Source organism: Aplidium turbinatum, chromosome 2 (assembly GCF_918807975.1).
Source record: "Aplidium turbinatum chromosome 2, kaAplTurb1.1, whole genome shotgun sequence".
Taxonomy (NCBI): domain Eukaryota; kingdom Metazoa; phylum Chordata; class Ascidiacea; order Aplousobranchia; family Polyclinidae; genus Aplidium; species Aplidium turbinatum.
In genome coordinates, this window is record NC_137473.1 from 24,663,005 (window position 1) to 24,725,941 (window position 62,937).

General features: G+C 39.0%; 1 protein-coding gene across 1 annotated transcript; it reads left to right on the forward strand.

Annotated features, from left to right (window-relative positions):
* Positions 1–1,546: 1,546 nt before the first annotated feature.
* On the forward strand, positions 1,547–50,280 carry LOC145765152 (uridine-cytidine kinase-like 1). Its single transcript, XM_082576928.1, has 16 exons — positions 1,547–1,669; positions 7,875–7,959; positions 10,819–10,918; positions 12,263–12,369; positions 13,815–13,985; positions 19,491–19,562; positions 19,693–19,788; positions 27,658–27,751; positions 27,953–28,014; positions 30,091–30,107; positions 38,809–38,907; positions 39,557–39,713; positions 41,685–41,807; positions 42,466–42,588; positions 43,008–43,149; positions 45,279–50,280. Exons 1-16 carry the CDS (start codon positions 1,608–1,610, stop codon positions 45,311–45,313), a joined length of 1,545 nt encoding a protein of 514 aa, XP_082433054.1. The 5' UTR covers positions 1,547–1,607; the 3' UTR covers positions 45,314–50,280.
* Positions 50,281–62,937: the final 12,657 nt, after the last annotated feature.

Sequence of the window (62,937 nt, forward strand, 5' to 3'; positions counted from 1 at the left end):
GCACATTGCGACAGGGTAGGGTTCTAAGTTTTACCCTTGGGTCTACTGTTAAAGACGCACAATCGATGTAACCCAGTTTTGTGTTACTTACATTGGCGATAAAAGCATCATCATTAATCGAAATCAAATTCAAGTTTTTAACTGTGGATAATCCTAGAAGACAGTTCAAGTTATTATCTACAACAGTGAATTTAACACAGTAGGTTTCCTTAGTTCTCGGATTGATAACATCGAGTAGGGCCGTACCTGCTGGTTTGACTGTCGTTCTATTCCACATCGTCAATGTTTGTGTAGTCGGAGTTATCTGACTTCTTTTTACAAAGCGCTTGCATATGGTGTTGACGTCAGCTCCGGTGTCTAGCTGGAAACGGACTTCCTGTTCATTTATATTGAGTAGTGCGGTTAGTCCTCGTTTCTCACTTCCTTGTATAGCACACAAATATGCGTCTTCTTCTTCAGAGTGCACGCTTGGTTCCATGTTGTGGACCTGGTGTAGGCGGCTTCGGCATTTTACTGAAAAATGATTTCTTTTCCCGCAAGTGGAACACGTTTTTCCATACGCTGGGCACATGCTTCTGTTGCGGGGATGGTTTTGGCCACAAAAATCACATTCAGCGCTTTTCTCATAGCGTGAAAAGCGTCTCTGTGTTGCCTTGTTGGAATGGTGTTGTACAACTTTGTGTATGGACTCAGCAGGCTTTGTTTGCAATTCTTGCAATTGTTTGTGCGATGCTTCACGGGCTCGGCAGATTTGTATTGTTTTGTCAAGCGTGAGTGTCGCTTCGCATGAAAGCTTCTCTTGCAGCGCCGTCGGGACAGACAGTATGATTTTGTCTCGCAAAGCCCTGTTTCTGTCTGGAAATTTGCAGTGTTCGGCTTTTGCTTTCAATTCCGTCAGGAATGCGTCGAAGGGTTCTTTATACTCTACTTTGTAAAACCTCAATGTGGAGATAACATCGTTCTGTTTTGGGCTGCAATATTTTTCAAGTTTTTCCAGCAATATTTTCGGATCGTCTTTGCTCTCTTCTGCGGTATATTCAAAATGTCTCATTTCCTGGATCATGCTCCAACCTGCGCGTTCTTTAACGATTGCTGTCTGCACCTTGTTGTCATCTTGATATGCTTTGGTCGTCAGCAAATGGATGTCCACCATTTCACGCCATTGGTGATAGGACTCGGCAAGGTTGCTGTCCAGTGGATCCAGTGGTGGGGGCAGTCTATGTTGGCGATCTGACATCTTGTCTGTCTATGACGCTGGTTCAATTTAACCTTAGTGCCACCCACTTCTATCTGTATGTCTTCGATTTGCTGACGCTACGGCTGAGTTCAAGAATCTTACGCTGCCACCATGTTTATTATGTCTCGAGCTTTATTGCGAACGTTGTTGATACGAAGCACTTCAGTAACAGAATGAAATCGTGTCACAATAATGGCGGTAACGGATTAGCTCACGTGGTCATAGAATAGAAAAAGGCGAAGTGACTGATCTCTGGACAGGTATTGTGTTGCGTAATGATATGATGTCATCAACATTTAGTGTTTAGTGTTAGTGTTTAGCTGATAACAATGTTTAAGCATTAAAAAAGTGTTCTGGACAAATTAAAAGTATGGATACCATAAATTTATCAACATTTTCTACAGAAAGAAGACTTTCTTCAAGATCAAACAGGTAATTTCAATGATTAACATTCTGGTCAATAACAGAGCTGGTGTACAAGTCTCTGCTCCACTGAAAAATGCCATGATGTCATAGATTGAAATGAATCAAAAAAGACAGAGTGAAGTGTGTGCATGGCTTCTTCACAACTTTACCTTTGCTTTGTCATTTTCTAGCTCTACCTTAAAGGTTAGGCTTTAGGTTGAGAATATAGCCAACGAAAGGTGAAGCATTGATTTGAAAGCATAAAACTGAGCGTAGTGGAATGGCAATGCTATTAACTTCCTATATTTTTTGGTCAGTTTCAATTTATAACATCATAGTATTTTCACCAAGGTGGAAACTTGTACACCAGCTCCATTGGTAAATATTTTAACTTTAATTTTATGTTTTGTTGTCATTCAAATAGGCATATCTGCTATATCTATGACGCTGTAGATATAGTCGTTCCGTGCCAAAAAAATTGTATCTGCGGCTATCTGATTGAGCATTTACACGATGTCAATTGTCAACACAACCATTTTCATTGTTTCACTTTGAAATAAGGCTGTGGCTATATTTACACTATATAATGTAATAATAGCCTCAATAGTGTTGCCAGATAAGGAATTCTGCCCTAATTTGAGAAAAATTTAAAGCTGTTGAAATAAAAAAAGGTTGTGGCTATATTTACACTATATAGTGCAATAATAGCCTGAATAGTGTTGCCAGATAAGGAATTCTGCTCTAAGTTGAGAAAAGTTTAAAGCTGTTGAAAACAAAAACTTGCATTTTGGAAATTTTGTTTAGTCCTGGGAAGATCAAAACCCTAATCTTATTCCTAACTCCTTACCTTAACCCTTTCTAACTTTAATCCTAACTCTGGCAACACCTGATTGTGGAAAAATAGCCACTTCCATAAAAAAACTTGCATTTTGGAAATTTTTTAATCCTGGGAAGATCAAAACCATAATCTTATTTCTAACTCTCACCCTTACCTTAACCCTTCCTAACTTTAGTCCTAACTCTGGCAACACCTGATTGTGGAAAAATAGCCACTTCCTTGAAATAAGCATTGAAAAATTCACGAAATCAGCACCGTTTTTAAAATCAATGGAAATATTGAGGGCATAGGCGCCGACTTTTATTTTTGCACCGGGTGGCGGATAGCACAATATGGCAACCTAAACATTTTCAAATTGCATGTTTTTGTTTGATTTTTACTAATCATATTTCGTAGATGCAATTGTTTTTTCACACCTGATTTGTAGCTCGATAACTTACAAAGCAACTTTAAAACAAAGCACAGAAGATATGTCGTGAATTTTATTGTTACGTTGCTGCTCTGACATTTAACATTTGGCAAAAGTCTTTTTGCGAACAGCAGCTCTGTCAATCCAACTGGTCAAGTTGTAACAGTGAAGCTTCAGCTTGATAAACATTTAAACTTATGACGTGGTTCAATCGCTGTTGCGTCATGGTAGATCGCAAGTAGATTTTTATGCACCTGAGTGCACTAAACGATCGCTCCGCCTCGCAGGTGGTGAAAGGCAACGATAAGTATATTTTCACAATGCAGACCACGTTTGGAAGCATTAATGAAATTGTTTCATTGCTTGCAAATATATCAAGCAGTTGCGACATTGTTGCGAATCAGACAAACTGCTCTATCTTTGCATCTATCGTATTTCTAGCCACGGGAATTCGCTCTCCCACGATTTTTTATAGCTTCTCCCTTCAACAGCGATTATCCTGCTTGTGCTCGGTTTTTCCACCTCCCTGATCGTGCTAACACCTTTTGGCAGTGGCACACTTTCGTTTCGTTCAAGCGTTTGGTCACTTTCATGCTGGCTGAAAACCTGACTAGACGCAACAAAAATGACTCAATAGAGGGCTGCAATTTTGAATGCTTTTTCGGTGGCATCTTTAAGCTGAATAAAGCTGGAATGTCAGCGAAAGCTTTTACTGGACGACTTTTTGTAATTTTTTCTATGATGTAACCAGCAACTCCTATGTCAGACCAATAAATTCCCGCCTCACAGTTTGTCACACATTCACACGCAATATTACTGCATGAAGTAGATAACAAAGTAGAAATTAAAGCATGAAGTAAATGACAGTACACTCCAATTGAAATCGGAAAATAATTCAAAATGCAAAATCTTGAGTAATCGAAAAAGGTTGCTTTTATTATTGGGAATTGGCAGGGGGTGTAGCTTTCCTCGAATAGAATCATGTAAACGTGTAAATTTGCAGAACGTTAAAACTACTACTATATTATACTAATTTTATATTTCTAAGTATTTCATAGCTGTCATAATTTATAGCGATATTATGAGCAGTTTAAAATTTTTCAAAAAGGATTTTTGAGGGAGGCAATGGAAAGATCGTATTTTATTGATTAATAAATCCCATTGTAAACCTAACAAATGTAACAATGACTTATGACAAGTAACAAATAAAACGATCGCAACAACAACAAGGAAAAAACTCGTAGCCACGTGTTGCGTAATCTTCAAGTAGCGTGCTTGACTGCTTGATGTCACGCGAGTATCATGTTTGTGACAAAAACTACCATTTTCTTCGCAATACTGTATTGGTTCACCTCTTGCTTTACGTTGACTTGAAGCGAAAACCAATGATCAAAAAAATATTTAAACGTCCGTTCAAATTACATTTATTTGCAGTAAGTAATGTAACCTAAACGGGTTGGCTTCCACCCCGCCACAGCGGTAGGCCACCCCGTAACTCCGTAAGTCGGCGCCAGTGATTGAGGGAACGGCATTTTTCATGCTTAAAAAATGGCCGTCTTTTTATGGTATTGTTTGGAAGACTCTGAAAGGATTGGGAAAAGCATAAAATTTGAAATGTTTCACATGAATTGACAAAACACAGAAAACAGCCATTCCAATACATTTTGTTTTAGTTTCCCCCTCTCCATGTACAACAAGTGTTGAAGTTGCACAGAAAAACAAGACCACTTTCAATACCACAGCTATAGATCTTCTAATTCTAACTTCCCACACCAATCGGCATGTATTCCTTACAAAAGTACTGCTGTAAAATTTTCAGCCACAATTTAGCCTAAAGTCGGTGGGCTCACTTGTGGCATTATAGGCTACAATGCAGAAAATGCAATATTTGGAGATGGAAGAAATTTTTGAGAGAGAATGGAAGATTTATATGATGGAATGGAGATGAGATGGAAGAAAATCTCAAGATGGAACATTCAATTCAATTCAATTTATTTTTTGCTGTTGGCGCAAACATGTACAAAACGGCAAAGTAAACATACGAATTTGAACCCAACAAAAGGGAAAGATGGCAAAACCCAAAAGTTTAAAATGTACATCGATAAAACAGTGTTACCACTATCTTAAAATTGCACAGCCACCAAACCTAGAAGCGAAATAGAAAAAAAAAACTTTAATTTTTGGGAAAATAGTCCTACAATTACAATTAACACTTACAAGTGCAAGGGCGATTAAACTTTTTAACACAAAGGAAAAAATCCAAAAGGTGACAAGTTTCCTGAACTTTCGCTTTGTGAGTCATCAAAAGCATTTAAAAAAAAGTGATGCTATAAGAGACTCAGTAAGGCAAAATTACAGGAAACCGGCTCAGAGTGACCGCACAAATTTAGAAAAAAAGTAAAAAAAGCAAAAATACGATTAAATATTTAAAAAAATACATAGGCTACATAGCCCTATTACATTTTTTTCTTAGTTTTACAAGAAAACAAAAACGTGCATAGCCTACTATACAATTTTATTAAGTTATTAACACTTGCAACAAGGGCGATTTAAACTTTACCAATTATAAGACGTGAAAAGTTTCCCAAGCTTTTAAATTATGAAGTCTCAAGACAATTAACAAAATGAAAGTGTGATGTCATAAAGGAATGAGTCAGAGTGACAAAAAGTTACACAAAACCGGCTCAGTGTGACTATATGAATTCAGAAAAACAAAATAATAAAAAGTGAGATATAATTAAACAAAATAAAAAAAAACATAGGTGCTATTTACTTTTTTTAGATAAAGTTGGATTAATCAAATTCAATTCAAAATTTCCAAAGCTTTATGAAAATCACTAATAAAACAAGTTTTTTGCAATTTAAATCGATTTAGCCTACAATGTCACCAAAAGGTAGCCATAAGTGATAAAAAGTTAAAAACAAGTATTTAAAAGCAAATTAAGAAGAAAAATTATGTTATTTTAACAGTTTGCACAAAAAATCAAAGCTACAAAAAACAGGTACGATGATACGAATTTCAGTGCATTATAATTGATCTAAGCACGTCTGGCAACACTACTTTCAAAACACAGGAGGCTAGTAATGAACATTTGTTTAGTGACAGTTTAATCATAAAAATTTAGTATAATTTAAAGTCCTATTTTAATCATAATGAATTGCAAATTTGTCTAGAACAGTTTACTTTTTACAAGAGTCAATGTCCATTTTTAAGCCCACTTCATGTCTTTATCCACTTGTTGTTTCAGCAAATTTTTAGCATTTCTTCAAATCGCTTTTTTTTCAACAACTCCTGATCAATTTGGAAATTCTTTTCTTCGCAGTAACCACAAACAAATCCTTTCATCAAATTTTTCCAACTTAATGTGTCTCCAGGCCTTGATTATTTATTTTTCAATTTTTTAAAATTATCTTTTATTGCAAAACTTGCTTCTAAAAGATTTTGTGTGGTCTGTGCGATTGTAGAAACCTCTGCGACTTGTTAACAGACGACTTGTTAACAACATGGAATTTTTCATTTTGTGCCAATCCCATACCCTGGCTAGTGGCTAAAAAAAGATTTAAATAATCAGATTCAAGACCTTACAAGTTACATTTGATCTTGATACTTTTGCAAAACAATTTTACTGAAGCAAAACACTATTACTTAAAGGTTACTAAGTTTACCAGCCATTCCTAGGGTTTGTTGTGTCCCTACTAATGAAGAAGTAAAGAAACTCTATTGGTTTATTAAAACGTTTTTGAAGCAGCAGAGAATTCTCTGTGAGGACTTTACCAACCAGGTTCTTTTTGCAACTCTATCATTCTGTGTTGTCTTCTGAAAGACCAAAGATAGGTCACATTGAGAGTTTGTGACTTCGTTTTACAGATAGAGCGCAAAACTGTTCAAGCTATTTATCAGCAGTGTGTGAAACAAAACTTGCCAACAATATTCAGACAAGTAACAAGTCGAGAGCCTGCATGTTCGACTCCAGCCACTCGCACTTGCTGTTGTTTCTCTGGGCAAGAAACTTTACGATAATTGCCTCTACCTAGTGATCGATTTCGAGTAATGGGTAGTACCAAATTTAAGTCATAAGTAAAGTAGACAACCGGAAACAGACATTGCTGTCGGCTGCAGCGTGGGTCAGGTGTATGTCGGAAGGCGTACACCGATGCATAGTGCTCAAGTCCGCTTTCCCGCAATGCAGGATAAAGATATAACAAACAAACATGTTGTGCAATTTTTCATATCTTTATCCTGCATTGACCAACAAAATTAAATGACTGGGTTCTATTCTAATTTTGTGTTTGTCCCGCCTATAACAAAGACCGCATTGTGCACACCTGCACAATAAAGTGATGCTTTGTCTTTTTTGCTTTTTATGAGGTTTTGGTTTGGTTATATTGATTTATCTTTATCAACTTTTGGATTTATATTGTAGCTGCAATTGTCTTACTGCGGTTAGTTTGGTTGGTTTTGAATCTGTAACCTCAGACTGACAAAGCCTTAATCTGTTATTCCTGGTAGTTTCGCATACTAATAGAGGCTTTTGACACAAGGCCGGTTACCGAGATTGACAGAGTAGAGGTTTCGATTGTTGAAGTATTTTGCCAGAGAATTATTCCATCCACTAGGTACCACTAAATAGAGAGCAATCGTTAGGATGTGTTGCTCAAGCACGCACTGCGAGAGTCGAACCAATGTCGTTTGATCTTGAAGCTTCTTCGTTCACGAAGTCAAGCGCAAACCATTGAATGTACTATTGGGGCAGACAATCTATCTGAACTAGCGGTGGTTATGATGAGTGAAGTTTACTGCATTGTGAGAAACCCATTTCAATCGTTAGGATTTTGAAATACATAAATTAAATAGCAGTTCATTTGTTGCACTTTTGACCTTGATAATGGGCTAATGGCACTATCTTTTCATATTTTGCTTTGGTAAAGTAAGGTAGTGTCTTGAGGGATAGTTTTTGCTTCACTAATTTTGAATATATATTTAGTGGTGAGAACGAAGAAACAGGGACAGCTGATTTGGTTAATCAAGCCAGTCGTCTTAACAGAAGAAGAAATGCCAGTGTTTCAGAGGTATTTATTTCTAATCACTTATTGTGATTTTTATTGCAATTTTAAAACAATGCAAACAAATGTAGTGTGTTCTTTATATGTTATACTAGTACTGGTAGCAAACAACAACAGCAACAAAGCAGCAACAACCAAACAATTGCTTTAATTAGTCATGCCAGCAAGGTAATGTTAACAATAATTAAAAAAAGACTAGAAAACAAAATTGAACACGAATTAGCTTCTGCACAGGCTGGTTATAGACCCCGCAAAGGAACACAAGACGCAATATTCAATCTTAAAATGCTGATAGAGAAACGAAGAGAACGGAATCTTTCAACTCATTTATGTTTTCTAGACTATCGAAAGGCTTTTGATTCAGTGAAGCACCAACAATTGTGGACAATTCTGAAAGGTTATGGCTTTCCTACGCATATGATCAATTTAATCCGAAGCCTGTATACTGCTCAAAAAGCAGCAGTAAGAACTGGAAGTGTCCTCACCGAGTGGTTTTCCATTGGAAAAGGTGTCAGACAGGGATGCATATTGTCACCATATCTTTTCAATCTTTATACTGAACACATAATGAGAAAAGTTTTGGAGAATTTTTATGGCTCAGTGAAAATTGGAGGAAAAGTGGTAACCAACTTTCGATATGCTGACGACATAGTGTTGGTCGGTGGAAGTGTAACGGAACTGCAAAAACTTTTGAATAGGATCAAGTCAAGAAGTGAAGAATATGGTTTGCAATTACATCCCACAAAAACAAAAGTGATGGCCATAAGTAAAAAAGATGAAATTTGTCCAAGCTTATTCATTGGTGGTAATGTTGTTGAAAGTGTAAGTAATTTCTGCTATCTTGGCAGTGTCATAACTGACACTTATGATGATAGCGCGGAAATTAGTAGGCGAATTGCTATGGCAACAACAGCTGTGACATCACTTACAACGGTGTGGAAACAGAGATCAATTGGTAAAAACACCAAATTAAGATTGCTGCGAACTCTCGTTTTCTCAATTGCCACATATGGATGTGAAATTTGGACATGCAAAAAACGTGACATTAAAAAGTTAAAAAGTTTTGAAATGTGGTGTCACAGAAGACTATTACGTATCAGCTGGATGGAAAGAAAAACAAATGAATTTGTTTCCCAACAAATAAACGATAAATGGAGTCTGATAAACAGTTCATTAACCTTGGAAAATTTAGATATTTCGGACACATTGCAAGAAGCAACTCGTTGGAAAAATCAATGTTAACTGGGATGGTGCAAGGCAAACGAACAAAAGGACGACAAAAAATGAAATATTTTGACAATTTTAAGCAAATTATAGGAATAAAAAGCATGCCGGAAGCACTAATAAAAACAAAAGACAGAACAAAGTGGAGGCAGTTCATATGGGAGATCACAGCTGATCAAACATGATCAATCTGTTGAAGTACCGGTACTCCGGTAGTGTAATAGTGTTATTGTTGTTATGATAATGGCGGCTATTTTGAAGGAATTTTGTATTGGTTGCTCATGGGATCTGTGCTATGCCAATGATTTAATGATGATTGCGACTAAATCAATGCTTTAAAGGACAAGTCTGGAATTAAATGGCCTGGAAGTTAACATTGGAAAAACTAAAGCAGTGTACAGCAAGCTTGATAATGCAATACCCTGGTGAGTGGTGGACAGGTCAAACTATCCATCTGAAATCTGATAGAAAGGAGTTGGTTGAAACTCAGTGCTATTTTGGAGTTGTCAGCATTGGGTTTACCATCGCTGCACCAATTTCTCCAAGTTATGTGTTGAACCTCAGTTCCAATCAAGAAGATGTAATTGTTAATTGCTGACCCACATGTCATGCCTTTAACCATTAACGTCGGTGAAGGTATACTATTACTAATTACTATAGACTAGAAGAAGGAGTGTAGGTAATTGAATCTTTCTGTTACTTTGGTGATGTGATTGATTAATTAGGACGCTGCTTTGGTGCCACCACAACATGCGTCAAATTGGCATGGAAAACCTTTCGCAAACTTTTTCCTGTTCTCACGATCAGTAGCATCAGGTTAGTTACATATTTGTCCGTCATAAATGTGCTGCCATATGCATTCGAAACATAGAAAGTAAAAATTTAAGGGATCGATTGACAAGCAGGTCTATGGCTGAACTAAGGCAAGTACTATTACTAAGCAGTATTGTTCATTCATCTGAAAAGTATCCATACTGCGTTCAGGTTGCTTGAGGGTCATTGGACATTTGGATACCTGACTGGGTGTGGCCCAATAATATCATGTTTCACAAAGTTCTTGGTGTGATTGTCCATGGAGGTCAGAAAGAAAAGTAGATGCACAGCGTAAACAAGTACCTTCAAGAGTTGTGACTCCTACCAAACTGCGTGCCACCGTGGTGCATGGAGATTAGAAGTGCAATCCGCCCAAAACATTGGAAGCAACATGACATGATGTCAATGTCCAACCCTCAAACTTCATGAATCCAGATATAAAACTGAAAACTGGTAGCAATAGTTTGCACTGTCAAAATTTATAGCGTTAATCTACTTCTTTCGGTTTCTGTGCTTGTTAAACCTTTGTCACTGTACAAAAATTCTTAATTGATTTTCAAAGTGTATTGATGACATCAACTTGGAAATAATTCAAGTATTTAATTCAGTGGAATGGTCCAAATAGATGAGTCTGCTATTGAATTTGCCAATCTTGTGGATTATACACTACATTATTCAGATTGTCCCAGAATTCTGTAAAGGTAGAAAAGGGTGGAGCAAGTCGCATCTTGTACACTATAAAACTTTACACTTTGGTGTTTATTTTGTTGTCTGAGACAAACACGTAGCGGCATGTATATAGTAAAAAATATCAATTTATTTCTGCAGTCTATCAGTGTTATACGCACTAATAAGAGAGCAATATACACAGCTGGTCGACCACCATGGTACAATGAACAGGGAGAATTGAAAGAAGCATTTATCATTGGTTCGTAAAAATGATTTTTAAAATTCTTGAACATCTGTGCTATATCGTACCCGCACGTGTTGCAAGTACACACCTTAGTTTTATTTGGACAGTTCAGGCCTCGAAATTCCTTTTTGTTGACTGCGGACAAACGTGTCCGGTCTGAGCAGCTATCTAGGCGGAAAATTAAGTCTCACAGCGGACACACCAGTTTTAGAGTCGATTGTCATGCTTAATCACTTTATCTTGATAATTCTTCACCATTTGAGAACTATAGCTACGGTTTAGAAGGCTTGTTAAAATTGCATTGAAGTCACTCAAAAGGCTTCATCAGACCGACGACGTGCGCTTGAAAAGTCAAAGCGCCTTGTAGCTGCTTAATACGCCGCATAACTGATTAACTTCCACCGAACGAGGTCGTGTGGCTTCTTGCGTCACAATGCTCTGGGCACGAGTCAGAAAACTTCTACACTAACGCTACTATTTTCTGCTGTGCAAAGTTTCACTTGGCTTTTTTCTTTAGGTTTATTTTTACGTGTCATGTGAGCGAAAGTGAATTTTTTCTGGGCCTTTTCTTTCTTACTGTAATACTAAAGCTTAACAAATTTTGTAACCAACCTTGCCTTATCAATGTTACTCAGAGATCAAAGCCAGACATTGTGACGTAAGACTTGAACTAAGTTGCGCGTAAATAGTGTAGAAGTAATCAAGTAACCTACTCCCATCGATTCTTGGCGAATAATTCACCTTTGTTACGCTAATTCAATGTCATCAATCGTTGAAGCAACGTAAAAATCGAAAGTTTTCCTGCTTGAATGGAAACTAAGGGATACGGTATAATATATTCACATTTTCTAGATGCGTGCTAGAATGCGCTGGAAATTAGACTCTCGCAACAATTGTTCGTGCTATGCAGTGACGATTTGTATCGCAAGTTCCTGTGTTATTTCTCGGCAGACAAGTATGACCGATCTAGGTGGTACTTCCCGCGGACATCACATGCTGTGACGGCGGACGTCAATTTCGAGGCCTGCAGTTGATACTGAGCGTTAATCTCTAATCCGTCGTATTCTTAACAAAATTAGATTTATCCTAGGTCATGAACCTTACCACAGCACAGCTTACACATACACCTCTGGTTACGGGCCGAAGCTACTATCACTGCTGGCCCTAACCGAAGGTCGTTCCATCACTAAGCTAATTCTATTAAAAATTCATCTATAGTTCTATACTGTTAATATTTATCAGAAAAATGTCTAGTTGATGAATGATTGTTTTAAATTAAAGATAAAATTCTTTTATGAAGTTCGAAAATAATAGACAATTTATAAAACTTTTTTTTCTAATTTACCTGATTGGTTGTAGGCTTAAGTGGTGGGAGTGCTTCTGGAAAAACAGCCGTGGCTGAAAAGATCATTCAAGTGTTGGATTTTCCGTGGGTGGTCTTGTTGTCCATGGACTCATTTTATAAGGTACAAGATACCCAGTGGTTTTAGGTGAATCAGGCAGCAGAGATGTTTGGATCTACTTTTTCCAAGATCCTGATCCAATCCTGTGCTGATGAGTACAAGTCCTGATCCGATAGTTTTGAAAATTTGAAAGATCCTGTCCTGATCCTGCCAATTTTCAATGGTTTGTGAACATCTCTGCTTCTTTTTCTGTGCTTCTTCTCTGCTTCCTTATACACACTTACGCAGCCCTTAATCCTTTAAAAAAATGTTGCTGAATTATAAATGACATGTCAATATGATTAAAATCCATGTCAATGTCATTTAGAACTTGGTTCACACCGAAACCATCTAGCTCACTTCATGTCATGTAGGGTATAGTTTATGATACGTGAAAGAGTAAAATCTGTCAAATTCTTGAATAATTTTATATGCTGTTTTCAACATTTGATCGGCTGCAAAAATTCTTGAATCACATGCAATTCTTGCTTTTCCACGAAAATCAAGATCCTGTCCTGATCCTGCAGGTTCAAGATCCTGATCCTGTGAACATTTCTTTCAGGCAGCCGTCTGCTGATGTAGCAATGATGCCAAACATTTGAAAATGATTTTGTGTTAGTTATAGTAGAAATATAATTTTCTATACTTGAAGCGCTGATTCCACAAATGTAATCTTTTTTTTCAGTAGGTCTAACTTTTGTAATATAATGTGACTTTGGATTTTGCCTATTTTTCATATGCGGTACCTCAAAAATACCAAAATTATTTAAAAAAAACAATTAGGGCATGTTTCTTTGCAGAATATCAACGAAATATAATATTCCGGCCTCTAAGCTGTCGGCGGCCATGGCCTTGAATGAATTAACCCTCGTGTTGAGGGGGGTGTGGCCTGTCTGTTGAGAGTGAAGTCTTCCTCTCCACACCTCTTAATCCGTCCAAGAAAGCTTTGTTCTACTTTGATGTCGCTGTGCTGCAATGCTGGTGCATCTGCCCTGCGAGATCCAGCTAGTACTGCGCTCGGTACCCAGTCATTTGGTCGACAGGACGTTTGGTCGACAAGACGTTTGGTCGACAGGACGTTAGGTCGACAAAACGATTCATTTTAGGGTTAGTTCACTAACCTTAACCCTAACCTAACCCTAACCCAAATGTCCTGTCGACCAAATGTTTGTCGACCAAACGACCGGCTACGGCTGCGCTCAACGTGCTTTGACCTCTGATTGCAGAAGAAAGTTGTTTGCTTGTAAGGATAGTGTGGGGTACTCTGAACGTGGACCCAAAAAATGTATATACACATGGAAAGCATTTGTTCATTCACAAAAGATGCTCAACATTTCTACTTCATTTGGTTCATTTTTTTCGACCATGTAGCAAGCAAGTTATATTAGCTTAAACGTTTCGTTGAGAGACGGTGAGCTAATAATTAGCTCACCTTCTCTCAACGAAACGTTTTGAGTGTTTATCTTTAGGTCTTAACCCCAGAGCAACATGAGATAGCTGAGAAAAACGAGTACAATTTCGACCATGTTGATGCGTTTGACTTCGATTTGTGCTGTGAAACTCTCAGGAAACTGAAGCAAGGAAAAAGCGTTGAGATTCCTATTTATGACTTCACAACTCATACACGGAAAAAGAAAACAGTGAGTTTGTTGCCATGGTTTGGACTTTATTAATTGTTGGTTTTACTACGGTATCTGTTTATAGACCTTATTGCAGAGACATTTTTTGTTGCCACATATGCGTAGCCCAGATAGGTGTTTTTGCTTTGTCATCGACTGAGGCGTTGGGCTACTTTGTTGTAAGATTATTTTGTTGAAACTACTTTGAGTGAAGTTTATTTTATTGAGTGGATGGCTGGTTGCGACAGAAGGGTGCCACTGATGGCAAGTAACGAACACCCTTGACAGGCAAACCTAGTAATAGTGCAACAACATGAATCGTGTTGGAGACATGGTTTATGTTGTTGTGTTAAGTGTTATAATAGGCGTAGTGGTCTCTACATTCACACTACACAGGCCTTGCCAATGTGCAAGCTGAAGGCCGATATAATTTCGATTTTGAACTTTAAGCTAAATTTACTTGATGCCTTTTTGAAATGTTAGTTTTGAGAATTTAAATTGCCAAAGTGTGATCACTGAATCTTAAATCACTGCAAAACACTTAATATTACATTAAAAAAACTACAAACTTTCCCTATTGTCAGTGTTGCCACACGCTTTTTGGATTTGCAGAGCAAGTGGTTAAATGTAGTCCATTATTTGTATGATACCAATAGCACAAAAGTAGCTCAAAATCACACAAGTTATAGGTACACAAACTGAAATATATACAGTTAGGCTAGTTACTACTCAAATTAGCGATTTAGGCTACTAATAGATCGGCAACTTTATTAATGTCCTCTGAAGTTGTTCTTCACAGCATACACTATCTCGGTGTCCGGTAATTTCATCGCAGTAATTTCATCGTGGTAATTTCATCGCATGGTAATTACATCGCAGTATATCACATCGTCAGGTAATTACATCGCAGTATGAGAGCTGCGTAGGCTACCAGCTGCGGGGCCGCACCCTGAAAGGGCCGGCTCCGGTAAGAGCACGGTCGTCGGGACCCGAAAGATAGTGAACTACGCCTGGGCAGGCCGAAGCCGGAAGAAACTCTGGTGGAGGGCCGTAGCGATTCTGACGTGCAAATCGATCGTCCGATCTGGGCGTAGGGGCGAAAGACTAATCGAACCGTCTAGTAGCTGGTTCCCTCCGAAGTTAGGGTTAGGGTGGGTGGACGTTAGGGTTAGGGTGGACGTTGACAAAGACGATTAAATTACTGACGATGTGGTGTCTTGCGATGTAATTACTATGCGATGACAATGTATGCGATGTAATTACCATGTGATGAAATTACTGCGATGAAATTACAATGAAATTACCGCGATGAGATTACAGTGAATCCACTATCTCAATAGGCTATCAATGCATCTATCAACAGTCCATTTGACATCGTGTTCCAGTTTGGATAGGAACTGCGAAGCAATGTTGCCAACATAATTGCCACAATTCTTGCCACAGAGCTTTTATAGTCACTACCTTCTTTTGTATTTCTTTGAAGCAAAACATGACAAAAAATGCTTTGCAATCCTCTTCGTGTAACTGCCCCGATTTACTCTCAGCGCCCCCATCCTGGTCGCAAACGTCCTCAAGGGGCTCTGGCGCCCACTTTGGGAACCACTGGACTATAGTAGACGAGTCAATATGCGGAAAAAAGGCACCTAACCCCAAAAAAATTGATACAAAAGGTTTTTCAACGGATTCTGTTACCAATGGGCATACTAAATAACATACTAAAAGTCTACCAAAATCGGATCCCCAGAAAGGGGTCATTTTCAAGGAAATGTACGGCATATTTCTAAATAATTTTGCCTATTGGGTGGATGGTGGTATTCAAGTTGTTATTGTTCTTGTGTTTGTGACATCATAATCACATGAATGCGTGCATAGTCGCATCACAATGCAAGCAAAGTTATCTTTGTTCAAGTCAAAAAGATTTATTCAGGCAAAGTCACTCAGGACTGCCGGAGCTTGTTTTTTTAATGCACTTCTGTGGTTTTATTTTTGAGTCTGGAGTTTTTGGACCATAATTTATAGGCTTTCATTTTGCTATTTTTAGGATATTTTAAGTGCTAAAACGCTAATAGTGTTAAGAAAGTTAGTTATGAAAAAAAGCAACATTTTTTCACGCCATAGACGCGATATTTGCTGCATAGTTTTATTTTGACCATTCTGGAGCAACATGCTAGCTGCAAGAGTTTTGCCAGGCGTGCTATTTTCCCGCCGACTTTGGCTAGTTTGGCCTTTTTTGTACACAATCAAGCGGTATTTTCGGTGTTTTTAAAAGCTGGGGCTTTTTGTTTGGATCTTGTTTCATGTTATCCGTCGCAGCAGCCAGTTCTGGGCAGGCCTCAGCTCAGATCTCGTCATCGAGACGACATTGATGAGGTCGTTGAAAACCACTGGGGGTCATGACGCACGGAAATGGAATGGATGAAAAGCAGAGAGCCCTTTGGACCATGTCCAGGTCCATAACATCAGAATACAACATCGCTATGCAGGAGTTTACAAACTTGTCATTCACGACATCTGAACAGCACAAGGATTCAACAAAGGCAAGGATGAAAAGAGACGCTGCTGACCTGGAGAAGATCAGTTCAAAACTTGTCGTATGTTCACCTTTCTTGCAAGATGCTTCGTTAAGGAACGTTGTCACTAGTGTTGTAGCCGATGATAGTGTGAACGTGCACGAATATGAGACTGTTGGACAAAAAATCTTACAAAAAATGACAGGACAACCTGTATTCGCATACTCATTCAGTAGAAAGGATAAAGCCAGGACCCTTGGGAAAAAATCTGCTATCAAGGTCGCTACTGATCGAACCATTGATACTGCACTTCTTTTTCAACGCTTCATAGTGGTCTCCCAAGCTGGACATCTATCACTGGAGGAAGTTATGTGTTACGAGCTTAGTCTTTTTCCTCCTGCTCTCTTTGAATCGAGACATGTATTCCGAAAAGCTGATAAGCCACAGTTAGCACACGCGATCTGTGATCAAGCAAGTAATGCAATCCTACATTCTGTGCCAAAAACGGAGTGCCACGTACTTGATGGCGGTTCACTCCTTCACCGCATACCATGGCAGCGTGGACAAAGCTATGGTGAAATAGCACGGTCATAAGCTGATTTCACCATCCGGCAATATGGATGGTGAAATCAGCATAAACTTCGGAAACAAAATTGCACCGTGGTAAATGCATCTGGGGATGCTGATGTAGAAATTGTGGCCGCACTGGAGACATCTCTTCTCCAGACAACAACGCTGATTGGAGAAGATACCGATCTCCTTGTGTTAATTGTTTACTATGCACAAGAAGAATTAAGGGCCTTTATTTCAGGTCAGACAAGTCCAAAGCTCATGGCAGTACCAAAGTATACAACATCAACCGTTTGAAAAAAATCTTTGGACATGACATGTGTTCTGAGTTGATATTTATCCATGCCATGACTGGTTGTGACCAATGATGAAACCAAAGACTGGCTGCCCTCTAGTAGCTTTCCAGTGTAGTCCGGGAACATCGTGAATCTGGGGTGGTAAAAGGATAGACCCTCGGCCCCAGACGCTCACACGACGACGACGACACTACGTCTCGGATATTCGGTGTTGGCAAGAAGACTGTTTTTCGGAAACTTGTACAAAGAGATCCTGTTCTTCGGTCTTGTGCTAAAGCATTCACTGCCCCAAACAAGACCACAGAGATAATCGATGACCTTGGGTGCCAAGTAATGGCTGTCTTCTTTGATGGCCAGAGCACAGATTCCCTTGCGACAATGCGATACAACACCTTCAGCAAGAAAGTTGTCTCTGCTTCATCATTTGTAACGCCCGAGCGTCTGCCACCAACGGAATCTGCTACCCAACTTCACTGTCGTCGAGTTTACTACGGTACCAGATAATGGTCTGGATGGGAAAAGCAGAGAGTTTGGATGTCATGAATTGGGGGTGGAATCCGCAAAAGAATCGGCTCATCCCACTTATGTCAAAAATGAAGGCTGCTCCAGACAGTCTCTTGAAGGTCATTCATTGCAACTGCTCCACTGCCTGTAAGATACTCCGCTGCTCCTGTAGAGGATACGGACTACCATGTACCGCTGCATGTGGACCATGCCAACTGCAAGAATGTGACAATCCACATAACAAGTTTCTTCTAGACGAGTCGGAAGATGATGAATAGAGACAGCCGTAGGCAATAAGACAACAAACGGGCTAATCACCCTGGTTTACGATTTACCTTTGTAGCCTACTGTTGTAATTCCGATGATTTTCTGAATGTGTCTGTGTCCAGACTTTAATGGTACGCCATTCTTTAAAACAGATTAATCCCCTGTATTCATCTATTGTAGGAGGCCAAGTATGAGCCTCCTGTTGGTTGCAGTTTTTCTTAGATGCCTGTATTGATAGTACCTGTTATGCCGCATGTAATATGCTGTTATGAAAATTCCATCTTATTAGGGGAGATTGGGGATACTACGGACGGATTTTCGAGTATTTTGTTTTCGAAAAAATGTTTTATTTTAAATTGCACTGGAAACCATTTTTCACCAATACATATGGAATTTATTCAGATAAAAAGTGAGGAGTTGTCTCTGAAAATTTTACCACTATTCGGCTTATCAAGCTGCCAAAAGTATAGAAACTGAAATGTTGGAAAACCACTTTTCTCAAGCTCGTGTTACATAATGGAAGTCAAGATGATTTTGTTTGCGATTTATCTCAAGCCTCAAGTGAATTTGCTAATATCGTGCTCTGCTCTGTCTGATGTTCGCCTATCGCTGCGTCCGAAATGTCCCCGGGCTCCCCCAGGTCGTATATTATATTATACAATCATACGTATCTCAGCAGATAATCAGCCTATCGTAATTTAACCTATTTAATTCGATTCATTAACCACAAAAACCTAGGGATAGACACCTAAACCGCTTTTCTAGCTTGAATAGCAATTGAGATATAGGCAATATAACATCCCGGCGGCCATCTTGGACGCCATCTTGAAAATGACCCTTTTCTGGAGGTCCGATTTTGGTAGACTTTTAGTATGCTATTTAGTAGGCCCATAGGTAAACGAATCCGTTGAAAAACCTTTTGTATCAATTTTTTTGGGGTTCAACCTTATATTGACTCGTCTATAGTCTCTTCAGTCTATGGAATTGACCAATCGGATGTGACAACTGGAATTATTGATGTTTATATTTCTGAGATCCTTTTTGACACTCAATTTGGTGACACTGGTCGAGTTGGCTCAATATTACCATTCTTGGCAACAAATAACCTATGTTGATGTGCAATTTGCTTCAAGCAGAGATGGCGCCTGATGATGATTGACAAGTTTAACCATTTTGTCATCAATTTTGCTCCGTTTGAGATCTTTCTTTAACTTAGAAGATTATGGTTGTTGTTTGAAGGACCTATGGTTGGTCTATTGACGTCACACCTGAAACTGATTTGGCTTCTTAAAGCTCGTTAGAACCTTGTTAGTTGCGTGGTGATGGATTAAAGTGTCAATTCTGTCACATTTCATACAAGATGTTTTTTCATTTTTCAGAAAAGGTTGTATGGGGCTAACGTAGTCATCTTCGAAGGGATCATGTCTTTTGTGAAACCCGAACTTCGAGAGGTTGGCATATTTTCGCTCAGTCTATCTGTGTGCAGCTTTGCAGTGACTGTTAATGATCCCGTTACGGTCGATAGTTTTTACATGTATGGCGCGGTCGAAACAATGCACTGACTTGTTTTTGAACTTACAGCTTTTGGACATGAAAGTGTTTGTTGACACGGACTCAGATGAACGATTAGCTAGAAGATTACGTCGAGACACAACCCAAAGAGGAAGAAGTTTGCAAGTAAGCTGTTTTTGTATCGTTATACGATTTTTATTGGAATGTTTTCTACAGTGCTACTTCTATTCCGGAAGTTATTAAAGTGCCAGTTGGATACCGTTGGTCAATTGGTCATCAGAATAATGGGCTCAGAGGCTATCAACCTCCTAGAGGTGATCCCTGGTAATCGATTCTTGCAATCAAGCGAATTAAAACAAATCGAAACAGCAATTGTAGCTCACAGAACTCTATGCAAGCAACTCCATCATGTACAGAGTGCTGCCGACCCTGAGCATGCGTCCTTCATGTCAAATAACTGTTCAGGGCGGACAACTTTGGTTCTTTTATGGGAAGGCATCACCTTGCTGCAGTTGAATATGAAAAGAACGACATCTTACAGGATCGTATGCATTTTGAACAATGAAATCAGTGCTTACTGTGCGACAACAGAAAAAGTAAATGCAGAAAAATGTTCATAGGTACAATGCGGTCGACAAAAAATGACGCGAAGGCGAATGACGCGATCCTTTGGCCGCAAGGCACGAGTGACGCAATGCATGAATGACTCGGCAGCAGTGGCCGAGTGGTTAGCGCGTTGGGCTCGCAGTCGAGAGCCTGCTTGTTCGACTCCAGCCACCCGCACTTGCTGTTGTTTCCCTGGGCAAGAAACTTTACGATAATTGCCTCTACCCAGTGTTCGATTTCGAGTAATGGGTAGTACCAAATTTAAATCATAAGTAGAGTAGACAACAGGAAACAGACATTGCCGTCGGCTGCAGCGTGGGTCAGGTGTACGTCGGAAGGCGTACACCGATGCATAGCGCTCGAGTCCGCTTTCCCGCAATGCAGGATAAAGATATAACAAACAACAAACAAACAATGACGCGAGATTTGTTTTATTTTATATAAACAAAAATATAAGAATTGTTTTTTTGAATATGGTACGAATGTCATTTGCCACTGGAGCAATTTCAATTTTTTTGTACTTAACTGAGTAAAGATGAAGCTAATATAGATGATGAAGCCGTTGCTTTTTAATCTTAATGCACACGCCTGCAGGGACCTCTTACTAATCAGAAACGATTGGCAAACTCAAAGTGTAGGCTAAGTCTGGCTTCTCGCAGTTAATCTTGTTCCTCGCTGCTTCGGGAACAACACAGGAGGTCAGTTACACTATTTTGTTTTCGAAGACCGATTAGGTTTGGACTCGCTGTCAAACACGTTTTGTGATTAAAACTTTAGTTCATATATCATGATCAAGCACTTCTGCAAGCTTGCTCAATTTGCGTTTTACGACTTCACGAAAGAAAGATTTTTCTCTCAAAATGAAACAAAACTTTGTGAAGAACTTTTTGATATATAAGCAATAATTAACTCACCAAAATCAAATCTTATCAAAAAGTCAAATTTTTACTTTTATTTCTAGATACCCCCTCAATGGAAGCGGTTGACCTGTTACGACCACACATAATGATTTTAGCAATGCAGAAACGCAGGCATAGAAATGCTCTTTTCCGTAAAATTAGTTGCAGTCTGCACTAGCAAAACAGCAAACTCGTACTTGACTGGTTTTGATCTTACTAACTTCAGTTGACTACTAAAAGGCGAAAAACTTGATGTGACCAAAAGACGATAATGACGTCATAAACGTGTTTGTTGATGCTTGGTTGGTAACAATGATTAAAAACACCAACTTCATTCATGACGAGATGTCACTGTTATTTTTTGTCTTGCTTTGCAGTCGAGTTTCAAAACAGAAAAGTTTCAACCGCACAAATCGCGCAATTTCAGTGACTGGTAACCCCACACCTTTCTCTCTCTCCACACTCTTGGTACTTAATAATTCGGAAAATTTTCAAACCAGCCTAATGAATGTTTTTTTTAACAAATAATAATTTTATTTCACTGAGCGTCAATGATTGAGGGAGCACGTGCCCCTTAGACGCTACGCTACTGCCAATGGGCCTGTGCACGCCGACGTCAGTAGGCGGCTCGCATGGGTCGACAGTAGCAGCCTAGTTTTACTTTTATCATAGAGCCTCGCTTGGCTAAACAACAAAAACATAGCTTAAAACCGGCAAAAAATTAAAAATATCTGTATCAATCACACATTTTTTACCTTTTTATTCGGTCACAGAAAACACCTTGGTTATAATTACTGATATTAGAATAACATTTATGTCTTTCTTGATCTCGATGTGAACAAAAATAACACTGTGCTGCGTAAATGTTGAGGTTGCTAAATTGTTGACGGTTTGTGGTATAGTTTTCGATGTTGAATCCGAAAATGTTATCCGTTTTCTTTCATCAGGTCTAGACTTTTGGCAAGTTGCATTTCAAATTTTTGACTGCTTTATGACTTTGCAATTGAGAATTGTGACGCCAGCGGTTGAATTAAGTTTTGATGACATCACATCGACAACAGTGTGCATAATGACGATCAAAGGTAGCACAATTAAAAATGTGATGGAGAAACAACTTGACCTGATTGAAAAAGACTGATCGCATTTTTTTAATTCAACGCAAAAAATTGTTTCAGAAACAGTCAAAACATCTTTAACGCAGCTCAGTGTAATTAATATTGACGCTGATGAAGAAAATAGACAAATTAATTTGACAAAGTCTTAGTTTTATCGCTACTACTACTTTCTACTTCTACTATGCAAACGAAACTACTACCGTATAAAAAATAACAAACTATCGGTTTTAGTGAGAAATGGCCTAGTCTCATCTTTGTTAAATGCAAAGAATAATTCTTGTATTTTTGTTTGTATAAAAAATGAAAATTGCTACCGTGACAAATAAAATTACTACCAAATTCAATTAATTTTAGTTCGAAATAATCAAATTCGTGGCCTGGTGTCATTTGTGCCTTGCGGCCTAGGGATGGCGTCATTCGGATGGCGGCATATAGTCGCGTATTCGATACAATTTAATGTACATATTATGTACATTAAATTATAAAATATGTATTATATATAACCCTTTTCCTTTCCCCATCCGTTGTGGCACATTCAACTTTGGTGGCCAGGGCCTGGACATCATCCCGAACCATCAGGGCTGTCCAGTTTTTCCACAATGACCTAAAAAAATGTTTGTCGCTTGCTGATGTTTTTCAAGAAGGTTCTGGTCTGATTGGTTTGAGTTAGTACATCTTTATTTTTTTTGGGGCTGATATATGATATCCGTTGCATTTTTCGAAAGAACCACATTTGAATCACCAACCGTGAAAACATTCGCCATTTTATGTCGTCTTTGACTGATTTATGCCACACTTTGTTTGTTTTTCTCTTGCGTTTCTCATCACTGCTTCTTTTCCCAATCACTGTTTCAACTGCATTGGTTTTGCTGCACTACCATATTTATTGCATTATTTGTTAGGTTGTACTTACAACTTAAACCTTATTATAAATTATTCACTCTGGGGATATGCATTGTCGCGAACTAATGTATTTGCATAATTTATTAAGCAAGATTATATTATCTTTAACAAACCAAATGGAACATTTAAATAAATATAAACAAATGAATTAGTATTTTAGACAAATAAGATTATCAACCTGAACCGCACCTCAACAGTCAACATAACAAGCAAGTAAACAGAGTGGGAGCGCCAACTCAACAGTTGCGTTGGCCAAAAGCATTATGCGTGGAACGAGGCAGGAGTTTCTACAACGCAAATTGCACGACATGCATCATCATGATTCACGAAGTTTTATTGGGTGAACACTGCAGTGCTGTTATCACTTAGAAAAAATTGATACTTGCTTCAAGTATTTACCAATGTTGTCTTGACACAGCTATATAAAAAACAACTATAACTATATACAACTACAAAAACGCATGTCGGAAAAGTTGTATGCTGCAATTTTAGTGTGATATAAAAATGAAGAAATAATTGCATAAAAGTTCATTCATAACTAACGTAAATATAACGAATATTTTTACCTAAGCATCGAGGGTAGGACGACAAGGAAAGCAAATGTTTTGCTCGCTGATAGTCTAGTACAGGTACAGGGGTCCGCAAATACTTGTTGGCGCGACCCAAAAAACAAGTGTTCTAAATCTCCGCGACCTAAACGTTTCGAAAGCGATGTTATTACTGCTTTTATGACCAATCCTTCGATTCTTTCCATTTCCTATCAAACTTTGCTATATGAAAAAAATATTGAATAAAAGCTACACTTTCGTATTTTGTTAAATTTGTAGCAATCTTTTGTGCATTTATAGAAATCAGTTTCAGTGAGATGGTTGGTGTTGCATCTTTTTAACAAGTTGGTTAATGCGTGAAATTGTTGTTGAAAGAACTTTCATACAAACAGATTTTTCAATGCCTTTGGAAGCCCCACTGGCAATTGGCAAATCCATATTTGACATAGGATTCCAAATAATCTTCCTTTTTTGCCATAGAATGGGTACTGGTTAAGTTTAATCTGCACAGAGTAACGTACAAGAACTACGTGAAAAATAGTGAATGCTTTCCTACTGTTGAACCGTTTTTGTAACGTCTAAAATCTTAAACAATATTCCAGTAGAGTAACTCGAGGTCGAGTGATGGTCGATTGCGAAAACCACAGTTCTTATTTTTTTCTCAGAAAAAAGAATTGAAAAAATACTTTGGATTTTCAAGTTTCTCGCGCGGTCGCGATCCCCAGGTTAAAAACCATTGGTCTAGTACATGGGTTCCCAACCTTTTTTACACCGTGGCTCCCTTTGAAAATTTTGAAAAATCAATGGCCCCCTATTTTTTTCAACCTTTTGGAAAAATTAAGAAACGTCATTTTAATGGTAAAATTCAGTGATTTTTATTAGTTTCACAGCAGCCGCAACTGTTTACAACTTTTCATAGAAATCTTATATTATTATTTTTGAAACAACCGGGAATTAAAGACCATTTCATGAAGATTTGGGAAAAATGTACTAGTATTTTTAAAACAATGAAAACTATCAATACTACAAAAAAGTGCTCAATGCTAAGCAAAAAAGCAAAGCAGAGCAAATTAAATCAAATATAGTTATTACAGTCGAAATCGTTTAAGCGCATAGTCAATTTGTCAAGCTTTTTTATGCGCTTAAACGGTATATGCGCTTAACCGTTTACATTGTTTGACAGTATCCTATACGTCAATACCGAACGTTTATCTAACGCAAAAGCGTGAAAACAGACCGCTGGACTTTTTCGATGAACGAAGGCATTGAGCCTTAATACGTAACCCGGAGTGTTAGGAGATTTACAGAATATTCTAGAATAGTACTGTACAACCGAATTTCAAATAACGGTACTACTGTACTTTGTTTGGCTGTTGGTCAGCGAAGTGTGACGCAGCAACAACTGTTCACGCGCGTTCCTCGTGGCTTTCGGATAGCTGCCGTGATCACCCAACCGTAACGAATTCGCTTCAGCGAGCAAGAAAGAAAATTCACTAATCATGCGATTTAGATTTTCCAAGAACTACGCCGGTGTGCTCAACGTAACGATAACTTGTTTATGACGTAACAATCCATAAGTTAAATGTAGTCTTGTGATTCATACAGTACAGTTCTGTACTCAAATCATAGAAGAGAAGGCCTTTTTTCGTGCGGTTTTACTTTATTGTTTAAATCATGTAGGCGCTAACTGTCTGTCTTGAGGTGTTATCTTGAGCAACTTAACACTTTGCCAAAGGAAATATGCGGTTAAGTGATAAAAGTCTACAAATCTATCAAGAATTCCTAGTCGCTTAGCCGATTTATGCGATTAATCATTATGCGACTAACCGTTGAATTTTCTTCACAAGTGAATGGGAATGGTTTGGGATTATGCAATGCTATGCTCTAAAGCGATTTATGCTCTTAACCGATATGCGACTAGCCGATTTCGACTGTACTATCTGAAGCCTTTACAAATTGTTTCACCTAACGGATCATCAGAAGGTCTGCAAAAACATGCAAAAAAAGTAATGAATCGATAATTCCTGAAAAGATATTAAATATTACAACTGTAATTTAATCTGCAAAAAAACCCTTTAAACCTGTACTTCCTGAAAAGATATTAAATATTATAACCGTAATCCAATCTGCAGAAAAAAAACCTCAGAATTACTAAGGGCTACCTTCATCAATTACTACAAAGTTTCAATGGATTTGTCCATCTGGAAACCAAGCAACTTGATGGCAACCTCTATGACATCACAAAAAAGCAAAATGCAGTTTGATGATCAATGCAACTTGTAGTAATCTGAACAAAATAAATGGAAATTGTTTGTTTAAAAAACCTGTAAAAATAAATGAGATTTATAACCTGTAAGAATCAAATGAAATTTAATTTTTTCAAAATTATAACCTGTGAAAATCACAAGGAATTGTGATGATGTAACCTGAACAAATGAAATGAAATCTGTTTCTAAACCTGTGAAAATTAAATGAGATTTATAACCTGTAAAAATCAAATGAAATTTTTTTTAAAAAATAACCTGTGAAAATTAAAAGGAATTTATTTTATTTTGAAGTACTTGAGTTTAAATTTGTTTCTATGACGACATTTACCCACCAGTTCGGAACGCTTGTTCAAAAGGTGGCCACTATCAGCCTTCAGAATGGCCAGCTTTTCAGCCAAACATAGACCACAATTATTACGACCACCTCCACTATAAGGCCGAGCACAGCTGTGAATGGACCAAGATATTTTAGGATCAACACCCTTGACCCTTGTCCTTAAGGTCCCAAACTGCCTTAGATAGTTCGGTGCTGTTTCGTTTAGAACTATCATTGAAGGTACATTTATGGTTGGAAAAACGTTTTTTAAAAGTAGTTTCACAACAACCAATGTAATTAAGGACCTTCGGGCCGTTATCAATGGTAGCTTTGTAAACAATGGCCTTCTGCAAGCATTGCCCATTCAAAGGACAATCTGGCTTCACCCTGCAATTGCAACCAGGCTGCGATGGTTCATTATCAGTCTGCAATATTGCTTTATTGTGGGAGGATAACAGGTTGTGTAAGGAACACAGGTTTAGAAACAGATTTCATTTCATTTGTTCAGGTTACTACAGGTTACATCATCACAATTCCTTGTGATTTTCACAGGTTATAATTTTGAAAAAATTAAATTTAATTTGATTCTTACAGGTTATAAATCTCATTTAATTTTTACAGGTTTTTTAAACAAACAATTTCCATTTATTTTGTTCAGATTACTACAAGTTGCATTGATCATCAAACTGCATTTTGCTTTTTTGTGATGTCATAGAGGTTGCCATCAAGTTGCTTGGTTTCCAGATGGACAAATTCATTGAAACTTTGTAGTAATTGATGAAGGTAGCCCTTAGTAATTCTGAGGGTTTTTTTCTGCAGATTGGATTACGGTTATAATATTTAATATCTTTTCAGGAAGTACAGGTTTAAAGGTTTTTTTTGCAGATTAAATTACAGTTGTAATATTTAATATCTTTTCAGGAATTATCGATTCATTACTTTTTTTGCATGTTTTTGCAGACCTTCTGATGATCCGTTAGGTGAAACAATTTGTAAAGGCTTCAGATAGTAATAACTATATTTGATTTACTAGTATTTTTATTAATTTTTGATTTATTTCTTTTGTTATAGTGTCGGAGTGGACTTAAAAACGATAAATTAAAAAAATTATTATTTTTCAAATTTTTCCATGGCCCTCTTGAAAAAGGCTCATGGCCCCCAGGTTGGGAACCCCTGGTCTAGTAGAAGCAATTCGCGTTTTTTGTGTTTAGCTTGAGTGCGAGTTTGCATTATCAGCTGCCTTAGCGTGTCTCTTACTATGAGTGATGAATGTTAGCATTGATGTTAGAACAGGAAAAAGTGGGCGAAATGGTTGAGATTTTACAGAACCGTCCAAGACAATTTTTTACTTCAGTTATTCTTTGTTTTCTTATACCGCAGGGAGTACTTCACCAATACAATAAGTTTGTCAAACCTGCTTTTGAACAATTTATCGAGCCAACACTGCAGTATGCTGATATTGTTGTTCCCAGAGGTAAGCAATGAAGAAAAGCGTTTTGCAATATAATTGGCGGTTAGAGAACTTCTATCAAATATTTTCGCTGAAGTCTTAAACAATTTATGTCTACAAACAAGATATAAGCACGATCAACTGGGCCTCACAAATCTCTTCTGGGCCATACTGTATGCAGCCGCGAGTTGTCCTAAATGTCTTAAGGGTTTTTGCCTTTTACAGGAGGTTCCAACGAAGTAGCGGTCGACCTGATCGCCCAGCATGTTTATGATCAATTGGAAACGGTGAGAAGTTTCACATTTTTGCGTGATGTTATGTCTTTCAATACGCTATTTCCTGTCTGTGATATGATTTGTGTCATGACCTGAATTAAGAAAACTGGTTTTACTCTAACGCAAAAGTTGTTCATTAATACATAGTAAACTCATGCAGTCTTTAAAGTAAAACCATCAAATTTCAATTGATCTTTTTTGCGTGAAAAAGCTTGCATGTGTTGTGCAAACTTCTTTTACTTCTCTTGCTGTATGCATGTAAAATCTAATTTCTTCAAAAATCTTTAGTAGCAAATCGGTTGCTCCGAATGTTGACACAAAATCAGCAATTTTCTTTTTTGAACATTTCTTTTCGCCACTCCAAAGGTCGAGTGGCTCTGCCTTTTACCGTCCTTGAGCAGTGGTGGTAACTCGGGGTAGATGTTTGGGCACTGGGCAGGTGTCGAGCAGCCACTGAATTGATTCATCATCCAGATCCTGCAGACCACTCAAACCATTTGGCACATGATAGATGGCGCAGTTGCAGATTGTGTGATCTGCGGTTCCTCCTTGTCACACTCACAGATCGCAGGTGGTGCCTCCATTTGTCCTCCTCCATTTGTGCATGTTGGAATAGTCCGACGCCAGTGTGGAAGCGGTTGAACCGCACCCAGGCCTTTTCTGGCAAAAGCATTCCAGATGGGTGGGGAGCATAGTCGGAGATGAAACTTTGAGGAGTTATATTTCCACTCGAAGCTCCATTGGTGGTCCGGTGCCATACGGTGTCGTGAGGTCGAGAAACACAGCATCGGCCTTCGTCCTAAAGCAGCCTTCAATGTATTGGGTCATAAGAGTGACTTGGTCTACAGTAGATCTTCCACGTCGAAAACCAGCTTGCTCACAGGGCAAGAGTAGATCTACAATTGGTTTGTCTAGACTCTAGATAGTTTGAAAGAGATGCAGAGAAAACCAGCAGTGGTAATCTGATTAGGAAATTAGACGCTGCCTTGCGATTTACGCATTTAACGACCATCATGTGAATATTCTGGTACATTGTCTTCTATATCTCATTCACTTGAATCAAATCTCCGCTTATTATCTTTGTTTGTATGCTTTTTTGTTTTATCTTATCAAACGCGTTTTTAGATGTCATGCATATTCTAAAAGGTCTTTCTAAAAAAAAATTACACTGAGCACAATAGGTACATTACCAGATTTTGTAAAGATGTTAAAAAAGGAAACTATTCTTCCCAACTGAAAGAAAAATGTTCAGTTTTCAGCATAACTGCAGACAGTGCACACCGTTTCGACCTTCCGGTCTTCTTAGTGCAGGAGGTACATTGGAATGGCCATGGAGATTGGAGATATATACCTCTATGTGACATTTTCCCATTTGTGGTACCTAAACACCAAAAATGGTACTACTGCCAACCTTGCCAAAGTGCTCAAACTGCAAGCAGTGAGCTTTGCGCAATGCATAGCAAGGTGCTTCCAGTAAAGTGCTCAATCGACCTAAACCAAGAGCGTACATAACTGCCGACAGTGCACACCGTTTTTTCTTCTTTTTTTCGAACTTTCGATCTTTAAAGATTTTTGCCATGGTGTTGAAACTTGACTTTGATAATGCAATGTGTCGTCTAATTTCTTCTTCACATCGGTGCTTGGATTCAGTGTTAAGCCCAAATAATTGAATTTTTGAACCTGTTCAATTTGTTATCATTGCAGTACACGCAAATTGTTGGTTCAAGAAGACGTTTCGAGACTGCCAGAGTTTTGGTTTAGTTAATGTTTATTTTTAGTCCATATTTTTCACTAGATGTTTGAACTGCGTCTAGTAAAATTTGCAAACCACATTGTGACGTTGCAAGCAAGACTGTGTCATTGTGTCATCTGCATATGTGCAGTAGGTACACTGGAATGTTTTCAACATAATTATACTGTATAATAGTTTTCAACATATATAAACTACTGTGCGTATGTTTATTGGAAAATTGCATGCATTGCATATAGATTTAATTCTAATTTGTATTTTTTGTCCTTTGTTTTGATTTACTTACTTTACATTTTTTATTTCATGACTTCTGCCTTTAAATGCTTGGATCACTGCAGAGAAATATTAATATAAGGTAGGGTATGTGTAATCGGTCACTTATTGTTAAACCTAAAAGTGCTCTAAACTTAAAAGTTTTTTTTTAAGGAATATTGAGTACTTAATTATCTGATTCCTAAGCAACGCAAGTGTAAAGTTGTTGACAAGGGATGATTCGTACTTGCTTCTTCACGAAGACCTTTTAATTTTTTTAGAGTAAGTGAGATATTGTTAGTTGAGGAATAGATTTTTGTCATTAAGGATAATTATATTGTATATTTCACATTTTCACAGTGTAGATATTTAACGACCTGTTTTAGACTGCTGCTGCGAGTTCGCTGTGGTAATACCGAATTCCACTAGCTTTCGGAACACAGTTCCCTAGTCATGTGCTATAGTAGATGGTGTTGAAGTCAGTGGGTCGTTGTTTTATACGGTTCTTTTGTTTGCCTTGAGGCTGCTGTCTCGAATACTCTCTGTTGAGCTTCTGTGTTGTTAGGCGTTGTTGCTGTGAAATTTTGTTAAAACAGCAGCCTTAAGCCAAACAAAAGAGCCGCATGAAGTAAGCAACAATCATGCTGCTAAAAGCGAAACCCAATATATTGTAGGCCTATATGTTGTTCAGCAATACACAGTCATACACGTTCAACTGTCACTTGCGTGATTAAATCGTGAGAGCATCTGATCGGCTTTCAATTGGATGCTTACCGTCTTACATGTTGGTTTGATGCTTACCATAAGCATGCTGAGCACTGGGTATTGGCAAAGCTCTGGCGATCGTTGGCGTCAGATGTAAAAGCAGACAATTTAATTTTTTTAATCTTTCTAACCATCTTAATCTATGTCTTGAATAGCAAGCATAAACTTGAATCTAAATAAAATGCAGTATCAATGGTATTTTTTTGGAATAAAACTTTGTGCTCGAGTAACTAAACATACTGATCATTGTCCATTAATGTACGGACTATATACAAGTATATATTATATACATCATCCAAGAATTTACAATTTTTATTTAGAATTGGTTTCTTAATATGACTATAGACTAATATAGGGGTCTGCATGAGTCTGATTTGACTTGATGCATGACAAGTTGTTGGTTTGCTTAAATTATAACTAACTCCTAACAGTGTGGTCAACATTTGTGGGTATTTGCATATAATCCTTCAATTTATATTCTGAAGCTTTTTTACTTTATATTTTACGTGGAATTTGCTTCTCTGAATGCAAAGTTTCGTATCAACAGAAAACCTTCAGCTTAAATGCGTAAGCTAAAAAGTTGATGTCTACCGCTTTAGCGCGTTGGGCTCGCAGTCGAGAGCCTGCATGTGTGACTCCAACTACCCGCACTTGCTGTTGTTTCTCTGGGCAAGAAACTTTACGATAATTGCCTCTACACAGTGATCGATTTCGAGTAATGGGTAGTACTAAATTTAAGTCATAAGTAGAGTAGACAACAGGAAACAGACATTGCCGTCGGCTGCAGCGTGGGTCAGGTGTACGTCGGAAGGCGTACACCGATGCATAGCGCTCAAGTCCGCTTTTCCGCAATGCAGGATAAAGATATGAAAAACAAACAAACATTATCATTCAACAATTTTATAGAAGTGATAAACTGATGTTTGGAGAGTGTATCCTAAATTAAAGTATTATTGGCTATTGATAAGAATGATCTAAGGGTATGGTAGTCATCCAGACAGCCTATACACAATTGCACATGCTCTGTGTTAATGTAAAACTGGTAGTAGTAGTAGTCCAATTTTAACTCGGTAACGTCCCCGTAAGCGAGGGTAGCTGGATCCACCTCCACGTACAGCAATCACTTTCACACCCTGCCTCCACATCGACCTGTCTAAAGCATCAACTGTTGCCAAACCGACCTTGCTACTGTCCTCCTCAACTTGCTTTTTCCACGTTTTTTTGGGAGGGGGTCTTGTTACGACGACCCTCCACTTGCAACTCCAGTGCTCTTCTCGACCATCATCATTATCCCTTCTCAAAACATGCTCATACCCCCTCACTCCATTCGCTTTCGCCAACTTATCAAGATTCTTATTCAAGTTCTCGCGCTTGGCAGCCAAAATAAAAAATCCGCCACAAGTTTGTGTTTTCAAAAATCCGGTAATTAACATCGTGCTTTTGTGTTCATTTAGGTAAGGACAATGCCAATAAGGCCCTGAAACATATTTGCATATTAATATATGTTAACATATATTACTTTAGTTTTTATAGGTCGACACTTAGCTTTTTTAGTCCCACGAATATAGGTGCGTCTACACGACGACTGTTTTCTTGCTTAAGCTAGCTAAACTTCTTGTTTGTTTAAGATAATCGCACTTTGTGCCGCTTAATTTTAAGAAACTAAGCGAGTAAGCGAGTGCCCGAGGAAAAATACGCTCCAGAGCGAAAAACTGAGCGCTTAAGTGAGTTCTCTTGCTTAAAAATCTTTTCGCGGCAAAACCTCAGGTCTACACTCAGTAGTCTGGCTGCTAGTCAGGCAACTGGGAAGTTTGTAGTTGTTGTTTTGTATTTGATGCACTCAGTGTTCTCTTGCCACACGCCCACACCTGTTTCTAACTTTTTGACTTCACTAAGGTGTTAGAACACTTCTTTCTGAAGTAAATTGCGTGTTCGCAACCTTATCTTTTTGCAGCATTTTTTACACAAGTTGAGTTCAGTTGCTTTTATTTCTGACCATGACCACTGACCAGGCATCACAACAAAAATAACACACGTTAACATTTGAAAGCCATTATTGAATCATTCAATGACTGCAACAACTCAAAGTGCCAGCTCACTCCGACTAGTTGTTAAAACAGTTGGTTTACTTTTTGCTTTGGCGCGAACTTTTTGAAACGTGACGTCATTACGATTGAAATACTCACGTGACCGCGGTTCAAGCAAGCAAAATTTTTTTTCGAGATTGTGAGTGTAGACGAAACGAGCTTAAAAACTAGCTTAAGCAATAATTTCTAAGCAAGAACACTTTCTCGTGTAGACGCACCTTTACTCATAAGTACCCATAAGCACCATAAGTCCGTATAGTTAAGCAGATAACTTTAGATTTCTCCTAAAATACTTCATTTGGTGACACAAGCATGAAAATTGGCACATATGTACCTTAGACCATGTAGATTTCAAAAGTTTAATTAACCAAACGAAAATTCAAAATGGCCGCCCGTGACGTCAAAATTCAAGATGGCCGCCATTCCGGTCCTGGACTGACGCAGGAAAGTTGTTTTATGATAGCAATTTAGGTGTTTTTCATCTCTTACTATCTTAAAAATGTTTTTTGTGACATTTTTAGCTAGTGTTTATGATTTCAGATTATACCTCTCATTAAAAGTCTTTACAAAAACGAGGAAAAAAACGTTTTTTAGTGTTTTTAGCGAAAAAAGGGTGGTCATATGTTACTTAAAAAATGATAGCCTCAGCAAAATCCCTCGTTACTGTTCACCCTCAAATTCAGTGTATTTAAAAAGAGACAGAAGTAGGGGTCCAACTCGAAAGTCACCAGAGTAAATTTTTCGAGCAAACAGAGGTGGTATTTGTAGTAAAATCTGATTGTTGGTTTTCAAAGCCAGATTTCAAAGCCAGTTGGTTTTCAAAGCCATTTTCAAAGCCAGATTGGTAGAATACCACAGAACAAACTAGAAGTTAGAGCTTCGGTAGAGAGTTTGTCTTGTTGAACCATAGGCATACGAAGCCGAGCAACGTGATCAAGTTTAACATCTTCAAGTTTATTACATTTACATAAACATAAAACTACGCAACAAATTAAGTATCGAACGTTTTCGACATCACAAGATGTCCTCTTGTGATGGACTAGAAGTTATCCGAGGTGTAAAGAAGATACCAGATTTGCCTGACTCGTACACGGTTGTCAAACCTGCATTTTTCGCTAAACAACCACTTCCACCTGCGTATGACAAACAGAAAATACCTAGCCCATCTTTATTCCTGATTGACAGACAGTTCAACTGGCTAGACCACGTACTTCTCACTGAAGAATATGATGACAAGGTGCAAGCAACGTGGTCCGCATTCAATGGCTCACAGATACAAAATCACAAATTCGACGTCAGCTTTTCGTGCATTTTACCACTTTTGAGAGATAAAGCAGGCAGTGTGTCTACAATAAAGCATGTTATGGATCAAGTACAGCAAACTATGTCGTATCTTAATCCGTCTCAAACAGCAGTCATTACAGCTGACCAACCTCTTTTTGCACTATCTAAACAAGTGCAATGGTATTGGCCTGATGAATACGGCAACTTGGTCATCAACTTGGTCACAGCGTGTAGTTTGTATGCATTGATGCGTTCTGCGAAAGAAGTGGAGACACCAGGCTGGATTTACAATGAGGTGGAATTCAAAGAATGGTGCGCCACGAAAGCGGATGATTTTCCAGTGTTCAACTACTGGTACACTGCATTCAATCTGGAACTCTCATTACTGGGTTTTGTGGGCACTCTCCGGGAAAGAAATTTTCCGGGATACAAGGAGGTTCTGGCAATACTCCTTCCAAAATTCTTTAGTGGTGACAGAACTCACTACTCAAGGTGGCTGACCATACACCTACTTGACATGTTGTCATTGAAAAATAAATTTTCTGATGTTGATGAGCAGTTCATGAAAGGGAAGTTTGTGATTCAGAAGACCAACAGAGAATATTCTGCGATTGCTATTGACCAAGCCCATGAACAGAATCATACTATTATGAAAGGAGATGGAGGGATAACTGGAATCACAGAACACGAATCAGCCTTGCTACGATGAACGGTAGCAGGCCCTGAAGTCTGTAGAATTATACAGGAATATGAATGTGTTTCTAAAAGTCGAGAGAAAGTATCCCTAAATCATCATGAAGCAACACCATCAGCACAGAAAGCATTTTTAAATACGTCACCTCTCTCACCCGAACCATTGAAGAGATGGGCAATCTCTATCTTGAGGAGTCAACTTCAGATCTGCTTACTCTTAATACGAAAATGTCATGGAGCAAAAGGTAACAGATATGCTAAAAGACTATGATACAAAAGGTAAAAATCAATTGGAAAACTTCACATCAGAATTAGACAAATTCTACTCACCAATTGGTCGGAACAAATTCACATTGTTTAACTCAAAAAAGACAACACGAAAAGGGAATCACAGCACATTGAAGGGTGACTGCAGCCTTTTTTCAAAGCTCTTTATTTCATGCCAGATCCGACAAGTTGATCTGCCTGAATTTTTTAGCCATGAAAACCAACGATTCCCAGCAGCTTTAAGTTCAGGAGGTGATCTTTACCAAACATAGAAAGCAGATTTAATGGGTTGCCTAGAGAATGTGGTACCTGCACAACCTGCTTTACTGGACGATGTAGACATGATGGTGATAGATGGAGCATGTTTAGTACACTCTACTACACCAAAACATCATACGTTTGGTGAATAAGCCCAGAAGGACTTCGTGGAGAAAACTAAGCCATATGCCAGAAAGCACAAACGAACGGATGTTGTGTTTGACACTTACAAGGACGGAAGCATCAAATCTCATGCTCGTATAAAGAGGGGTAATGGTAGCAGGCGGAGAGTTACTCGAGATGGGAGAGTCCCAAAGAACTGGCCAAACTTTTTGCAAAATACAGACAATAAAAAAGAACTTTATCCATTCTTAGCTGATTCCATCCAAGAATTCATGCCACCGGATGATATCGTTTACGCTTCCAAGAATGAAAAAGCTGTTACTAATAATGACAATCCCGCTTTAGTCAATTTGAGCTCAAACCAAGAAGAAGCTGATACCAAAATGTTTGTTCATCTTCATCATGGTCTCAAGTATAAAACTATACAAAAAGCAGCCATCCTGGCTAATGACATTGATGTGGTCGTTATTGGAATTGGCTTGTTTGAAAACTTGAGCAAGGATGGACTTCACAAACTCTGGATATCTTTCGGGAGAGGAAACAAAAGAAGATGGATTCCTATTCATCAGATATTTTCTGTCCTGGGTCCACAGAAATGCAAAGGGCTGTTGTTCTTTCATGCCTTTAGTGGCTGTGACTCTTGTTCAGGCATGAAAGGAAAGGGGAAGAAGTCGTTCTTTGCAACGTGGTCAGTGTATCCAGATGTGACGCCAACATTTCAGAAGCTCAGTCAGTGTCCAGAGGAAATAAATGCAGAAGATTTTGCAATCCTTCAAAAATTCACGGTATATCTTTATGATAAAAGTAGCACTGATGATAATGTAGACACTGCAAGAATGACTTTGTTTACACTTAAAAATAAACAATATAATAATATTCCACCAACAGAAGATGCGCTGGAATTGCATGCACTTCGGGCAGCATATCAGGCCGGACACATTTGGGGACGAGCTCTTGAAAGGAGTCCAGAATTGCCATCTCCAAGTAACTGGGGGTGGAAATCTGGAGATGGGGGAACATGGGACATTATGTGGACAAGAAAACGACCCCGTAGCCGAAGCACGTAAAGAACTAAGACGATGCAATTGTAAAAAAGAATGCAAAAGCTGTAAATGTAAAAATGCAAATTTACCATGCACTTCACTATGTTCCTGTCCTTGTGACCATGAATAGATATTATTTACATGTGAATCATTGTCATGAACATGATTTACGTACTCAATAACGTACACGTACAGTAGTAATAACTGATAACAGAAATGTTGACTGTACATGAATTGTCTTTTTAAGAAAGTACTTTAAGTCTGTTTGGGTGGAAGTATCAAAGTTTAGACTATTCTGCACACCTGACTGTCAAATTTGTAAAACCCTTTCTCTGTCCATAGTACGTTACACACTTGTTTTTGTTGAATACCATCTTAAATCATTCATACTGTCTTAAAAATAACATTTTCAAGGTAGTAAGAAATGAGACACATCTACATTGCTTTCATAAAGCAACTTTCCTACGTCAGTCCACTACCTGCATGGCGGCCATTTTGAATTTTGACGTCACGGGCCGCCATTTTGAATTTTCGTTTGGTTAATTAAACTTTTGAAATCTACATGGTCCAAAGTACATGTGTGCCAATTTTCATGCTTGTGTCACCAAATGAAGTATTTTCAGGGTTATCTACCTCACTAGTAGAATTACCCAGAAGAACCCATTTAAGTGTGTTGAATTATTCATATGTCTGGCTGAATTATCCATGTCCATCAAGCTACTCATAAGTCTTATCGAATCACCCGTAAGTCCGTCGAATTGCTCATAAGTCTATTAAGTTACTCATGTCGCGTGAATTACCTATAAGTTACGTGGAATGCCGTTAAGTATACATTTCATATACACAACAGAATTTGACATCACTCTTCCTCCGCATACACCACAAGGGTTAATTTTGCTCATTTTGATTTTCCCTTCTGTTCCACTTATTGCCACCTTATTATCACCTAACAATCACAGCAGGTTTCATCATCATCATCAACCAATTTAGATTATACAGGCCATGAATTAATCCTCATGTCGAGGGTGTGGCCTGTCTGTCTGTCGAGAACGAAGTCTTCCCCTCCACACCTCGCGATTTATTGGGTTGGCAGAGTCCATGTTCAGGGCTACAAGGTCACGTTTTACAAGTTCTTCCCAAGAAAGTTTTGGTCTACCTTGACCCCGCTGTGCTGCGATGTTGACACATCTGACCTGTGAGATCCAGCTTGAGCTGCGCTCAACGTGACCAAGCCATCTTAATCTGCCTAATTGGAGGACTTCACTGATGTCTTTTAATTTGAGCTTTGATAGTAGAGTCTCAAACCGGGTGTTGTCATCAGGCCCGACCAGGCAGGTCCATCTTACCATCGCTCTATCATTACGTTGTAGGCGCTTGACGGTGCTTGCTAAAGTAGCCCACGTTTCAGAGCCATAGAGCATGACACTCCTCACACAACTGGAGTAAACTTGTCCTCTGGTTGCAGCAGGAAGTTGCTTGCTTGTTAGGATAGGGAGAAGTTCTCTAAACTTTTTCCAGGCTGACTTGCACCGAGTTATAGCCGCATGCTCACACCCCCCTCCAGAGGACATTGTATCACCAAGGTAGCAAAAGTCAGCTACAACGTCAAGTGTGCCACCTTCAATCTCAACCTCGCTTACCGGCCTGCCATCTATTGGTCTTGCTGTGCCCTGACAGCGTGGGCATGAGTAGTGTGGGTCCGGTCTGAGTGACCCTTTAATTCCACTACACTTTTTGTGGACCCAGTGGGAGCAATTGGTGCAGAAGATAGAGTTGCTACCGGTTCCACTTAGGCATACCGAGCAAGGGTGCTTTCCTGATCTTCTTAGGGAGTTCTGGTTGATGCCAGAGATCATTATTTTGGTCTTACCCATGTTCACTCTTAGGCCCTTTGCTTCCATTCCCTTCTTCCAGGCGGCGATTCTGTCAACTAGTGACTCCAATGAGGTGTCGATAATGGCAAGGTCATCCGCATACAACAGCTCCCAAGGGCAACCTGTGCGCAGTTCGAGTGACAGGGCCTCCAGGACAATGATGAAGAGCAGTGGGCTCAACACAGAACCCTGATGCACACCTACGCCTACTTTGAAAGTGTTACTGTGCCCATTTATTGATACTTTAATAATTGTATTAATCAGATAAGACTGATCTTTGTTGCGTTAGCTGCTTTCATGTGTTTGTTATTATTAATTTACTTACCGGTATGCCTTTTCATGTGAAACTTGTGTAATCTAGAAAATCGTGGTTTAATCGAACTGATTACAGATATATTTATGACGCTCAGGAGCCAGTTAGCTCATACTCACACTGACCAGCCTTTTCCTTCAACGCTTCATGTTCTTGACAACACCCCACAAATCCAGGGAATCCACACAATACTGAGGTTTGCTTAAAATTATTTTTGCAATCAGCCAACACAGTGCAGATGAGGCTGGAACAGAAAGGAAAAATTATTCACCTCCTGTCCTTGCTTTTTACAAGCATTCTGACAGTTGGCGGTTTGGCGCTCGCTATTTGCAAGCCACTTAATGACATGCTTGAAGGTGGACACCAAAATAATAATTTTTTCGAAGTTTCTTTTGTTTGTTTTTCTGGCTTAAGAAGCTACACTACCAATGTTTTCACTGACTGAACTTGCCTTCACTTTTGTTATGTTAGTTCTTGCCAATTCTTTCACTATTTGTTTCCGGCTGGATGGCTTAGTGGTTAATGTGCCTTCCTACAAATCGGTAGGCATGGGTTCGACACCCTGTCGGGTCATATCAAACACTTTCCAAAAGCGGTAATAAATCTTCTTTTTGCTTGGCATTTAGCAACAAAAATAGATTCAGGATAATAATAATGTACTCAGGTGCACCTCTATACGGCTGCACTGACACTCTTTGCTTAAAAAACAGCATATGTCCGTGAAGGATACAGAACTATATAAAAACCCACATTATTATGACATAATGCAAATTTTTGTTGCAATAGTTATGTTTTATCGTATGTTGTACAATACATTATGCAAGCATCTACTTTTTTTACATCAGAGATCAAACCACAGTTCGTGACAACTTTGTCTTCTACTCAAATCGGTTGATGAGAATCTTACTGGAATTTGCATTATCATTGCTCCCTCACAAGTCGCACGTCGTCCGAACCCCCCAGGATTCCATTTATAAAGGGACAAAATTCAGTGGGACAGGGGTGAGAACACGGTGGTGTATGCTGGTTTATTTGCAAAGACATGTAATTTAACACCGCGAATGTTAAGTTGGAACAGATATAAGGAGCAGCCTATTGGTGTCGCTACTGTAACCTACTACCGGTATATGTGGCTTACCAAGACAACATTAACAAATTACAGAGGTCTAAAGATTGTGTGAGCTTTTCTTTCAATTGTTAGTGTAATCTTGTATTAGAGTTAGACAACGTAATTTTTCTGAATTTGTTTTAGTAAGCTAGCAGTTAAACATTCCCTCGGAGAAGGTTGGCTGTCATTTGCTTTCACATGTTACGTTCTTCCGCTCCTCTTTTTGCTTTTCCGATGCTTGACAAGTCAGCCCACTGTTTTACATCATCTCCCCAAGCTCATCTTTTTCCCCTGAACCTCTTTCCTTCCACCATACCTTCAATAACCAATTGATGTAGCTATCCTGCCGATCCTCTCAACATAATGGACCGCGAATTTCACCTTTTGCTTTGCTAAGTCATTTGCCCATCTATCTTGCAGTCCAATTTTTTTTTTATAATTGCTTCAATTGCAGTATGTTTTTTATATGATATTTTTAGTATTCTTCTGTAGCACCAGAGTTGAAAAGTATTAATTTTTTTTGTGAATTTCTTTGCTGTAGGTCTAACTTTCACTTCCCCGGACATGACTGGTTTTATGTAACAAGATAGAAGTCTCAGTTTTAATTGTAAATCTATATTTTTTTTTAAAAATTCCTTGTATTTTCAAAATGACGCTTTTGCTTGACCGATTCTTCTTTTTACATCATTGGCGCATCTTCCATCTTGTGTAATGAGGGACCCTAGGTATGTGTACGTGGTGACTGATCCAATTGTTCTCCTTCCAGCTTAGTTTTTGTTTTTTTTCATTGCTTTTTCTTATCAACAGTGTCTTTGTTATTTATCAAATTTAGTTTCATTCCGTATTGTTTACTGATTTCATTAATTTTGTCCATACTTTCTTGCAGTTTTTCTTCTGTGTGTAAGCTGACACAGAAGGTTTGGATCACATTGCCAGGAGGGTTTATTAGCTATATCTCTCTATTTTGCTTCAAAGAAGTCATGATGAAACATGGGGTCGATCAGTAGTCTGTAACATTCTTTCGTCGTCGGATCCAGCTCGTGTCCGAGCTTTTGTTTCGTATTCAAATCGAATTTGGTTTTGAATAGTGATGTCGTATGTGGCTTTGAAGACCCAGTCTGTGATGGAAAAGACGTGGGAAAAAGTCACATTGTATGAAGGGTGGGGGACGTGGTAGTTTTAGTTCTTCTTTTATAGTGTTTCGTTTTTCTTGGGCGTTTTGTATCCTGTTTTTTTTTCCTCGAAAAGTTCCGTGCCTCCCTAGTTCTTTTTCCCCATAAGGATCTGTCACTAACAAGTTGTTCCCATGAATCCAGATCAATGTTTGCATGGTTAAGGAAGACTTTCAGGTGATCTTTGTTTGTCTGTAACAACTCCTTCGGTTTCCCCTCTTATTGGCATCTTCAATTTTTAAGTTCTTTTGTGTTAGATCATCCTTGACGGACCATGGTGTCTTTTCATGTTTTCTTTGGTCTTCCCTTTCTCATTTTTCTCGTAACTACCTTATTCCAAACTCGCTTTGTCAAATTATTCTCATCCGTTCATTCAAGGTGCCCAACCGATCTCAGGCGATGTTCATGCAAGTACCCTTCAATATCCTCAACATCTGTCCACTCTTTCAAGACATTATTTCACGTCGAGAAAGGTCTTGCCACATATACAGTATTTTATATGTCTTCATTGAATTTGATTAGGAAGAATCGGAGAATACGCCACTGTGAAACATGAATGGCGTTCATCGATAGTCACAAAAAGCCTGTTTTATCATCAGATGAGAAATGATGTAACTGTAAGACAATACGAATAAAATTGCAACGTGTGATTTCAAAATATCAAACTCTTTCCAGTTTTCATTGCATTTTTAGTTATGCGGCATGTCCATTCTACGAGCCGGGGAGACCATGGAGTCCGCACTGTTTTCGGTCACCAAGGATATCAGATTAGGAAAGATTTTAATTCAAACCAATTTAGAAACATCTGAACCAGAAGTAATGTTATTAAATTCCTGCTATAATCCTAAAAGTCGAACTTTTTTCTGAGTGCATATTACACGTAACCTCATCAAGCTGATCGACAACATAAATTGATAACATAAAGCCAATTTAGTTTTACAGCATTGTCGAATTTGTTGCCATTATTGCCGTTCAATTAACCTTACCCCTTACTGCGCTGAACTGTCCTTTTAACGTTGTAATGTACTGTCTTAAATGATATAATAAGAAATACGAAAAATATCCCAATATTTTTTTGATAGATAGATTGGTGATAGATTGATTTGATCTTCATCCTCATACTGGGAATTGGGAAAGCTTGATCCTGGTAGTTGCGCATATTTGAAAGACTTTGAACCACTGACGCGGGCCCGGCCACCAAGATTGACAGAGTGAAGTTTTCCGATTGTTGAAATGTTGTTGCCTGGGAATTAATCCATCCATTAGGAGCCGCTGAATGGAGAGCAGTCCTGAAATGCGTTGCTCAAGCGCACACCCCGAGAACCGAACCACCGCCGCTTGATCTTGAGTCCGACGCGTAACCACTCAACTAACGAGGCGGGCCTTTTGGCGGATTTTTTGTGGAAATGAAAATTCCATCTAAGCAAGTACGTTTTTGGATCTGTCAATCGAAGTTACAATTTATTACTTCCAGTTGCATTACATTCGCGTTCCACGCTTGCTGTCAGATGATCACGTGATACTGATGGACGCCACTGTGGCGACAGGAGCCGCCGCTATGATGGCCATTCGTGTCTTGCTCGACCACGATGTCAAGGTGACTGCGCACACCTTTGTGTTTTGACTGTGTGTTTTTGGGTAGGCAACAAATAGCTTTGCACCAGCGTAGCAAAGAAAGGTTATCCAATAGAATGCGACTAATGGTTGAGACAGAAACAGAGCTGCCTTAATTTATTTACCTCATGTGTATTTTGTCCGCATAATCACCCCCAGAAGTTTCAACATGTGAGGGTTTGTATTACTAAGTCATTTTCAAACATGAATTCATGACTTTATATTGAGTTGCAACCATTTGTTGACGATGATGCCATTGTGATGTCAATCTTCAAGCTCCGTTCGATATTTCCTTTGAAAATATTGTCAGCTGGTGTTGAACAAGCGACTTCCTTTCGAGCCAACGACCCAGCTTTTCAATAAGTGTTAAAATTTACTTCAAACTTGACTTTTACCCTTTAGGAGGAAAACATACTTCTTGTGTCTTTGTTGATGGCGGAGACAGGAGTCCATTCCGTGGCTTATGCTTTTCCTAAAGTTCAAATTGTAACTACAGCAGTTGATAAGCAACTCAGCGATCAATATCACATACTGCCCGGGTTTGGTGAGTTTTATTCTTGAATTGTCATAAAATTTTGAATTCTTTTCACGAATTGGGGTACAGTTCCGAATGTTCAAACTCCTTACCATTCTTCCAACGAAGCCCAATGATAATAAATTATCTCAAGAACTTGATGATCACGTCAAGCTGCTGCGAACGGAATTGATGCATTACTTTTCGAGATTTATTAAGTTGCACTTGCGCTTTCAATCCATTCTCCATCGATCCAGCTCTACTACCTGTAGCATAGAACAAGAAGAGATCATTTAGTTGACGAACATAGCAATGGGTTCCACTTACCCAACGTTGGCCCGAAATGCTGTTCGGCAGCAACTGGATCCTCCCTCCACACGGGAATGTGAGCAAGCGTTCTCGACCTTAATGGCCATTAAATCCAAGAGCCGAAATTGTCTGAGCCTGGACATGACTTGTGTAAAAGGTACAGTTACATCTACCTTGTTAAATAGTTTTTTTTTTATTGGAGTTATAGAATAATAGTAAATGATGGTTCTTCTTCGTATGAACCCTTATCTTCTTCGCCATGCCTAAGGTCAAGGGGTTCTGCCTTTTACTACCCTTCAGCAGCGGCGGCGACTCGGTCTAGCTAGATGTTTGGGCACTAGGCAGGTGTTGAGCAGCCACTGAATTGATTCGTCATTCAGTTTGCGCAGACCACTCACATCATTTGGCACATGGTAGATGGTTCTGCACCTGGTGCAGTTGTAGATGGTGTTGTCTGCGGTTCCTCCTTGCTTCACTCACAGATCGCGGATGGAGCCATCCCCTATTTGTGCATGTTGGAGCGGAATAGTCCGATGCCAGTGCTCAAGCGGTTGAGCCGCACCAAAGTCTTTCTTGCCAAAAGCATTCCAGATAGATGGAAAGCATTGTCGGAGATGAAACTTTGGAGTTTTGAGGAATTCTTATTCCACTCCATTGGTGGTCCGCCCAAGTAGCCGCACTAATTGATTGTTCTTCAGCGGTTTATATGCTGCCTGCTGAGCTACGTCACTATTTCTCTCGCTCGCCGCTCCCTGCACCCCAACCATCCCCTCCATGCAACAAGACGCCCCTTTGTGCCTGCCGCACAACAACTACTTAAGAAAGCAGAAGAACTTGGGTTAAGTGCGGAACACTGGACGAACCACATGTGGAATATGGAGTGGCAAAACCACACCTCCACGCTCCGTGACTTCATACCCGACGCCCATCTCCGTCCACCAGGGATGTCCTTCGCAAGGCTTAACCGCTTGCGAACTGGCGTCGGCCGCTTTCGTTCGGACATGCACAAGTGGGGCCTGGCTCCTTTATCAGAATGCGAGTGTGGTGCCACTGAACAGACCACAGACCAATCAGACCACCTCATTCGTCACTTCCTAATCCACCGGCCTCCACACGGTGCGCATGGTGTGAGGGTCCTGGACTATGAGACTGTTGTGGCTGATGACTTCCTGCCTTCCAATCTAGCCTGGAAAGATATGCTCATACGCCGACGATGACGACGAGCGGTTTATATGAAGAGTTATGTGGCCAATACAAATGCGTGTCTCGATTTCAGTCGTCGTGGGCACGTGACCAAGCGCCCCCCCTCCGGATCTGCTGCTGTTCACACGCAATTTCGTCTTAAAAAACGATTGTGAAGATCATTTTTTGCAGAAATGTACCTTACTCTCGTTTAATTCTCATTTTTGAGTATGCGAAATTCAACTAAAACTTCTTAGTCGTAGGATATAGTTGAACGTAAAATGAAAGAAACTAAATGCTATCACGGATCTTTTTTCGATTTCTGTACAGTTCAGACTCACTTAAGATTTCTCATGTGCATATCTTACGGAAGAAATAAAAAAAATAAGTCACATTTGTTTCTGGTTTAATCCAGTAAAAAATTAAATTGTCTATTTTCAGCAATATGTCTGTAATAAGGCTGTACATAGTGTACAAGCAAATATATTTCGTTTCGATGCAAAAACGTTTGTTTGTCTTCATTCATCCGAAATGCAGCGTAATTGTCTATTCGAAACCATTTTGTCAGTTATTACGTTGTGAGGATTTCTCAGCCGAAGGATCAATGGATCAGTTTACTTGTCTGTTTGATGGGCCTGTTTAGTATAGGTGTATTTTTCGCTTTGCAGGAAACTTTGGAGATCGATATTTTGGAACAGAATGAATCCCAGTTTGTCGACCCTATTCGAGATTATCACTGCTCTTTGCCTCTCAATATCTGTAATTATGTTGCACGATGAACCATATAACTATACATATAATATATAACATATTGTATGATACCTTACCACATGCGCACAAGCAGACATTGTTTTTATGGTACCGTACCGTAGTTTTCCAAAAGATAATGTTTTTAGCCACTTACAATGATAAGTTCCTTATTGTCGTGTCTTGCAATGCGATTTTTCAAGACAGGCTATTTTAGAAAAAGAAACAACCTTTTGATAATTTTTGCGGATATTTGATAATTCACTTTTAAGCTTTCAGCTTTGTCAAGCTGCTTTAACTGTTGCTTTTGATTTTACTAATTTCAGTTTTCATGTCGTGTCAATTTTATTGTGTATTTTTGTCAGTGCAATCAATTCATGTTTTGGTCTCGATGTACAACTTTTACAAAGCAATATATTCGTTGTCATAGCAGCAAGTTCAGTGATGCAGACAGTGATTTTCCATGGTCGGTTGAATAAAAACAAGTAACACAGAGGCGAATTGAAATAATGAATGTCAAATATCTTGCTGCTGGGCACAATGGCTGTGCATTGCGTGTCTGGTATCTCGATTATTTTTTTAATCTATTCCGACCGGTTCTTGGAAAATAATTTATGAATTTTTAATTTACTGTACAATGGCCAAGAGTTTGTTGCAACTGTTTTTATAATTTAGTTGAGTAGTTTCCAGCCGGCGTGTCGCGGCATCCTTGGGGTACCATTTAGGCCTACAATACTCTGGAGTGCCGCAAGCTATTTCTCTTAGCCTATCTATTTTTATTTGTTTTCAAATGGTTAGCTAGGATCATTGTTGCTGATAAAAAAATTTCATGCACAATTGTTTTTGTTATACACCATTAAGGACTATTTTTTGTCAAACTGTATAATGTTTCGTGGTCACAAATTTTTAGTGTGGCACTCTTGTATTGTTGTGGCTTTGTGATGTCAGCGTCTGTACAAGTGGGTCTGCTACTATTCGGTGAGTTTCTAACCTCTAACCCCTAAAACGGCAATGATAATTAGGCTACGGTACCCGATAATTTAAAAAAAAAATTCAAAAAATCACTGAATAGGGATCGGACTCACCGAAACGGGCCATTCCGGTACAAGTTGTGCTGATTGCTAGTTGTAGTTGGTGGGTGAATGCTGTGCATAGATAGGTTTTCGCCCATTTTGTCTGCTAAGAAAAGAGCAATATATTAAGTTTCTCAATAACTTTGAAAAAATTTTTTTTTTATCAAAATGTTGTTTCAAAAAGTGCATTCAATTTCCAAGTAAATTTGAAGTGTTGCTATTAATTTTTGAAGGTGTTGTTATTAATTGACTTTCCCAAGGGCACGCATAATAAGCGAACTTCCCTACTTTTTTCTGTACTACAATTGAAGCTGAAAGTCAAGCATAGAAGCTGTGAATACCTACCATGTTTTAAAGTGTTTGATACGAAACAGTTCAGGTTTATTCCAAAAACCTGCTGCATTCGAGGTGAAATATCATTTAAAAATTCGTTTGTTAAAATGCTTTGTTTGGTCAATTTTGATGTACGGATGTGAAACCTGGACGCTAACAACAAAAACCCGAAAAAAGCTTGAAGCTGCAGAAATGTGGTTTTACCGAAGAACTCTTAAAATTCCATGGACAGCTTTTCGAACCAACAGAGCAGTTCTCCAACAGATGGGCCAGGAGCAGCAGATAATGAGATCTATAGAAATGCGGCAACTGAAGTTCTTGGGTCACAGCATAAGGAAAGGCGAACTTGAAGATTTATCTTTTAGTGGAAAAATAATAGGAAAACGGTCAAGAGGAGCTCAAAGATTCACATTTTTGCACAATTTTCAACCACAAATCAAAAACCGTACTAAAATTTGGCAAGACGCACGAGATCGATCAAACTGGAACATCATTGTACATCGAGGGCTGTATCGGCCATGATACCTACAGAGAGAGATCATTGGTCTGCCACGGGGTGCCACATAATATTTTTATCCTCTGAAGGGTGCCGTAAGTCCAAAAAGGTTGGGAACCACTGCTTTAACTAATTGAGAACTGAGCTGCGACTTCAGAAACATTGTATAATGTACATTAGGGTGTTTCATTTTTTCACCATTTTTGAAATTCAAAATGCCTGGGGTCCCATCTGGTGGTATTTGGGGAAAAAAGTTTACACCCCAAATTTTTTTCAATTATGACGTCATATTGAGGTGGTCCACGACGTTTGAAATTTTGGGGCCTCAAAATCTCGAAATTTGGCCGTATCTCCGGAACCACTCATCATAGATCGACAAAATTAGTATCAAAATGCGCAGAAGGGTCGGTTTCCTATACCTGATGTAGAGAATATTAAGGTCTATCTGCTTCAGAAAAAAAGTTATTTCAAAAAATCTGATTTTCGGTCTATTTTCTCCTGATGAACAGAGATCAGGTGATCAAGATAAAAAGTTTTTCTGTATTTTTCCACTCTTGGAAGCTGTTATTGCGTAATAATAGTTGGTGTTAAGGTTTCAGTACTGGGCTTGTCTAGTCTTGCTATCTGCTTAAGCAAAGCCCCATCTTGCATTGCTCCGGGACCCTTCTTGGCGCCGTCCACAAAAGAAATGACATGGGAAAGATATATTTCGTTTATGTGGAACATGCATTTAAGGGTATGAATATCATGACCAACTCCATCATTAAAATAATTGACCAGTCGAGTATTGACTCCGGACTTTTTTCCTGTATTGAGAGCAGTCGTATCAGCCATGACTGAATAGTGAATATACTTGGGATAAGTGAACTCTGCAAGCCTCCTGGATGATGGTGTCAAAAATCAGTGCTGCAGTGACTGACACACTTTTGGGAAAATATTTAACAGCAAGCACACTTTCGTGCTTCATGCCATTATCATCAACAAGTTGACCCAAGAGAACGTATCGATCTATTTTATCGACAACGCGCCCATCATAACATAACTGCATGGTAGAAGCTGAGTTGAGAAGGTTCTCACTTTCCATCAGAGATTTTTCTCTTGTTTTTTTGTCGTTGGCGGTATACTGTCGAAGGTGATGCAGCTATTTGATCTTTTCCAAGAACCGACCTCATAAGATCTGACTGTTGGGTACCGAAGTCATCCTACGATCAGCAAGTAAACAACTTCTATCATTTATTGAAAAAGAATGTACTTTCTTGTACACTTTTCCCCCAACAGCTGGTTTCAGAGGCTCGTATTCCCTATCATCTTCCCAATTTATATCCCCATCAGAGTCGCTTTCGTTACTGTGTAGACATCTAACTGCTTCATTTCTTTTTCTCTGTTTCGAACATAGAAGTGCCGATGCTTTGGCAGATTGTATGCCAGAAGTGCTGGGTTGTTCAACTTCACTGCTCGTTTCCCACCTCCTTTTATGATTTTCCCGTTCCAAAGTCTTTTCTACATGGTTGACATCTACGCCACCGATAAACATTTTTCGATCTTTTCGCTGATCTTTGAAGAAAGCGATTACTTTCTCCTGGACTCGGTTTTCGAGTTCACAGCTGCAAGAGAGTTTGTTTTGAAAAACAACCGGACTTTCGGAGATCGAACACTTCACTTACATGCACATACATATCGAACAAGTTCTGCAACCATTCTTGATTAACCTCATTAGAGTCATTACCTCTGCGTTTCATTTCTTTCTTTCTTGCTGTATTGTACTTCTCTATCACGTCTTTTAACTTGGCTTCAATTCTCTGTTTGCTAAGCACTGGAAGACCAGCTATGTTTCATATGCCAACTACATTTTTCAGCAGTTCGTCTCTCAAATCTTTGAAATGGGGTATTTTCTTCAAAAACTTGGGATTAGTTTCGGCTACCATACTTTCTTCCTCAAGTAAAAATAGTGATGACTATATCTGAATTAAGGGGAAGCACATTTTTCTCCGATTCCTTGAAGTTTTGCATCGACTTACTAATACTTGACCTTAATGCCATAATGACACTTAATCAAAATCTAAAGCAGGTGAGCACTGAGCAGCATACCTCTTCCTCAACGGTCACATTATAATATCCTCGACGAGGGATAGCCATCATCATTATAATAGTAATACCTTCAATTATTACCCTTTCGTCTCTTGCAAAACGAACAAGGACTATTACTACGCAATAGCAGCTTCCAAGAGTGGAAAAATACAGAAAAACTTATTATCTTGATCACCTGATCTCTGTACATCAGGAGAAAATAGACCGAAAATCAGATTTTTTGAAATAACTTTTTTTCTGAAGCAGATAGACCTTAATATTCTCTACATCAGGTATAGGAAACCGACCCTTCTGCGCATTTTGATACTAATTTTGTCGATCTATGATGAGTGGTTCCGGAGATACGGCCAAATTTCGAGATTTTGAGGCCCCAAAATTTCAAACTTCGTGGACCACCTCAATATGACGTCATAATTGAAAAAAATTTGGGGTGTAAACTTTTTTTCCCAAATACCACCAGATGGGACCCCAGGCATTTTGAATTTCAAAAATGGTGAAAAAATGAAACACCCTAATGTACATGTACAATCCAATAGCGTCGTTGAGGCACCGGGGAAGGGAGCACGTACGCCTCCAATCATTTTGAAGTTGGAGTAAATTATTATTTTTTTTTTTAAATGTTTTCATAAGGTTGGAGTTTTATAGAGCAAAAATTGCCTGAAGCCATAAACTTTCATGTCAAGTTACATATTTGTGCTTCTGGAGTAGCCCTCCCCCCAATCAAACGAGTCACTTTAGCCTACGCCACTAGTACATTGTTTAATTATTTTTTTTTCAATGCACTTTTTACGTTCTGTGATGCCAAGTTAGCAAGTACATTGTGGGAATTATTATAACATGTTGATAATTACATCTTTAATTGTGGCGCAATATTACGTCAGTGTTTTTATTAATTTTCTTCGCATGACTGCAGTTCTAATAAACCACGTTGTTAAGATACTAATGATGTGATGTTTGTACATCGGCCGGCAGTACACCGAGATGGAAAATTGGGGGTACGGCTCGAGTTTCCAAGTTAAGATTGCAGGAGAGGGTTAAGGTTAGAGAGCTACCATCATTATCGAGTTTTGTTTTTAACCGGCAGGTTTTGCGGAAGTTTTACACTCGTAAGCCCCCACTCTGATGACTGGTTAGCTGCACTCATGGCAGATTACATATCGGATGTCCACTTATTCAGCTTAGTGGTTCTTGCCTCTGAATCGGTAGGCATGAGTTCGATACCATGTCGGGTCATACCAAAGACTTTTCTAAAAATGATACCGTTTTCTGTAAATTGACATATCCGTTTGGAGGTGGGATCCAGGGATAACCCATGGTTGGTTGTAAAGTTACAGAACCATCTTCAGGCGTACCGGTAAGTAGAGTATTTGTTTTTTTCCCATCAACTACTTCAGTCGAGTTACCTTCATTAACATAGGACATGTTGATGTCAGTTATGAGGATAAAACCTTGCTATCTTATCAAGAATACCGTAACTTACGTTCGTTTGTTGCAATGTTGGAGTACTTGAAGATTCAGTAATCCAATTGTGAATATTTCAGAAAAAATAATCCAAGTCCGAGTATTTCGGAGAATAATGCAAGGGTATTCAGGAGCGGGAAAATAATCCAGATCAACTCCAGCAATCCAAAAAAATTATTCGAAAACTTTACGTTAGATCACGAAACGCAAGCTGACAACGCGGATCAAAACACGGGAAAGTTGGTATCCAAAACGTAGGGACGGTACATTACGGGACGCGCAACTCCGTTGTTCCTTCAACATTAGAAGGGTCAATTGCCAATTTGACATTTTTTTTCGCTTTACTACTGGCTTGCTTTCAACTAAAAACCTTAAATTACTTTAAAACCAACTTCACTCTTCTTATATAATATAACCCATAAAAAGTAAAATATTTTGTAAATTACAAAAAAACGTAACCCTTCTAGTGTTGCGGATAAGCCAAAAGCGGATGAAGTTTCGCATCCCTATGATCTACAATCCCTACCAAAACGCACACCTTTTATTGGGTATAGAACCAGTGGCGTAGCAACGCAACATGCCGCCCTTGGATTTTTGCACGAAATGCCGCCCCCCCCCCCCCCCCCCTTAACACCGTCGTAAAAGCTGATTAAAATTCCACACAACAGAAGAATTAAAGAAGTGTTTGTTTAGTTTTTATTGAAAGTTCAAAATTCAATACGTCCAGCTTTCATTGAAGCAAATTCAGCAATTAAATCATCAAAAGATAATGTCTCGACTAAATCACTTGGAATGAACAGTAGGCTATTGCTAGCGCAGACCGCCTGCTTTCTCCCATAGTCGATCTCAAGTAAGATTTATCAACTTAAAGTGCCCCTGACAGGTTGGATCCAAGTATAGTAACTTTTTAAAGCATTTCCTAGCGCAGAATTAGACTTAGCGAACTTTTTAATCTTAACCTCGTAGCTCGACTGGTTAGGGCGTAATTTATACCAAACGACTGTTCCGCAGCGCCACCACAGGCGAAACTCATATTTCACTGCTCTGGGACGACTTTGGTGGTATTACGTCATCCTAAGTGGGCGTCGTTAACGACAGATGAAACAAACGCTTCCTAGATGTAATTGGTGGATCACAGTTTGGTCGGATTTGGTACAAGCGGTTGCTTTTTTCAAAGGTTTATTATTTTTGCAGTTTAATAAAACTGTAGGCTACTGGATACATTCCTACAAAACCTAAAATATACTTGAAGTGAAAAATGAAGAAATTTACGAATCATCATTCATATTTAAATCATCATCACTATTCAAAAATAAATAAAAGTTCTCTCTCTCATAATGTGCCTTCAGTTGGCCATTGAAATCCGGTGTAACGGCCATCTGGATCTAGAAAATTGTTTCGGATTCACCAAACAATGCATGACGGCAGCACAATCCGATTGTTGCTTCCGAGAGCATCAAACTGCAAGCAGTGAGCTTTGCGCAATGCAAGTTGTCAGTGCCAGTGTTAACAAAATCTTAGTTATACAGTTACGTACATAGCAGAGTCTATAAAATCAAATATAGTTATTACTATCTGAAGCCTTTACAAATTGTTTCACCTAACGGATCATCAGAAGGTCTTATTCAAATAGAATTTATACATGTAAAAGCCCACTTTACCTGTGCAAGGGTACGTTTTTGTAAATGTTGTTGTTTAGAAGTGCTGGAATCATCATCAGCAACTGGTTGCATCTTTAGGCTACTTTTATAGATGGTATGGCAGATTTTTTCAAAATGTAAAGTTCGCTCAAGCCCATTTTTACTTCAGTGGTATTAACAAAATCATCTTCATTGAAGTGAAGAGAACATAATACGACTAGTTTTGTATGGCCCATCCCACTTTCGAACACTTGAAGAAAACTTTGACCATTTTCTTCTTAGCACCTTGTTTTGTGGGAAAGCGTGAAAAGAAAGCACACGGTCTTTGTCACTGACACTGTCACATAAACAGCAATTTGTAGGCATTGCCTCAACCATAAATTAAAGGTAGGCTACTGTTTGGGAGATACTATTGTTACACTGCAAATGGCTATAGCCTAGCCAGATTAGGACAAATAAAAAAGTATCAAAATTGTAGCCCTATGAAACTGCAATTTCAATTGAATTGAGATGCTGTTTGATAAAAATAAACTCAACCTAATAGTAATAATAAGTTCACTTTTTCATTTCGGTAATTCTTAATTTGCACATGCTTTAGACCTACAGAGCCCCACACATTCACGTTTTGCAGTAGCCGTACTATACTTTACGAAGTCACCACAGAGAAAGAATGTATCCTTCCCGCTTACTGTGACGTCACAGCGGTGTTGCCGTTTTTATTTTTGTAATTGACTGATTGCCAGATTTGCCGAAAGTGAACGAAAGTTTGCAAGCGTGTAACTTAGTAGCCTGTTGATATTTTTTACGATTTACTGGTCAGGAAAGTTTGTTAGTGTCATCTCTTTGGTATCTTAGGTAAATTTACCGAATTTATTTACCTGTCAGAGGCACTTTAAGTTTTGAAAAAACTTCTTTCGCAACTTGCGATAAAACGGCAACAGTGAGGTAAAGCTTATAACTCATAAATAAATAAGGTGTTGATTCACATAAACGATGTTTGCTTAACCACTGCATAAGTTACGTCGTCAGCATACATTTTCTCAAATTTGTCCATATCTATTTCGATACTGTCACTTCGCAACAACAACAAGGAGTGGAGATTTAAAAAGCCGAATACTTCATTTAGCAAGCACATATTGCTGAAATGCTTTTCAGCTTCACTCCGAAACCGGCCCATAGCTTACAACATGCATCTCTTGATTTCTTCAACAGCCGAGAGACTACGTCTGCATATTCGCCAGGCATCCTTTTCTTCTTTCTGATCCGACTCTCTTCGATCGGTATTTCTTGCTTTTTGCAGATCTTGATTGCTCTTTCAATGCATTGCTTTACCAGCGCATTGCGCTCATTGTTCAAAAAAACAATAAATGCCTTCATCCTGTGGGTACATTTTCCCAGAGACATACCTTTTCGCTGTAATTATTTTTGAGTGTCATAAGATTCTCTTGGGACTTCTAACCAAAATTGTAAAAGATCACATCAAAGATTCCCCCCGTTTGTCCTCGTGTATCAATATTTTCATTTTGATCACAAAGTTTGTTTAATGCACCCACCACATCAATGAAATATTGCTGAAACGTTTTGGCAGCTTCATAGTGCGCACTTCATCGTGTGTCCGTCACTCGTTTCACCACATTTGGCACATACAGTACTTAAGCAACACCTCCATCTGTGAGTAGAAGCAGAAAAAAAGAAATAAATTTATTTCACAACAGTAAAAAATGGTTCAAAAACTTCCGGCGATCCCACTGCGTGAACTCCTGCAAGGTTAAGTGAGTGGTTTCCACATGGGATAAACATTAAACAAGGCCTCAGAACTAATATTTTTTTATTCTGCATTGTAGGCTACTCCAGTACGACCTCCTGCCATGGTGGAAGCATTGTCGTATGCTTGGCCTCTACACATCATTATGTCTAAGCCGTTTGCTGAAGCCCATTGAGCATAGACTTAGTAATTTCGTCTGCATTTTTTCCATGCAGTGGAAAAAAAATCAGAAAGGATTCCTTTATTTGTAGCCTACCTCGTTATTGCTGTCGATCTTGAGGTATCTAGCAATAAAAGCCATTTCATCGATATGAGAGTCGTCAGAAGTATTGTCAAGTAAAATTGAGAAATACTTTGCTGTCTCTCCTCCAGCATGAGATCTTTTACGGTTTTATCAAAAAGCTCAATTAATTCATTTTGGATAGCTGATGAAAGGTAGGCCTATGCGGTCATGCTCTTTTTGGCTAGTTTGGTACTGAAATGTGCTCGTAAATGACTGTATAGGTAGGGGCGCTGGAACGGTTTTTGACTGGGAGGGGCAGGATTATGAAAAAAGGGCACTTTTGTTGTTGAAAGGCCAATTTTTTTAAAAGTTTTAAGATAAGATATAGCCCAGCGATAATTCTCATCCATCAGCTCATCATCGAGTAGGCTAATGATACAAGTGTCCGGTATACAAAGAACAATGGCACGGGAGGGCATCATGCTATGTTATGACGATGTAGGCTAATTACCTACTGTGATACAGAATTTTGTGTCATGAATATTATTTTGAGGCAGAAATGAAAGATTATAATTAGGCTATAAGCAAATAGCTGAACTTGTTATATCGTACTGCAAAATGTGCAGTAGCAGTCGGTACAACCTTCAAAGGGCACCATTGCCCCCCCATCCACAGAAAAGTTGAGGGCAGGGGCATCCACCCCCCTGCCCCCCCGCTTCCGGCGCCCCTGACTGTAGGCTACTGTAATTTGCAAGGAGTTTTAAAATTTCAAGAAAATTTTCCTGGTTCCTTGAATTAGAATCTTCCAGATGACCACGAAAAGGAAGATTTTGTTTACTAAGACACTTTATGACTGCGATTACGCTCTGCAAGATTTCTCTCCATCTATTTTTTTCCTTATTCATAAGAACTAATTCAGTGATCCATGGTAAGAATTTGGATTTCTTTGTCAGTTGTTTGAGAATAAACTAATGTGACTGCCTTTGTTATCATATCTTGCCGCCCTCCAGCAATGTGCCGCTCCTGGATTTATCCACAAGATCCAATGGGTAGTTACGCCACTGTATAGAACTCGCAGGCTATGGTTTTCTGAAACGAAAATCACAGCGTAAGAAAAACTTGAAACACATTACACAAAAAACTAATACAGTGCTGTAGGCTACAGAGCTATGTCTACCCGATTCTAAGCCAAGGTCTAAAAATAGGCGTAATAAGCAGCACGTATCATATAAGACTATAGGCCGAGCACTCATACAGTTATAGCCTACGAACGAATTTCCGACATACATAGCCAATTAGCTTGCACACAATATCAACTAGAAAAATTAGCACAAACTTACCGAATAATTTAACTACAGCTTCAACAGACAGGCGGTTCCGGTACACAACATTACACGATCCTAAGTTACGATAACAGAGTAGCAGTATACATTAGGCTATACAACAACTTATCACTTAAGCCACAGCAATATGAAAATGAACAGAATTCAGTCTGTTCCTGTATTATACAGATATCTAAGCCTAAAAAACACTCCTAAAAACAGTAGCACAAAAACGACTGCTGCAACTGCGAATGCCGCAACAAGTACAGAAAGCCAGCGAAAAATAACTGCAGCGAGCTAGAGCATATCTATGACGTCACAAACCCTTACGTGTTACGTAATACCCTGATACGATGTAACAATAACTTTATTAGCATACTTTTTATAGTTTACAGAACAGTTTTGACATCTTTCAGGTAGACAGTGGCGTACCTAGGGTATGGCAGGCATGGCTCGAGCCATGGGCGCCACAATGATAGGGGCGCAAAAATCGGTTGGTAAAAATTAAAATTTGTGACTAACATTTTCTTCAAAATCTAATTTGCACCCAATACAATTCAAAGATCTAAAAGGAGTCTCTCTTTTACTGTAGCGATTGTTAAACAATGGAATTGTGACTTTGCAAAAACAACATTGTCCCTCTCCTGGCTCATTTTGCGTTCAGTCAGCAACAATTGGAACTTGGAAGTTTAGTGAAGTCTCTAAGAAGCGATTAGTTGAAACTTAGAAGTCTGCTTAGAAGTAGCACCAGAACTTACTTATTCATTTTAATAAAAGTTTATAAATCAAATCTGTTGTATGACTTCAATTTGGCCTCACCAGAGCATTCAGTCTGTTCTAAGAAAAAATTAGCATTAAAGTATTATTGAGCCTATAAGCAGAGCCGACTCTGCTATAAGTATAAGCAGGGTTGCCATATCGTCCTTATTTCTAAATTTGTCCTTATTTTGAAGGGCCAGGTCTTAGAAAACTTAAATGTCCTTATTTCTAAGAAATGTCTTTATTTTCAACTTGCGTCCTTATTTTGTCTTATTTTCAACAATTACAGAACTTTGATCGTTTTCCTCTGCTTTCCGGTGTTGCATAATATTCTAAAATTATGCTTTTGCTCCGAGATTTTATGACATCATAAATGAAAGGTAGCCGACTCCCGTGGCGTACACGCAGTGATGGGCATTATCGGCGATAATTTACCGGCGATATTTATCGGCGATAAATTTTTATCGCTTATCGTTATCGCTCAATTATTTTTTCAATTATCGGTATCGCCAAAGGCAATATTTGATATCGCCGATAAATTTTATTTCGGATCAACACACAAGGTGACACTGACAGACCATGAAAAGTAATATTTTTACTAGCCACCTAGTTAATGAAACTAAAATTGAATCCAGTTCTTCTTCAGTGCCTGAAGTGCGTGTGCACAGGTCGTGGTCAGGGAAGGGGGCACGCCCCCTCTGCAACGACGGCCCTGACAACACAATAGTTTTTAGAGTTGCAAATTGCAATGCAATGAAATGCATGCAACAATTTAAAGTAACATAAAATCACTGAAAGAAGTCAATAGTCATTGCGGAATATGATATTGCTTGAAGCATTTGACATGCAGAGTTGCAGACAGACATCACATTTTGTGCATCTTGTAGGCTAGTAGTTTTTGCATGACAATAGGCGCATCGAGTTGCGTGGTAAAGTTATACTAAATACAGTAGCCTATAACCTTTCTCATTTACCTATGCGACATAGCCTACCTCAGTCAAATATTTTTATTCCCACTATCCCACAGTGCCTATATTGTAACTCTTATCTCAACAACTCAGCGTTTTGCCATTGCTTTAATGATAGTGTTCACAAAGAAAACAAAAAAGATATCTGAAATTATCAGTAAATTACGATGATTATGTTATTGTTCTAAAACAAACACGTCTAATTTGACAAGCTTGATGATTTCACAGTATGCACATTTTTACTACCAATAACGCTTAAGATTAGCCTACTGATAAATTTTCAAGCATTTTGCGTTTTTGGGAATTTTTTCAATTTTATTGCTGACTTTGCTGTAAACAGCCCTTTAAGCATGAAAACAAAATACAAAGTTTGGAATTTTTTATGGTATTTTTATTTGATTTAATTATTTTGCCAACTGCACTAAGCGGAAGTGTAACTCAATTGATAAAAGCATCCAATTGGTATTTGAAGGTATATTATAAGCATGGCGGTTACTTCAGTGGTTTGATTCTGGATCAAGAGTTTGAAGATTCGATACCCACTGCGCTGTTGCGATTCTATTCATGCATAACTTACAAAAAGTTTTGTCTCTTTACAGTAGGCTAGGCTTGTGAGTTGTGACGTTTGGCTTCGATCACCGCAAGCCCGCGCGAGAAACTAAATTAGTCTCGCGCTTGCCTTCAGATGATCTCACATTTTTTGTAAGTTACACGTTTCATTTTTTTGACTACGTTGAGCAAAATGCATCAGTTTTGAGTTGGTTGAGTTACAGCATAGTTAATAAATATTAACTATGGTTACAGGACGGTTATTTATTATATTATTAACGGTTATTTATTATATTAATAAATATTAACTATGGTTACAGGACGGTTATTTATTTTTTTTTGCTTATCACTAGAGAGAAGAAACTGAATTAATAAAACAAAAGTGCACAATTATTGTTTCTCTTCATTTTGCAAGGCGTTGAAAACTGAGACCGAAGAAAGAAAAGTGAACAAGTAGCCCGTCGCGCACATTGGTGACCCCGACAGTTCAGTTTATAACAGGAGTGCGATCGATTACGATATACTGGCAGGAAGGAAGGAACAGCAACCCTGGCGTCGTCACATCAGATGGTCACTAGGTCACGAGCAAAACTTTTAAAGTTACGTGGCAGTAAACCTCTACATAATACCGACCCCACGAATATTCTTCCAGGTAGCCCCACAATGGGAAGCGAGATGGACAAGAAGCTGGCCGATGATATGCACTTAACATTTCAAGAGGCAAGGACTACGCCGCACGTGCCTAGTAGGTTCAAGAACTTCAAGCAGGAGGATCAGATGTCCATCCACCTTCCAACCACTGCAACCAGTCGGGTAAATTCAACTCATCAAGATCGACAACACCATGTAACATACCACTCGTAGGCCTACCAGATTACAAATTTTCGCATCCCCCTTTGAGTCAAAAGATTCCCTTCAAATCAAACAATCCCGCTACTGATCCATTCACATTTGACCCATTTCAACCTGTAGCATCTCAACAACAAACACCCTCTTTGAATTACCAACCAGGAAGAAAGATTTTCATAGATTTTAATAAACAACATCCTTCCATCTGGTTTGCCGCATTGGAACTCAGGCTAAAATTCTGGAACATTACAAACGAAAATATTCGCACAGATATATTAGTAACACATCTAACTGAGGAACCTTTATTAGTTATCCAGGATTTACTGTTTGAAGAGCCTACCTACGATTCCATTAAATCTCGTTTATTAAACAGGTTTGAACCATCAATGAGTAGCAGGGTGGCGGAATTATTCAATCCAACACACTTGGATGACAGACAGCCTTCAGACTTATTAATACACTTAAAGGCAACTCTAGCGCGAAAAGATATCTCCACTAGCATGCTAAAAGAAATGTTCATACTACGCATGCCAGAAAGCATTCGCCTTTCTTTGTGCACCATGACTGAATCCTCCGTGGAACAGCTAGCGGAAGCCGCGGATAAAATGGTTGTAATCTCTCCATCACCCGGAATTCATAATATTTCCTCCGCTTCTACAGGAAATACGGCTTTGAGCGAATCCATAGCTATAACGAACGAAGAACCCTTCAAGTTCGTCTTAGTCACTTGGAGGAGAAAATGGAAACTCTTTTAAACCAACATTCACCTTCTAATAAGCCTTCAACCTCTGAATGCCAATCACCTCATCATAGATATTCGGACTCGAGCAATTTTCGCCCACCTAGATTTAACCAGCACAACCATCCTCAGTCACGAGGAAGGCAAAATCTTAATCAATTATGTTTTTATCATCAGAGATTCGGCAATAGAGCATTCCGATGCACAGCACCATGCGAATGGCGTCCAAGAGCATTTAACCAGGGAAACGGATGGAATCCACGTCAATAGTGGCGGATGTGGAGAATCAAGACAGAAGCCCACTTCCTCATGTTCGAGATCAACGTACCGGAACTCTATTTCTTATCGACACGGGTGCTGAAATTTCAGTGGTGAAACCGAGTAAAACTGAGCGGAAGTATAAAATCACTGATCGTACTTTGGCGGCTGCCAATGGTTCCCCCATCGCAACCTACGGGTACCGTTCCATGACAATAGAGATCGGTACTACTAAACCATTTAAATGGATTTTTATGATTGCAGATGTGTCCCATAATATTATTGGTGTGGATTTTTTGGCTCACTTTTCCTTATCGCTGGACTTCGATCGAAAATGCTTGAGAGATCAAGAGCAACAGTGTTTCGGATATCTGGTGGAAAAGATGATATGCAACATTCAAGCTCCACGACCATTTGTTACACAAAACGACTTTATGAAGATTTTGGCTAAGTACCCTGATCTAACCAGACCTCCAAACGCAAAGACCCACCGAAGCATAGAATTAAGCATAAAATAGTGATTAGTGGGTACCCCTGTTCTGCTCGACCACGCCCTCTAACTCCCGAGAAGTTTCGTCATGCTCAGAAGGAAATCGATGATCTGATGGAAGCCGGCATTATACGAAGGTCCGATTCACCTTTTGCTAGTCCTCTACATATGGTCCCTAAATCAAGCAAAAATGGGTCTACTTACAGGATGTGTGGTGATTACAGACAGTTAAACAAAATGACAGTAGAAGACAAATATCCGGTCCCAAAAATTCAAACTTTGTTTCACAGGTTACAAGGCTCAACAATATTTTCAAAGATCGACCTGGTTAAGGCATACCATCAGATTCCGCTGGAGGAGGAATCTATTCCGATGACTGCAGTTACAACCCCGTTCGGCCTTTTCGAATACTTGTCCACGCCCTTTGGTCTTAAAAACTCGGGTGCTACATTTCAACGATTCATCGATCATGTTTTGCAAGGCTTAACCAATGTAATGGCTTACATAGACGATTTAATAATATTTTCCTCTTCTGCAGTAGATCACAAACGTCATCTTGAAGAACTTTTCCAACGCTTAGACCGATTTGGAGTAGCCATTAACCCATCAAAGTCGGAATTCGGTTTGCAACGTCTCAACTTTCTTGGACATATCGTAACACCGGACGGAATTCTTCCCTTAGAAGAGCGCGTAAAGGTGGTCAAAGATTATCCTCGTCCTCAAAAATGTAAGCAATTGCGTTCATATCTTGGATTTATTAACTACTATCACAGATTTGTGGAGAATTTGTCAAAATATTTAGCCCCGTTATACGACCTGCTGAAGAAGCCCAAAAACAAAAACCAGGATCTTGTTTCTTGGTCTGACGAAACTAAAGAATGTTTTGAAAACAGTAAAGAGTTGTTAGCAAATGCAGCACTACTAGTGTATCCTGACAATAATTTGCCGACAAGTATTCAGGTGGATGCAAGTGACGTTGCCATAGGTGGAGTTCTACAACAAAAACATGATGAAACCTGGAAACCAATTGCTTTCTTCTCCAGGAAACTAGATGACACACAAAAAAGGTACTCTACTTTTGATAGGGAGCTTCTGGCTTCTTATTTATCCGTGCAGCACTTCTATCACTTGGTGGAAGGTAAGACGTTCACCTTATTCACTGACCACAAGCCACTAGTCGCTGCATTTTACTCCAGATCTGACCCTATAATTGCAAGGCGCGCACGACAAATGAGTTTCATTGCGGAGTTCACGAATGATGTCCAGCATATAAAAGGAGAAGCTAATTTTACTGCAGATGCTCTGTCACGTATCGAAATTAACAATGTTATGTGTAGACAGGAAGGAATTGACTACGTTGCAATTGCGAAAGCTCAAGCACAAGACGCCTATATTCGTGAAGTGCTAACCAACCCAGAAAAGTCCAACCTGAAACTGAAGGAATTTCCTCTTGAGAACAGCGATGTGGCCTTGATCTGCGATACATCTATGCCAAAAGTAAGACCGATTATTCCTCTCGATTTTCAAAGACTTGTTTTCGACAAGATTCATAACTTATCACATCCTGGTGTGAACGCAACTCGATCGTTAATTCAACAACGATTTGTATGGAACCTCATGAAGAAAGAGATCGCCTTTTGGGTTAAAACATGCCCCACATGTCAAAAAGGAAAAATCATTAGACATAATAAAGCAAAGCTTCAACAATTTACCTTACCGTCTCGTAGATTTTCCAATATTCATATCGATATTGTTGGTCCACTTCCACCCAGCAACGGTTACCGATACTTGCTTACGGTCATCGATCGATTCACTCGTTGGTACACAGCTACACCGATGAAAGACATTACAGCGGAATCAACCGTCGAAGCATTTCTACATGGTTGGATCCAATATTATGGGGTGCTGTCATCCATAACCTCAGATCGTGGTGGCCAGTTTATCAGTCAACTGTGGCATGACACTATGAAATTCCTGGGAATAAAGCATATTACGTCAACAAGCTTCCATCCTCAAAGCAACGGAATCGTCGAAATTGTCCATAGAAGGCTTAAAGATGCCCTTCGTATGCAAAAGAATCCAGACACTTGGAATCAACATCTACCTCTCGTTCTACTGACGATACGTACCACTCTGAAGGAAGAATTAGAATGCTCACCTGCAGAACTTGTTTATGGTGAAACACTAAAGTTGCCTCAAGAATTTAGGGAATCCCCGAATCAGATTGTGGATACTCACCAATTCGTTCGCAAACTAAAAGAATACTTCGCCAGCATCCGCCCTACACCTCCACGCGTTCACAGTGAAGTAACTTCATATGTGGACAAAAACCTCTGGACTTGCAAGTATGTTATAGTTAGAAACGACCACCAACAGGTCCCACTACGTCCCCGATTCAGCGGACCATACGAAGTAATCAAGCGCAATGAAAAATATTTTATACTTTCGATGAACGGCAAAGAAAAATCAGTTTCTGTCGACAGACTGAAAGTTTTTTATAAACCAACCGAGGAACCAGAACGGAATGTCAGCAAGGACGGCAGCAATGCTCAACCAATCCCAGGCTC

Bases quoted from the DNA above. Each gene is read 5' to 3' on its own strand.
- LOC145765152 (XM_082576928.1), top strand. From the start codon at position 1,608: ATGGATACCATAAATTTATCAACATTTTCTACAGAAAGAAGACTTTCT. The intron at 13,986-19,490 runs GTGAGTTTGTTG...TTCATTTTTCAG, and splicing joins ATACACGGAAAAAGAAAACA to AAAAGGTTGTATGGGGCTAA. The intron at 43,150-45,278 runs GTGAGTTTTATT...TTCGCTTTGCAG, and splicing joins TCACATACTGCCCGGGTTTG to GAAACTTTGGAGATCGATAT.